The sequence below is a fragment of the Erythranthe guttata genome, chromosome 1, assembly GCF_056151865.1.
Source record: "Erythranthe guttata isolate IM_541 chromosome 1, IM_541, whole genome shotgun sequence".
NCBI classification, from domain to species: domain Eukaryota; kingdom Viridiplantae; phylum Streptophyta; class Magnoliopsida; order Lamiales; family Phrymaceae; genus Erythranthe; species Erythranthe guttata.
The window spans coordinates 12060273-12132361 of record NC_142533.1 but is presented as its reverse complement, the minus strand read 5'-3'; the positions used below and the strand labels follow the sequence as shown (position 1 = coordinate 12132361).

Here is a 72089-nt window from a genome sequence, read left to right as displayed (position 1 = left end):
AGTTTCTTCAAGCTCTTCAGCCTACATACGGAGCAACTGGAGCTTCCCTTCTTAGTCGTACTCCACTGCCTACTCTCGATCTTGCTCTCCAACAACTTAATTCTGAAGAGATCCGTTTGAGTACTATGTCCGCTATCCCTACGGTGTTTGGAACTGGCATTGCTGCAGCAGTTCAACCACCTCGTTCTCTCATCACATAGCATCAAAGTGCCCCAACCCAGTTCCAGATTCAACGTAGTATTCATCTGTCAAATGCAACTATTGTCATGCAATTGATCATACCATTGACAAATGTCGTAGGAGACAACGGGTAAACTCTCGGCAGCCTTATCAACCAAATAAGTCTTCTGTTGTTGTTGTCACTGAAGGGTCATCAAGTGTCTCTCCTATCTCAGAACCTTCCATATCACTCTCTGAATTTCAGAACATTTTATCCCAACTAAGGTCTGGTAATTACTCTAATGCTCTCTCTGCAACTACAGGTACGTGTAAATGGTTATTTGATTTTGGTTGTTGCAATCATATGACCTTTGATTCAAATTGGTTATCTTATCTTACCACTCCTACACGTGCACCTATAATCCACACTGCTGATGGTTCTTGTATGCAAGTCAATAATATTGGGCATGTATCTACACCATCTCTTACTCTACCCCATACTTATTACATTCCAAACCTTACCATTAACCTTATTTTTGTGGGTCAATTGTGTGATCTTGGATTTGACTTGCATTTTTCTTTATCTGATTGTGTTGTGCAGGTCCAAAGACGGGGAAAAGAATTGGGATAGGCCATAAGAGAGGTCGAATGTTTGAATTGGTGTCTCTGCATCTACCGTCTGGATATCTTAGTTCTCAGGTCGCCGCAACTACTTCTTTTTCTCCCTTTGAGTTGTGGCATCGTAGATTACGTCATGTTTCTTCAAGTGTTCTTACTTCATTAGTCAATAGCGGTCAATTAGGGTCCATCAAGTCATCCACTTTAAAGTGTATTTCCTGTCAACTAGCCAGACAACCACCACTATCTTTCAATAAAAGTTCTCATGTTTCTACTGCCCCTTTTAATTTAATTCACTCAGATATTTGGGGTCCATCACCAACCGCTACTATGGGTGGATCCAAATACTTTGTCATTTTTATTGACGATATTTCTCGATATACATGGATATACTTATTCCGTAATCGTTCTGAACTCACCTCTATCTATAAGACTTTTGCCAAAATGGTTCAAACTCAATTCTCAAAAGTCATTAAGGTTTTTCAAACGAATAATGCCATGGAATATCGTGATTCACATCTATATGATATTTTCCATTCTGATGGGACTCTTGTTCAAAGATCTAGCCCAGGCACTCATCAACAAAATGGAAAAGCCGAACAAAAACACCGTCATATTCTAAATTCTACTCGCTCTTTAATTCTTTCAGCCTCTTGTCCTGAATCACTCTGGGGTGAAGCTGCTCTTACAGCCGTGTACACGATAAACCGTGTCCCTTCACATGTAATTGAAAATGAGACACCTTATTCTCGTCTTCATGGGCAATCTCCTGATTATTCAACTCTGAAAGTGTTTGGGTGTGCTTGCTTTGTTCTTCTTCAACCCCATGAGCATAATAAACTTGAACCTAGGGCTCGATTATGTTGTTTTCTGGGATATGGTGTTGAACATAAAGGTTATCGTTGTTGGGATCCAATTTCCAATTGTCTTCGTATTTCTCGTCATGTTGTCTTCTGGGAAGACACAATGTTTGCCTTTGTGTCTATGTTCAGAATGTCACACTCTACTCCTTTTTTCACGATATATATATTATATCATATATATGATATCATATATATAATATCCATTATTATGGGATTTGATTAGATATGTTAATATTCTATATTCATAATTTACGGATTTGATTTGATTAGGTTTCCTTGTATAGCTTGTTATTTTGTATATATATACCCTCATCTCTATTGAGAAGAATACACATTATTTTCATCTCAATTCTTTTCGTAACATATATATTACATTCTTGCACACAAGCACTCACACATTACACACACTCTGCACTATAACAAACACACAGGCCACACATGCACATACCAAATACATCCAATTGCACACACGGCATATATCTGTATAAAATATTTGCATAACTCAATCCCGTAACACACAACATGCTAACAGTAGCATGAGTAACATACTAACACAGATTAAAGAGTAATACAACAGGAAATTAATAATTGGAAACTTTTTGCATATTTTCACCACTAACAAGGGGTCTTGGTCTCAATGCATTGAATTTTGGAAGATTTGTATTTTTATTTTCCAGTAACATGAGTAAAATGAAAAAAATAAAAGGGGGTACTATTAAATGTTTCTGCAGAATAAACATCTCTCTGCATAAAGAAAACAATGGGGTAATTTGGCCAGAAGTACCTTTCGAATCCAGTTCATATGAATATCGAAAAGGAAAAGAGAAAATCATACAACTACACATTTTGTCTATTCTTTGGATACCAAATAATATTTCACATCACTAACAGAACAAATAATACCATACATCAATTAAGCTACAAGTGCTTAAACAGTGTAAATTGAGAAAAAAAATCACCTACAATAAATCCGTTCCTAAAATAGAAAATAAAGAAGCCAATTTAACTAACCTAAACAAGTAGTAAAAATGGAGTCTCTGCACCGAAACAGTCGTCGTCCTGAAATAACATGTAGGAACAAAGTTAGACAATTGTGATATAAATCAACTGAGGCCCAAAATTTGAGAGAGGAAGAAAGGGGGAACGACGAAGAATCGGCGAAAAGACAGTGAACGGCTAAGACGACGGAGAAGAAGAATAGGGATCCTGAAATCAATTTGGGGATGAATAATCATATATATATGGGGTACATTTGTATATATGAATAAATGGGCAGGGCATTTTGATAAAATAATCAAAGACTTGGGCTAAGATATGGATTGGATTACCCAATCTCACCTCCACAGGCTGGATCTGAGATCCGGTAATTAAGGGATGGAAACCCGGGCCCAGGATCAATCCAGAATTGGGTTGAACTGAACCAAATATAAGATCCAAATGGATTGTGGGATCAATCATAGTGGATCAGCCCAACCAAAAGGGGCCTACATGGACTATGGAGTGCTTAAATGAAGATCTTTTAAAAATTTACATTTTTTAATAAAATAAAGAAAAAGATGTGCATTTAATCATTTTAGTCTCTATTTGAGTATTTTCCAACAAATAAAAAAAATAAAAAAATTATTCAGGATAATTTTTATTTAAAAAAATAAACAAATGTATTATAATTTAAGAATAAAATTTTAAAAAAGAACAACGTGCACATTCAAGTAAATGATTAACTAAAATTAAAATTAAAGGTGTATCAATAAAAAACTTTCAATTTATACAAAAAAATTTCAAGAGAAATAAATTTATCTTATATCTATAAACTAAAATTTTGTTTGAAGAGAGATACCTCAATAAAAAAGAGTGCGAAGAGAAAAATGGAAAAGAAAAAGAGACTGACCCTTGGAATGTTGGGCCTTGAGCGGCTGCCCCAGTAGCCCTGACAGGGTTGGCCCCGACGGCAAGTTATGCGAGGGGATACGTTATGGGCAAATTATGCTAGGTCAAAATATTTTGAGAATGACGTTTTGAAGAAACTTATTGTCTCCTGGAAGTATATGGAGAGCTTTTCGCCAATGTTATAAAATTGCAAAAGAAGTGTAGCGTTGGGTTATACGAAAGGGGATACATTTTTTTGTCATTAAATTGGTTTGGAGAGGTTTTACAAGGGCCGGTTCCATGTGATCAAAATTTAACTGTTCGAGAGACGTTTGAGAGTATTGAGCAGTTTCTTACTTTGATTCTGGAAAGATTTTATGATTTAATTCGCTTGGTTCGAATTGATTTGGAAACTTCAGAGTGTTCGGTTTTTGCTCTTACTCCTACGAGTGACTTCTCGACAAAAAAATACGGGAAGGACTTCCGAGTGAAATGAGCTAATTTTAGTTGAAATAAGAAAAGTGGCAACCGAAAATTCCATTCAAACTGAACGTTTTTATGTGGAAGTTTTTTCATGACGCAATACCGGTGGACCAAAGAATTATAGCAAAGAGGATTCACATTGCTTCTTGATGTGTTTGTTGTCATCATCCGATGGAAGAAGAATCAATTTGACACTTATTTCACCTATATGAATATCAATGGCGAAACCATGAATTTTTTTAAGGGTGTGCAAAATTTACGATAAAAAAAATATTATAGAAACTTAAATTGGAAAAAAAAATTATATGGGAAATTGAGAAAAAAAAATTGAAAATGGAGATAAATTATGGTGTTTGAAGAGGAAATTGAAAAAAAAAATACTAAGATAAAGAAATAACATTATACAAACTAAATTGAGAAAAAAAATATTTGGAGGGAAAATTGAGGAAAAAAAATTGGAAATAGAAGATAAATTATCGTGTTTGAAGGGAAAATTACTAAGGGGAGATAACCTCCTCTTACAAGCCATGAATTAAAGCCTTTATTCAATCTTTATGCCATAGGATTTCATAATGGTGGAATTATTATGTGTAAAGCACCCTCAATGGCAGATGCGTGCCCTACTAAACTTTCACCTAAGATGAACGAATATGTAGATAATTTTATTTTATTTCTTATTTATGCTCAATTACTTGGTGTATTTTTTTTCCTTTTCTTAGAGAATCTTTAATTATTTATAAGGTGTTTTTTTTTTTCTTTTTTTTTTTTTTTTATTAAATTCAATTCTTTTTACAAATTTGAGAAATGGTGGAAGGGTCAAAACTCGAACCCCAAGGGCCAAGACGTCTATCTAATAATACAGGCTAGGTAGAAACTCTCCTAATGAAAGTTGGTCCCTAATTATTTATAAACTAAATGGTTATTTTAGTTAATTTTGAGTTTTGTGTTTAATGATTCCTTATTAATATTTTACACTTTATTTTATGTTTGTGGCAAACATAGCCAGGTTGTTCCCAATAAAATAGTTGAAGTTATGGATATTTCAGTACTTACTAGGGAGACTGACATTTTTTTTTCACAATTTATTTCTTATGAATATACTTATAGTTTAGATTTATGTTATTTTAAAATTTGTTTCTGTATTGGATTATTCGATTGCACAATTCATGCATGTGGCTAGAGCCCCAAAGAGCAAAGAATGATATTGGTGGTGGTTCTCCTATACGTCATAATTTCCTTGAAGCAAGTGAAACTCTTTGGCTTAATTCTAATAGTATGAGGTTTGATCCATGTTTATGTCAAACATTATTTTATACTTTAGATTTGAGTTATAATCTTCCTTTTTCAACAATGACATTCTCTTTAATATACTCATTTTTCATGTCATATATTTAAATTAGTTTTATATTCATTTTTTGGAACTATCCATCGTGCAACGCACGGATGAAGATACTAGTTTTTTTTTTGTTTTTTAAATCAAGGGTGTGCAGTTGCACACCCTTGCACCTTACAGCTCCGCCGTTGAATTGATATTGCTAAAGTTGTTTGACAACATTTTTGGGGAATATATTATAGGCGAACTGTATATAAATTAAAGAAGGGGACTTAAATGTATATATGTTCAACACAAAATCAAGTTTGCAAATAAATCCATCCCCACGTATTTTTTTTAAATATCATTTATAATATAATTTAAATCACTTTCATCTGTACCTTCACCAATATTACACTTTGACCCCATATTTAACAAATATATCACATTCATCCAATTTTCACAACTTTTAAAAAAACAAATTCCTTGATTTTTTTTTTCCGGCTGGTCGCTGGAGTTGATCATCGGTGTCTGACGTTGATTTTTTTTAACAACCAACACAGTAATTTTGGTGTCTGAGACAGTAATATTACAAAGACAATAATATTATTGTCTTGAACAATAATATTACTCTCTTGGACAACAATATTGATGTCTGAGACTGTACTATTGCAGGCCATGACGATAAAATTAATTAATACATTAATATTATCATATTAACAACAATATTACTGTATTGGACGGTAATATTGTAGAGACAATAATATTAGTGTCTCATACAGTGATATTGTTGTTTGAGACAGTAAAATTGCAGGCGATAACGATAAAATTAATTAATACATTAATATTACTGTGTTAACAACAATATTATTGTATTGAACTTGCAATTTTGGAGGTTTTGGGAAGTAGGGTTTTTTTGGGTGAAGAATCTGAAGATGGAGCCAAAAATGGTTGAACCCCTATAATTCAAGACTGAATACTTTATATAGATATAGTTATTTGGTGCATAAATAGTTATAAAGTGAGTAAAATATGAAGACAGCTGGGAACAATACATGTTTTCTGGTTTAATATTTTCACTTAGCTCAGTTCTTGTTTTATTAGGTGTCTATTTATATGTAGTGATGATATATTGTATCTTAGTTTTAATTTTTATTTGGTACATGAACATCCATTAGTGTAGGAATGGAGGAAGGGGATAAATGTTTCCTCGAATCGTGTATCCAAGAAGTTGCTTTAAATGGTAGAGAAGGGGGAAGTCTTAAGGCGGAATCTTGGACCAAGGTTATGAAAGCTCTCAAGAATAATTATAATTTTGTGGTTTCTCAAAGACAAATGAAGAATATATACGATTACTTAAAACAAAAGTATCAAGTTTGGTTGCATTTAACTACGAAAAAAGGCAATGTTTACAATCATGACAAAGGATGAGTGGACCGAGTATATAAAGGTCTAATGTTAAAAAATTTATTGTGTTATCTCAATACTTTTCATTAACCATTTCACTATATTAAGAATTATTTGTTACCTAAATACAGGCGCATCCTAAAGCAAAGAGTTTAAGACTTGCACCGTTACCATATCCAAATCTTTGTAGAGCACTAGTTGATGGAACCACTGCTACAGGGGTTCATTCTTGGGGACCTAGTTCCCAAGATCCAAATTCTAGTACTATCTCATTTTCTTCAACTGTTCAAAATGCGGAACAAAATAACATAGAAGATATTTTGTTTGGTGATGAAGATCAATATTTTGTCCCTACTACAGAGACTCAGTCTAATGATTCCAACCGTCAGTCTCAAGGAGAAAAATCTAAAAAGAAAAAGAAAAAGATTCAACATTCGTCTAGTGATAATAATTTAGTAGAAAAGTTGTCGCAGCTTTGAATTTTATGATAAAAAATAATAGTGGGCCTTCAGTTACAGATTGCATTGCTAAATTGGATGAACTTGGATGGGATAAAGAAGACATCTTATATGTTTCAGCTGTTGTAATCTTTGGTAGTTGTGCAGGACATAGAGAAGCTTGGGTGGCACTCCCTAAGGATAATGTGGGAGTTCTGAAAGCATGGATTAAAAAAATTGGACAAAACATGGGATATGAATTTTAACTTACAAGGGATTATGTATCAAACTTTAAGAATTTAGTAGTATTCATTTATATATGATTATGGATTTTTTTAAATTTTCGTAAGTCATTGTGAGCTTTTTATGGTGTTTAGTTTCATTTTTAGTGACGATAGACTTGTTTAGGTGGTACGTTTTTAATAATGATACACTTGTTTTACACTTACATTCTTGAATTGATTTCACTTTATGATTCATATTTTTCTTATAAAATGTACATTCTCAAATATTGAACTATTCATTTATTTTAACAGGTCAAATATGGAAATATACGAGATTATGATATTGATGATGATTTATTGGTACACACAAATTCGACCAAGATATTTGATGCGTGTACCAAGAAATAGAGATAATAATTCAGCATTGTCGGGACACTCTTACACATTAGAGCTATTGTCTGGATCAAACACACAATGTATTGAATTAATGTGCATGTCCCGTGTTGCATATATTCGTTTGAGCATGCATTTTAGACAATGAGGGTGGCTACATGACAGTAGACATGTATCAGTAGAAGAAAAAATGGCTTATTGGGCATAATCAGCGTCTTCGCGTAGTGAAGCGTAGATTTCAACACTCTTCACAAACAATTCATGTGTATTTTCACGAAGTGTTGAGTACAATGATGAATATGGCAAGAGAGATAATAGTGCCTACAACATTTGAACCGGATCCAAATATTTCGGCAAATTTTAGGAGGTTACAACGAATTTTTAAGGTAGATATATCATATATTTCATTGTGTCAAAAAAAATTCGTCGTTATTTAATTCTCTTGTTTATGTAACTTCTTTTTAATTTAAATACAGGGAGCAGTTGGTGCATTTGATGGAATACTCGTACATACCATTATCCCAATTTCAAAACAAACTATGAACAGGGGTAGAGGAAAGGGAGATGCTATCAAAATGTTTTAGGAATATGCGACTTTAATATGATTTTTACGTTCGTTTCGACAGGCTGGGAAGGGGTAACACATGATTCAAGAGTCTTAACAGTAACAGTTGTTGATCCGAGAAACGGTTATCCATGGCCTCTTGCTGGTATTACTTTAAATTCAATCTAAATTCTAATTATTTATACTTTAAATCTGATGTTACTTTATTTATGTAATGATTACAGGTAAATACTATCTTTGTGATGCTGCATACACACATACAAGAGGATTTATGGCTCCATATCGCGGTGTACGATATTGGTTAGGAGACTATCGTCGTAGGCGTGCTTTGACCAAAGAAGAAAAATTTAACCATGCTCATGCTCAACTAAGGAACGTCATTGAACGAACTTATGGAGTTCTGAAAAATAGATTTCCAATTTTAGAAACGATGACCCCTTTTTCATTTGATGTGCATAGAAATATAGTGATTGCTTGTTTTGCGGTGCATAATATTATAAGAAAAGAGCGTATTAGTGATAGATTTTTTGAGGAGCTTGATCAACTCAATGTGCCTTTTAATGGTGCGAATGAGGATGGACAAGATCATGAGAATGATGGTACAACAACCGGACCATGGTGGGGGGAGGAAGACATGCAGTATATGGCAAATGTCCGTGATGAGATAGCAACTCGATTGATGCATTGAGCGACCAATTATAATTTTATTAAATATTTGACGTTAATTTTAGTGATTTTAATCTTTTAAGTCAATTTTAGCTACTCTAATGTATTTTTATATTTTTGCTATATTTATTTGCGAATTTTATATTTATTAGTTGTTTGAAATTAACATTTTATCTATGTTAAATATTTTAAATTTATTCTATAGCAAAATGTTTAATGTCCGACAAAATTATATATTTAAATTTAATTGACAAAGTAAAATGTCAGCATTAAATAAGGGTATAACATGACAATAATAATATTCAGACATTATTGGTATTTTGTTATCAAATGGACTTAATTGTTCAGCATTCAGCATTCAGTCACAACTTTTAGTCATTCAGAAACGGATTCATCATTCAGCACTTAATCCTATCAAACGGGCCCTAAGTATGTGTTGATGTTTGTCCAATTTGATCAAGTTTTACGGCTTGTTTGGGGTGAGAAACAGGGAGTCTGAAGCTGTCATTTTCTGGCAGTTTGCATAACCAATCTTTTGGGACTTTTTCAATAGGTTGGAGTAATAATTTGGGGACGACGTCTTCTGTGAAACTGTAGATGGAGTCGTGATATTTAATTCGATATATTAGTTGGCCCATTTGGGTAAACCGTACATATTCTTATGATTTTTCAAATAATATGTGCCAACAATCGAATTCCCCAAAAACCTCGCAGTTTTCATGGTTGTTATTGCTGTGTTAGGTCGATAAATTGGGGTTGGTTTCTACAGTGAACTTGCAGATGGATTTGTTATCTTTAATTTGTTATATAGTTTAGGCTATTCAGATGAGTACGGTGATCGTAATGGTTGTTAGAATGAGCCATGCGACAAGACATTCTTAATAAATGTTTCAAGAAATTGACTATGTAAATCTTATTAAGTGATAATTATTTGTATAGGTGTTGAGCGTAGTAAAGCTCTTACTCAAGACCACTCGATATTTAAGCGTGGCTTGAAGGTAAAGATGTATTTATAGCACTTACATTGGACTTCAGGTGAGGATCTCTATTTCTTCACTATTATTTCTTGGAAAAACAAAACGTAGACTGTGCATAAGATATCCGTTATTGCTTCTTAATCCCTTAAATGTGATATATCTTACTTGTTACCTATCGTATTATATTTTGATTCTTTAATTATTGAAAATAATGATTTATTTGGAATCCTCTTGATGGTTCGTATCTTCTTCCTCGAACTATTCAAATAAGTTCTCATCTTGATTCGAGACTTATTCCAATAACTTATCATCCAAATTCTTTGGCTACTCAATCAAGTTTCTTTATTGATCCTTGATTTATTCAACGAGTTTCAATCTGATATTCTATTAATTTTGAGTAGTTTCACATCTTGACTTGTATACTAGTTGGAACCACTTCTATTATGATTCATTAAATCATTTGATTTGTTTCTACAGTGGTTCAATGAACGTAAATCGTTATTTTCCCGACTCTTGGACCATTTAGGATTATTGTGTTTATCCATTAAATCATTCGTTTCGTACCTACTGTGAATTGATGGATCGTTCATATCTTGACTTCTCATTGATCCTTTGAAACCACCTGTCTTTCGAGCTATACAAGTACGGATTCAATTTTAACCGTAGCCTATTGTTGATTGAGATCCATCTTCATCAATTGTTATACGATCTTGAATTGTGGTCACTCTCTTATTGAAACCATTGATCGTACCTTTCTTGACTTGTGAGTTCGTGACCACAAATTACTGTCAATTGTTATTGGAATCCCATTGGGATTATCATGATCAGTCACTTATTGGAATCTCAAAACTTATTGAACTATGATATTGATTCTTTCCAAAGTGGAATTCATTATTGGGATTCAAACTGTAAATTGAGATAGTCAGAAGCATACCCAATATCTATATATGATTGATTCCTTTGGGGACGCCCTAAGGTTAATTGACCAGTTGGGCCCGGGGTTGTTCGAAAAAGACTGTTCGGCGGTATTGGGCCGACGCTGGATGGTCTTTTCGACAGTACCCATATTGGATCTAGACCATTGGAATAGTTGGAGGTTAACTGTGCTGATGGATGGATCAACATGCGCCCGGATATGCCTATTGATCGATTAGCAGCGTAGCTCCCTGATCGGTGTTATAAGGTAGTAACGGCTAAGGAAGTCACAAGGCAGGTACAGGTACATGAACAAATTGTTACCATGGAAATCTCCATGGTCTCATATTTGATATCCGAAATTGTGGCAATCTCCACGAAATTCATAATTGATATCCGGGAATTACCTATTGAATATTGTTCTCTGTACATATTGATTGTATTGTTTATTCTAATCATACTGACGTGCCTTATATTTTGGCCTCTTATTCCTTATCGAACCATCATTCTCTAGATGGTCCAATTCCAACTCCAATTCCAAGTATAACACTTATATTGTGACTATTGTTTGATTCGACTGTTTTTCCCTTGTACTCCTTACTAAGTCCATTTGGACTTGCCCCTCCTTTATTTTCCTTCTTATCCTCAGTAACAGGTGCTTTAGTGGATGATTATGTTGATGGCTCTAAGGAGTAGAAGTTATTAAGAGATTTTAGAGAGTTTAATCTAGTGTTGTGTTTAAGAATGATTGTAATTCGAGAACTATGAATACGAGATTAGTTGTGGCATTTGATTGTCACGTGTATTTGATTTTATTGTTGAGAAATTAAGTGAAAAACATTGTATTTATCGGAAGTCATTGTATTTAGTGTAAAGAAAAAAAAAATACAGTGTATTTCGGTAGTGGACGTCTCACACATGGTGTGTAAGATTAAGTTCTAATAGGATATTCTTTCTCCGAAAAGGAGAAAAGCCACCCGCTAATCTCATACATTAATTTTTTTTAGTGCAAATTTAAAAATGTCAAAATTATATCCGACCTTGAACGCGTATTTTAGTATCTCATCCATTTCAGAGTTTAGCCGTAAAGATTTTCATTTTGTAAATCAATATATGATACCATGTTGTCACGACCCAAAATTTTGAGGCATGATTAAGAACCAATAAGTTTGTAAAACGGACTTTTATTTGTGAAAAATTAGACAGCTCCGGTGTTTCAACTTCAAAAAATTATTTCGGTCAAACTACTCGTCAGAAAAATTTGAACATTTTACACAACTCTCTAAGCAGAGTTTAGAATATGCCCGAAAAACGGTTTTTGAGTATGGCAACATATTTTGAGCTGTAATGAAGAACGTACAGTGGTGTCGGCAAAACTCATATGCAGTGGAAGAACTTTTAAAAATTCATAACAAAAATTTTCCCTGTCCAAAAAATGTAAGAGTTTTGCAGAAATACAGTTTTATGAGTTCAATTTCAAATGCAATTGTAATCAATTCAACCCGACAAGTAAACTTATAATTTAAGATAGAATACAATGCTAGAGTAAAAACCGTTCAGCCAAAAGAAATATTCATAACTTAATTATTTGAAGTCCGATTCCAGCAACCTTCATATGAAACTGAAGCTAAGAAGAAAATCTAAGTGATCGGAAAAAAATCACAATTTTTTGACATATATTGCATCGCGAAACATATTCTAAAATCAAGCCACTAAAGCACACTCAACATACGCTTGCATCGCAATATTCCAAACTTTATTAATAACCATAATAACATAATCTAAAACAAAGAAAACATGTTCGGCTTCAAGCCAACATCTCAAAAATACATGTCCGATTTCAACATAAGTTGGCCAAAAATTAAAGTTTTTTTTTCCAAAAACAAAAACAAATTTAAGAGTCTTGATAATCTAAACACTCGAATAAGAAAGTCTAACATAGTAACAGAAAAATAAAAACCATGCATACATCCTCGTTTACATGAAAATTGAACGAATTTCTTGGTAACACCTTACTTTGAGTTCCATCTTCTTCAAATAAAAATCAATCTCCTCCTCGTTGAATTGTTGCAATTTGTCTTCGATTTCCTGAGCTTTTGCTCCGCCAATCAAGTGAATGTTGTTTTTGAAAAAAACGGAAAACCCCAAATCGTCATCCATAAATTTATATAATAATGGAAAAGTAGATTCAAAATCTTGTTTACCATCGACAAATGCCTCTTGTCGTGTTTCGTTTACCTTGTTATTCTTCGTGTGGTTATCAACTCTCTTTTTTTTCTTCTTACGGGTAATGATAATCTCATCATGCTCCCATAGCTTATTGGACAACTCAAAAACAGTCTCTTTGTGACTGTTTGATGCAAAATTACGGAAACTACCCTTCTCCCTAGCATTTGCGTATTTTTCCTGCAACCCACGTACCTTTTCAGATAGTTGAGTTCTCTTCAAGTGGGGAAGACGATCTTCCATGAATTTGTGAAAGTCTTTCCAACTTCTGTTTTTACCATTGGCCCAAAAGTCAGAAAGACCATTGAGAACAATGATCTCTTCTTCGTCAGAAAAAACATTTCGTTTCACCAAAGCTGACGACAACATTCCTTCTTTCCTTGAAGACGAAGACAAAGACGAAGGCGGAGACTCGATTTTTTTGTTGGAAGTCTCATTCGGTTCATCATTTGTGGATGTCATTGATTTCAACGTTCGAAGAGACTAATTAATAAATTGTGTGTGCATTCAGTATAGGCTTTTATTTTTATTATTGTGATCAATGAATTGATACATTAAATAGGAAATGAGGAGATGTGAATTCCTCCTTTTCGAATCTTTGTTTTCATTGCCGAAATTTGACGCAATACAATTGGCGATATATATTCTTTCCTAACACGCAATTGGATTGTTCACAACGTTTCTGTCAGCCAATTATTCCCGCCATATTCATTTCCCTAATTTTACTTTCACTATATCAATTATATCAGTTCAAGAAGGAATCCATAAAGAAAAATGGATTCCTTAATTTATGGAGAAAAAAATATTTTCTCCGATTTTAATTCTATTGTGATTACCGATTTTTTTTTTTTCATTCAGCCAATTCTTCCCACCTTAATTAACCCGCCAAATTTATTTAACTTTTCACGATAGCAAGTATATGAATAATCAATTCAAAAGGGAATAACATCTTAGCTATAAAAAACTACACTTTTTAATTTAAGAAAAAAAATATATGTTAAAGAATTGCTTATTATATATCATATATATCTCTTCTGCTATTGGTGAATCAATACCAAAAATTGAACAAGAGTATGGTTTTCTAATATTTTTCATATATGCCAGTTTGATATCAATTAGTAATGGGCATATTACAAATAAGCCCATCAGTGGGAACTTATTCATAAAGAGATCCAGACAATATTCTCCTTTACCAATAAGTCCACACATGGTCCAGATTTATGTAAAGGACTAAAATAACCCCTCTTACTTTTATATGCTCCAATTTCATCGTTAAATTAATTTAACTTCAATTTGACCTCAAATTTCACAAATTATTCAATTTTGACCCAAAACTTTTTTTTTTTCACAAATTTTTTTTTTCAAAAACTTTTTTTTTCCGCCGGATTCCGGCGTTGACTTTTTTTTTTTTTTTTTTTTTTTTTTTTTTTTTTTTCTTCCGGATTTTTTTTTTCCGGATTCCGGCGTTGACTTTTAAATTTTTTTTTTTTTTTTTTTTTTTTTTTTTTTTTCTTCCGGATTTTTTTTCCGGATTCCGGCGTTGACCGGCGGTAAACACCGGTCTCCGGCGTTGACTTTTTTTATTTTTTTTTTAATTTTTTTTTCTGTAACTTTTTTTTCCGTTTAAACAACAATATTGCTTTGAATGACAGTAATATTAACTATATTACTGTTAAACACAGTAAAAATAACTAAACTATAGTTTAACACAGTGATATTGCTATATTAATCTCTAGCACATTAATATTAACACAACAAAATTCATTATTATTGTATAATAAAGTAATATTACTATGTTGTCCGTTCAACAAATGTAAACAAAATAAAAAAAACCAAAAGAATTAATATTACTGTGAGTGACAGTAATATTGTTATAGCAACAGTAATATTACTATAGCAACAGTAATATTACAATAGTAGACAGTAATATTATTACGTTACTCCGTGAATAACTCAAACAAACAAAATATCCAAACAAAAGAATAATATTGATGTGGTTGACAGGAATATTACTATAACAAACAGTAATATTACCGTCAACCACAGTAATATTATTGTGTTTACAGTAATATTACAATAATAGACAGTAATATTAATACAAACACCACAAAAAAATAATAATATTGATGTTGTTGACAGTAATATTATTGTGTTTACAGTTATTTTACTGTCAACGACAGTAATATAATTACGTTGACTTGTCAACAAATCAAAAAAAAATAAAAAAAAATAATAATAAATAAAAAAATATAATATTGCATTAATTTACTGTCAACGGCAACACAATTACATAAATGTAATGTCAACGGCAGTACAATTACGTTAATTAACTATCATTGACAGTATAATTACGTTAATTTACTGTCAGTGACAGCACAATTACGTCAACGTTTAGCGGCGGACGTGGAAAAACAAAACAAACCAAACAAAACAAAACAAAAAACTTAAAAAAACACTAAAAAAAGAGACCGCCGGAAACCGGCGAAAAAATCCGGAAGAAAAGAAAAGAAAAAAAAAAGAAAAAAGCAAAAAAAAAAAAAAAAAAAAAAAGTCAACGCCGGAGACCGGCGTTGACCGCCGGTCAACGCTGGAAACCGGCGAAAAAATCCGGAAGAAAGAAAAAAAAAAAAAAAAAAATTTTAAAAAGTCAACGCCGGAGACCGGCGTTGACCGCCGGTCAACGCTGGAATCCGGCGGCAAAAAAAAAGTTTTTGAAAAAAAAAATATTTTTTGAAAAAAAAAATTTTTTGGGTCAAAATTTAATAATTTGTGAAATTTGGGGTCAAATTGAGATTAAATTAAGTTAAGGATGAAATTGGAGCATATTAAATTATACTCCAAAAAAAAGTAAAATTGAATTTTTGTGGTCAAAATTGAACTTTTATGGACAAAATTGATTAATTTGGATTACAATTAAGAATTGGGTATAAATGATTGAGGGTAATATTGGGATATACATGAATGTTTCCTTTAGTTATAATAAATATTAAAGGGATGGGCTTATTGGTAAAAGAGATATGTCCCCTAAACCTAGAATAATAAACATGCTTGGTTGGGGACTTTTGCATAAAAATCCCATTAGTAATAGTAATCTAAATGTTAAGCTCTAGTCCTAATCGGTTAGGTTAGATCTCAATTACAGCTAATAATACCCCATTTTGATTTATCCCCAAGAACCTGTGATTCAACTCTATTGGAGAATCATTCATAAAAAAAAACTTTATTCGATAATCAATTAAAAGATCTACAACACTTGTTTTTTTATGGTGAAGTTAACATTGGAAAAAAGAAAAAGGTAGGGGTATTTTATTATTCTTATTCAACTTTAATTTACAAATATAAAATCAAATTTCCTATAAAATTACATGTAATTTTATAATCACATAGATTTTATTAAATGGAGCTAATTGCACAAAACCACTTGTATAATCTCAAATGGCCAAAAAACCCTCGTATTAAAAACATTAGCAAGAAACCCTTATCTTATCTTCTATAAAGCACACTGCCCCTTATTTTTTGTTGTTAATTTAAATAAAATGACATAATTACCATTAGTAAAACTTTAAATAAAATAAAAATACCCAACCCAAAAATAAAAAATTGAAAACAAAATATCAAAAGAAAAAAAAAACAAAATATCAAATTTTTGTACAGTTGCTCTTCCCCGTCAAACCACTCCACACCAACCCCCAACCCAGACAACTACTCTCCATGAAAAATCTATAATGGTGCATCAACCATCGCACACATCCAGGAGCCATCCTCTACCTGCAACTGAAAACGTCTGCGGCGGAAGCGTGCGGTGGATTTTGAGTCTTGACGTCTTGAGGGAGGTTCAGTGGTTATGGCGGCGGCAGCGTGGTGGAGGTGGTTTTGGAGTCGACCTCACTCATGTACGAATCAATGTTCACAGAATTCGGAATCGAGTTTTGGGAGGTCAGCTGCCTGCCAACCCTGAGGTTCGCCGGAACGCCCCCGGAACGGTCGGAACGGAACGGGAACGGTGCCCTACGTTCCGGAAATCATAACCAAACCCGTTCCACAATGATAAACGTTGCCAAACGGGCAAAAAACGGTCGGAACACCGGGACATGGCAATAAATCGGATAGCCGCGGCTGTCACGCGTACCAGAACGGCCTGGGACGGGATTGGAACGTCATGAATCATCGTAATTTACTTCTTCAGGTCTCCAACGACGATTTACGAATCTCAAGCTAGAATTTTAACTTGTAATTAAAAGTTATAAAAAAATTACAATTAGCTCCAACACTTTATATGTAGTTTGATTTGGGGCTAGGGAACAACTTGTCATGATTATGAGTAGGTTTTTTAAGTTTTCAAAATTTGCAATTAAGTCTTAATTGTTTTTCTATTCTCTTAAAGTAAAGAGATAATTTCATAATTTACATTTTCACCCTTAATTCTACTTCTTAAGGTTTTAAAAATTGTTCTAAAATTATAATTGTAGTTTTAATGATAGTTTGTATATTATTCTACCGTATATTAATACTAAAAACTTATTTGATATTAGTTCTAATTTTTCACATTTTAATTATAATTTTTATGTTTCGGTCGTGACCCAGCCACGATATTGCAATGGAACTGGAATGGCGGTGCCGCGACGACCAACCACAATTTATAGAACGAATTAATTAAATAAATATGCAACCGCGACTTATATTAAAGATTTTATATAAAAAATAATAGAACGAATTATAATAAATTTTAAATGTAAAAAATAAATATGTATATAAATTTGTGTGATTAATTAAATAAATATGTAATCCACCTAGGGGTGAGTTCGGGACGGGATTTCGGTATTTCGGGATATTCGGGATCGGGATTTTGGGATTCGGGATAGGAATTTTAAATCCCAATCCCGTCCCAAACTTTCTAATCCCGAGTGTATCGGGATCCCTAAATATTTCGGGAATTCGGGATTGGGATCGGGAAATCCCAAATTTTGTCTAAAAAATAAAGTTTTTTACTTTTGCATTCTCAAAAATAAAAATGGATGGAAACCTGTAATATTGTTGAAGCAATAATAAAGTCATTCACTCATTCACAATTATCAAAAACATACAACATAAACTCCACTTTGCACAAGTCAAACATAAACTCCACAAACACCACAGTAAACTATATGGATGCAAAATGCAAATCAGTTGCAAAACTAACAAAATAACTCCAAATGGACCAAATAACTAAGCCAAAAGTTTATGAATCGAGAACGGACGAATCAGCTCCAAGTGCTACCAACTCTATAAGAATAAACAAAATCATAAGTGTAAGTACCATAATATCGTTTAAAAAGTATGAATGAAAATTAATGAGAAAAATAAGAAAAGATAATTTACCTTTATCAAGTCTATCTAGCTCGTATAAGTCCTCTTCCACAGATACTGGCTTTGAATCCGATCGGAACCAATCCTGAGTACAAAGAAGAGCTTGAGCTATTCTAGGAGATAAAGAGCTCCTAAAAGCGTCAAGAATTCGTCCTCCCGTGCTAAATGCAGACTCTGAAGCAACGGTAGAGACTGGAACTGCTAGAATGTCACGAGCCATCTTTGAAAGAATTGGAAACCTATGAGCTTCTACCTTCCACCACTTCAAGATATCAAAGTCTGGCCCACCTTGTTCACAATCCTCATTCAAGTACTTAGCTAACTCGTACCTTTCTTTTTTATCTTTTCCTTTCTTGGACTTCTCAAACTCATCATCCAGGTCACATAAACCATCCCGACTCGAGCTCTGAAGTGAAATCTCATTGATTGCTGTTTGACCAGAACTTGATCGGACCGCACCACCATGGATTCGAACATACTCGTCAAACAACTCTTTAAAATCTTGAAGAACTCCTTGCTTCATTTCTCCACGCATTGGATTTACAACCTGACCCATCGGCGTCGATAGAGAAGGGTACAACTTGTCAAACGAAAACTCCATATAAGCCCATTTAGTTGGTCGAATTGCCAATTAGAAAGAGTACCTTTTTGCCCTGGCCCAAGTGGTTGATATTGCAAACGATTTTGGTTTGTTGCAACTTCATGGGGTTTTTTTTTGCAAGATTTATAGTGTGCTACGAGACCAGTGGTACCATTAGTAGCATTGTCGGCTCTAATAATCTTACCACAATAAATACATTTAGCCTTCCGTCTTTTATCAAAGTCGTCAACAAAATCTTCAAAGTGTTGCCAATAAACTGACCTCTTTTCCATTTTCTTTCTTTTTATAGGTTTTGATGCATCCTTAATCTCATCATCAACGACGTCGTCAATAATGTCTGCATTTTCATCCATCAGCTGAGGAGTTTGAGAGTCCATTGAAAAAGATGAGACCCGAATCAAAATCTGAGATACAAATGCATTCATTTTTCAATTAGTGACAATTTTACATTTAATTCAAAATTAAAAATACCCAACAAAAAATTCAGCAACGATGGATTAGGGAATCAAAATAGATTCATTGTTCAATCAAACTTTTTGTCTTCATTTATTTATTTTATTGGGTTACTGTTTGTTTTAATTCATTGAAGAACTACTCGAAATCTGTCGAGAAATGAACCTGTTGGTGATGATGAAGAGAAGCGGCAAAGAGCGGTGAGCGGCGAAGAAAAGCGACTAAGAGCAGTAGGCGGCGAAGAGCGGCTGGGTGGTCAACTGGTGGTGGAGTAAGTGGTGATGGTAAATTGGGGCGACTTGTGAGCGGCCTGCGAAGAGAAGCGGCTGCCGGTGATGAACTGGTGAGTGGTGATGGCGAATTGGGGTCGGATTTCAGACTTGGGCTGAGGCGGGAGGCCTGTGCCGCTGTGCGTGAGTGAGAATGAGAACTGAGAAGAGAGGGTCTGCTCTGCCCTAATTTTATTTCTTATGCTTTTATATATATATATATATATATATATATATATATATATATATATATATATATATATATATATATATATATATATATATATATATATATATATATATATATACATAAAATTAGAAATTCGGGATTAAATTATACCGAACGGGATTAGACCCATTCCCGAATCCCGTCCCGTTTTTCACCCGAATTAATCTCGATCCCGAATCCCATAATCCCGAAATCCCAAATTTCTACTCCCAAATAGCCAAATCCCGATCGGTACGGGACGGGATCCCGAATCCCGATCCTGAATGCCCACCCCTAAATCCACCAATAGAAATGCACGAAGTGATAGCGACTCTTCGTTCCGAAGTGGGGCAGCTTGAGGAAGGACCTCATAGAGGAATGCCACGACACCAAGTGGGCGGGGCATCCGGGCCAAAGGCGGACAATGGCGTTGCTCGAGACGGCCTACTTTTGGCCACACATGCGGGACAGTGTCGATGTGTACGTAAAGACTTGTCTTGTGTGCCAACAAGACAAGGTGGAGAATAAGCAGCCAGCAGGGTTACTTGAACCACTCCTAATCCCCGACCGACCATGGAAGTCGATCTAGATGGACTTCATCGGTGCCTTGCAGGGGTCCGGATCTATCATGGTGGTAATAGATCGCTTTTCAAAATATAGGACGTTCATAGCTTGCCCGAGGGATTGCACCGCGGAGGAGGCAGCCCGGTTCTTTTTCAAGAACGTCGTCAAGTATTGGGGATTACCAAGGAGCATCATAAGTGATCGAGACCCACGCTTCAAGGGACGATGATGAACGGAATTTTCAAGCTTTTGGGGTCCAAGCTTTGCTTCTCAACGAGTTTTCACCCCCAAACCGACGGGCCAACGGAGAGGGTGAACGCCCTACTCGAGTGCTACTTACGGCACTTCGTGGGAGACAATCAAAAGGATTGGGCGAAGCTCCCCGATGTGGCTCAATTTTCTTACAACTTGCAGTGGAGTGAAGCCACTGGGAGGAGTCCATTCGAGCTTGCAACGGGAAAACAACCGCTTACGCCACACACTTTGGCTACGACAACCGATTTAAGGAGTCCCGGAGCATTGAAGATGGCTAAGTAGTGGGAGGAACAAGCCGACTTAGCTCGAGCGTGCCTTGAGAAGGCTAGGAGACGTATGAAGAAATGGGCGGACGACAAAAGACGACCACGAGAATTCGACGTTGGGGCTCAAGTGATGGTGAAACTATTCCCCCAGCAGTTCAAGGCGTTGCCTAGCATGCACAAGGGCCTTGTGCGGAGGTACGAAGGACCATTCCCGGTGATCGCCAAAGTCGGTAAAGTTTCGTATCGCCTAGAACTTACAAGTTCTTTGAAAATCCACCCGGTCTTCCATGTGAGTATGTTGAAGCCTTATCACAAAGGCAAGGAAGAACCGAGCCGAGGAGAGTCACACCGAGCACCACCCATCATGACTAAGTCATATGATAAGGAGATCTAGAAAGTGCTCGGTCGATAACTAAAGCGACGTAGGGGTGTTCCACCGAGTATTCAATACCTCATCAAGTGGAAGGGACTACCCGAGTCCGAGGCAACATGGGAGACTAAGGAAGACATGTGGCAATTTCAATATCGTCTCCATTATATTTGTTTTGAGGCAACGAGGACGTCGCCGGATTAGGCGGGGGAGGATGTCACGGCCCGCCAGTTTGGCCCAACCCTTTACCAGTTTCCCTTGGGTTGGGAGGTTAAGAAGCCCAAGACTTAGCCCAAATAGGATTAAGCCCAAGTTGGCCCAAATGTATAGAGATAGATAGAGATTTTTGGAGGATTCTAGAAAGCTTTCTAGAACACTCCCTTGTAGATATTTTGTAGGAAAATTTTGGAGTGTTCTAGTGAACAACTCCTAGCCGTCAGATCAAATAGATCTTCACCGTCCATTAAGGAGGTGGCTTAGTATAAACAGGGGTAGGATCCTCATTTTTAATCATCCAACAAGAATCCAACATCCAAGCACTTAAGCAATAATAGTATTTTCTTACAAACTCTGTTATCTTAAGTTCTTCCTTCGTTTTCCATCACTTAACGTTCGCAACACATTCGGGAGAGGCTGACTTAGCTATCGCGAGGGGCGAGAATGAGCTAATGCCGCACGGTTCGTTGTTAAGGGAACAACTTTGTGACAATGGGGACCTTTCAAAATTAAAATCACATGTTGTAAAACGATTCATTTTTTTTCGAGAATATGTGGGCCATTTTTTTTTAAAATTAGGACACATTTTTAAATTATTTCACGTATACAATAATGCATCATTTGTAATCACGCGTTTTAAAAAACTGCCAGTGTCAATGTGAAATGTGGGCCAGATTGTATTTTTCGTATAAAGAACACTTCGGATGGGTTGTGGGTTTATGGTGGGTGGGGTTTGTGAGAAGGGGTTGGTGGGTCCCAGCAACTTTTTTAGATTATTACATTATTTTATTATTATTATTATTATTATTATTATTATTATTATTATTATTATTATTATTATTATTATTATTATTATAAAAAAATATCTTTAAATTTTTGAAAACTTCTTGAATTTTGTTTAAAAATCGAAAATAATATATTGTTTCGGATTTTTAAAAGTATTTTGTAATTTCAAAATTTCGAATATGGGTTTAAATTTTAAAGAATATATTATTATTTTTTTTTCAAAATTGTAAAAAATTTCAAAATATTTTCGAATTTTAGGATAATGATCAAATTCTGAATTAGGACTTAAAATAAAAGAAAATTGTAATTATGTACTCAAAAATACTAAACACAAAGAATAAATATTTGTTTTACTTAATTATTTTGTTCTTAGTTATTCAAATCAAATTAAAAATGAAAAAAAGAAAGGGAAATGCAACATACGAATAAAGGAAGTAAGTACAAATTAATATAAAAAGGTGGCTGGGACCCACTAACCCGTTCCATAAAACTCTCTCACCACAAACTCACAAGGAGTTGTCTATGGTCCGAGAAGGTTTGTACTACTCGGACCTAAACGATTGAAGATCAATTAATTAAAATGTGACACGTATGATTAGTATGAACCTCATTAAGAAAAGTACGAAACATGGATTACTAATAAATTTACATAAATACCCTTAAAACTAAAATTTAATTAAATATTAAATACTAATGACTTGTCAAAAAATAAAAGTCAGTTTAAATAATTATTAAGAAAAATAAAAATTATTGAACAAAAATCATTCTTAAGGGAAAATAAAAAATAAAAATTATTAAAATAATTCTTAGAAAACTTGTTAATCACTAAGCTATTATCCTAGAAAACTAACTTCTAAATCATTCTTAATTCTTAGTTTGACCTAATTTTGCTCAATAATTTACAAAATTTAAATAATTTTAAAAATCAGAGTGTGAAAATACCCGAGAGCGGTGAGCTGAGCGAGAAAGAAGAGGGATCCCTTCACTAGAACAGGGGCAAGTTTGTAAAGCACACGATTCGCAATTGCTAGTCTACAGTAACTGCAAAACACATGACGCTGGCCAACTTTCTTATACTCGCATCGTAATTAGACGGCCCCTGCTGCTGCGACGGCAGCAGAGAAGTCTGGTCAACGGTGGCAGCGGCGGAAAAGTCTGGTTGGCGGCGAAGATTGGATGAAAACGCCGGGAGTTAAGTCTATGAAGAGTGTTGTAGTAGTAAATCTTAAAGTTTTTTGCAAAAAGTACCTCTGTAAAATCATGAACTTTAGAAAAAGTCCTGAATTGAAAAATATTACTCAAACCCCCCTACAAACTTTTTTAAATAACATACTCGACCCATTTGCAAATTAACCTTTGACCACACGTGAAAAGACAAAAATACATCGAGATGTTTTTGCCTTTAATTAAAAAATATTAAATATCAATAAATAAATAAAAAAGGACTTGCTTTTTACGGTTTGAAAATCGCTATTTACGGTTCATAACTTTTAAACCTCTATCTCTCTAGAGAAAAAACCTCTCAAAACCTTTAGAAGGGAATTTGCTTAAAAATCATTCTTATTGGTGTGATATACGAACACAAATGAGCTCATCGGATGAAGATCGGGATACCCGACATAACGAGGTAAAAAATTCCGTCTTTTCGATCGAAAAAACTGGGCAAAACGCGTAAAAGCCCAACTTAGGCGCCCATTCATGCAGTGCACGCCCAAGTTGGGCGTGCAAGCTGCATTTGGGCGCCCGAGTTGGGCGTCCAGTGCAAAAAAAACTTTTTTTTTTAATTGAACGCCCAAGATGGGCGCCCATGGCGTGTGTTGGGGGGGGGGGGGGGGGGGGGGTGGGTTGCTAATTTTTTATGACGGGGGAATCACGCAGATACGATTTAAATGCAATTCACTCCTGTAACTGTACATAAATGTAAAAAAAAAAAGTTAAAAAAGATCAAAATTACGAAATCTTATTCCTTGTTAAGATAAAATGGAAGCTGCTCTCTACAATATTAACGTTAAATTTTTTAGCCTTCAATTTCCCTCTCTCTTTCCCCGAGTCCAAAAGACCCATCGTCTTTCTCTTGTAAAAGAACTTCTCTTGTCACTCGCTAAGATAGTTGGGTTTCTTGTGACGGGATCTCAAACACGGAAGATTCCTCAGGTTCACCATTGGTGATGGAACTAGATGCATTCACCAGGTGAGCTGCTCAAGCAGCTCACCTATTCTTACTTCTCCATGCGCTCACCTCTTCTTACTTCGCCATGTGCGTCCCATCAGGTGTTCTATCAATTGCCTCAATGGTGGAAAACTTGCTTCTCAGATTCAGTTGGGTGCCAGGGTGCAGGCATGATCACTGCAGAGGGATTGTTTAGAGTACGGTTTCCGATGTCGTTTCTGGGACATAACACAATGCCCATGATCTTCACTGGCTGGATTGCATTAGGCTGGCGAAGGAGAGCGATGAAAAATGGGGAACAATTAAAGGAATTGGACTGGGAGGATAATAAGAGAATGATAAATTTGCCATTTCCTAACAAGTTGCCGGCAGATTTTTAAGCCAAAGTGATTTGGGGTGAAAAGTGCCCAAAAAAATTATGTTTCAATGATGCAATCTGTCAATTTCGCAATTTACGGGTACAAAGGGCCAAAAATGCAAAATGCCAAAAACCCGTTTTGGGAAATTAAAGGGGTTTTAAGATTAAAATTGGATATAATAAGTTGAGGGATTGGTGGCGGCAGTGGTCGAAGGTGGGTGAGCAAATCCGAAGAAATGTTGATGGCGGTGGCTGGGCATGTCGGGGAAGAAGATGGAGATGTTTTCTTGGGGGATTTAACGGGGAAGAGCTCCAATCAATGTTTTGAAACCCGGACCGGACCGGCCGGTTCGACCGGTTCAACCGCGAACCGCTGCCTTGTCCGGTCCGGTTAAGACTATAAACTCGAAAATTGCAAAAAACCGGTTCAATTGATATAAACCGGTTTTTTGACCGATCGGACCGTCAAACCGGAAACCGCCTGAAAACCGGTTTTTTTAAAAATGATTGTAGATCTGATATGCACGATAGTGGAGGAAGTAGAAAAAATCGAGAAAAAAAAAAAAAAAAAAAAAAAAACTCAGTCAAAATCGCTGCTGGACGAGGCGGAGGGCTTGGGTGGCGTTAGTCAGGCTGTGCCCTGACTCCTAGATCTTGGACTGAGATCTGCAATGGTGGCTTGTGGTGGTGATGATTGAGAGGTAGGTGGTGATGAAAAGAAGAAGAAAAAGACCAGAATAAAGAGAGAAGAAAAAAGGCTCCAGGGTTTGGGAATTAGGGTAGGTGGCGGCTGTGTGAAGTAGAGAGAAGGGGATTAATAAATAAAAAACACAAAAAAGAAAATCTAAAATTAAATATAAAGAAACAATATTGAAAAAATTAATATAAACATAAATTTAAATTATTTACTGTAAATAAATTAATTTATAACTCTTGAATATAAGTTTAGTGGTGAATAAGTTTATTAAAATACACTTTTAAAAGATGATAATATTATAATTACTTATAAATAAATAAAAATAGAAATATAAGAAAACCCGGTCGGACCCCGGTTGAACCGGTTCAACCGTGACCCAGTAAGCTAACCGGTTCTATGTCCGGTCCGGTTTTCAAAACATTGGCTCCAATTCATTTTCTTTTTATTTCTCTTTTTGATAATTGCAAAATAAGGAAATACATAATATTAAATAGGGCAAATTCCACTTTCCCCACTTCTATTCAGGAGTGAGATCATTTTACCTCATTCTACTCCCAATTAAATAAGTTTACCCTCTTGTACTTGTATTTTTTTTTCCAATGTGGCACGTTAATTTTCAAAGTTTCGACCTTCAACGTTTCCAATAAATTACAAAAGAGGAAAAGAAAAGCCCTACTAAAGCACCATATGCAGATCTTCTTTCTTTCTCACCCAAAAGCGCACACTCTTTTCATACAAACTCACATTTAGATTGTTGTATCTGCAAATGCTTTAATTACAGTTCACAATCCTTGGAAATCTTCTTTCAAACATTCAATTTACCAAAAAATGAACAATATAAAAGTAACAATTCACAGAATTACAAAACTAACAAAAAAAAGGATAAAAAAAAAAAGAATCTATTTCATATAACAACAAAAAACACAAAAAGAACAAAACACACACACACAAATAGTACTTACATACCAACAAACTAGGGTTTATAAAATTGCAAACAAGGATTTGGCTGCAAAATTCATGAAATTGTGTTGTAGTGAAAAAGTTTACTTTATTTTCTTGTTTATTTTTCTCATTTGCACATCTACAAATTCAAATCCAAGGATCAAGATTGATATCGTGAAAAAATCTGCTCTTTTTTTTGCTGCTACTGAACTATCATCATCACTTATCAAACCTCATAAAAAATTCAAGCATTTGCAGAAATAATCAAAACATTGTAAGCATGTGTGTACGAGGGAGAGTGTGTTTTTAAGTGAGAGAAAGAAGATTTGGAGCTGGTGCTTTGGGTGGTCGTTTTTTTTTTTTTTTTTTTTTTTTTTAATTTCCACCCATTTGACCACACGGTGTCAATTTCAAAAGTTTGAAAACTAACGTTAAGACCACATTTGAACAACTTTACAAGTGTAAGGGGGTAAATCGAAGCAACGAGAGAAGGGGTAAAGTGATTTCGACGCGGAGTATAAGGGGAGAAAGTGGAATTTGCCGTATGAAATACATTGTAAAAGTGGTGACTAAAGTCTCAAATCGGTTGACTACAAGAAGGGTCAAGGGTTTATAAAGGCACCTCCAGCGGGGCCCTAAATGAGGCCCCAAATGGACCAACAGCCAATTTAATGGCTGAACATAAAAAAATCGAATTCCAACGCTGCCATCAACCAAGGCCCTATTTCGGGATCTCCTTCAATTGGACCTCAAATATGGGGTCAGAAAAATGGGGAATCAAAATTTGGAGGGACAAAAAAGAAACAGAGACAAATGGCGGGAGAGTGCAGAGAAGAAGAAAAATGGGGAGGTGGGTTGTTTTGTGTGTGGCAGGTGGGTGACTGAGAGATTAGGTATTAATATCAAGGTTTAAGTAGGATTAGACATTAAAGTATTTGTTTACTTCATATTTAATTGTTTAAGAAATTAATTCTAAACATATATATATATATATATATATATATATGTATATATATATATATATATATGTATATATATATATATATATATGTATATATATATATATGTATATATATATATATATATATATATATATATATATATATATGTATATATATATATATGTGTATATATATATATATGTATATATATATATATATATATATTTATAACATAATATAGTTTTATTTAAATTTATTTTATTTAAGTAGATTAATTTAAATAGATTTTAAAAAAGAGGTCCCAATTTGATGGTTTGCATTCGAGTAAAAAACTTTTTCACGAACCCCAAAACATTGTAGCAAGTCCTAAATGAATGTTTGGGGCCTCTAATTTGGGGTCTTCGGCTGGAGTTGCCCTAGGGGTGGACGGTATCTCCATTGGTATGAGACATTTTGGGGAAAGTTAAGAGCAAGACAACATGCACTTGGCCCCAGCCCATGTGGACAATATCTTACTAATGTGGAGCACCCATCCCATTCACAACATACATAGCTCTTAAACATAATAATAGTTAAAACTATATTATTATCTAGTCCTAAAATAATTTTAATTTAATTTTAGCCCAAAAATAGTGTTTCCCGTTAGATGTGAACGGGTTGGGCTAATGACGGAAGGGACCAACTCTGTTTAAAATTGAGTTTTGAGGTGTATTTTGTTCATTTTGGAACAAGGGAGACCAAAAGTGAAATTAGGCAAAATACGATGAACGAAAGTGTTATTCTCCCATTAAACATGCATATATATTATCATAACCACCATTCATTCTTACCATCTAAGCATTAAAATCAAGAAATTAGAATATATTACATAACTTTTAATTTCTTCAAGATTTCACCATTTTAAATCTAGACCTCTACATGCATGTATCATTAGACAACATTTAAAGATGATACAATATTTTCCTAAAAATTAAGGAAGAACAGGAGAAAAACACAAGAGAGTAGTATTGGATTATCAATTTTTTTGTTATCCACATCCAAGGTTCATCTGGCAGTAGCCGCAACAACCACCGTAACAGATCCAAGCCTTCGGAAGCCCTTAACACCTAGCTCTACGAACCAGAAACCCAATCACAAAACCAAGGGGTTCGAACAAATCGAAAGCGTACAACACTCAACGAGAACTATATATTCACTCACAAAGAGCCAAAATCAGTCCCATAGAAGGATTTAGAACAGAATATAAAAAGCAGGGTTATTTTTTCTTTCTCTCTTGGTTGTACCTTTATTTCTCACATAATGGGGATTATATTCTTTCAAGGCAACGTATAAAAAGAAAATATATTGTATCGCAGTCAATCTCCGTCATTGAAGTCAGAGGATATATAGAAGCGGCACAACAAAGAGAGCGGTGCATCATGATAAAGTATAACCAGGTCGCATGAGGACTTAAGTAATGGGGCTGCTCCATGGTGGTTGGATTGCTAAGAAAATCTGTGCCAATAATTATAAAATCATTTGGGCCCTAAATTCTAACATGAAAAGTCTTAGTTATTGATAAACTTGCTTTGATGAATGCCTAAAATGGCAGAGGAGTGTGATCTTGCGCACAAAGTGTCGAACCCTTATAATTTTCCACAATAATCTCCTGCCAACCCTTATCATTTGATGTGATTAGTGCCCGAAGAATTGCATGAGCTTTATCATCTACCACCATAGGTATTCCGGTGAACTTTTGGACCTCCCAAAATATCAATCCGCTTGAAAGTTCCGGACAACAAGAGTAGTAGCATAATTTGTTCCAGCTGCTGAAAAGCCTGCATCCACATTGTAGTTACCCCATTATCAAGCGGTTTCCATTCGGTTGGTTGACGTCGACCATGGTTCAGCATTGGCAGAGTCTTATTTTGAAGGAAGTTGCCACGGAAGCTGTTGCTCCATCCCATAATCTTGTCCATAGATAAGCCTTTCTCTCATGTGTTTCTTTATTCCATTTTTTTTCAAATTTTCCACATAATAATAACTGCAAGGCTCGAGGTTTCCTTATCCAACAAATTTAAATAATAGATCGACCCATTATCAGTTAGATTGAATGGATTCAATTGGCAAATTTTCGAAAGGCGAGTTTTGTTGGAATAAATTTGCTAGTAAAGAATATTTGCCGAGGCGAGTTGACTCTGTCCTTAAGACGAAATTTCCCCGCAACGGTGCTAACGGCTTCAACAGAAATCGTCTCCCAAGATACAACGGCAAGGCTTGGAATAGGAGCACTCCAAATCCCAAGTACGACGAACTGTACTTTGTGTAGAATTTTTTGAGAGAATCTGTGAAGGGTAGGGTAAATATGCATTAGGCTGTTTTGGATTGAAGTGAGGAATTATGGGAAATACGGGGTCTATTTATAAGGTTTGAAAAGTAGTGTCCTTTGGAGCAAAAATATACATTTTGGGCCGATGGTTGCACCATTTCGAGTTGAGCCGATTGGGAATGGTTGCACCATTTCGAGTTGAGCCGATTGATTTGCATTGGTTCGGTCGCACCAATTCAAACTAGTCAGACCATTCGAGTAAGGAAAGTCCAATGGGTTGACGGCCCATGACCTAATGTTTAGGGCCCAAAAAAATAATGTAGTGATTTGGGCTCAAGGCCAAGTCAAGTCAAATCTGTACGTACGAACGAACGAGCCGAGTTGAGCCGACCGGCCTGTCACGGACTTGTTCCCTTAACAAAGAACCGTGCGGCCTTAGCTCCTTCTCGCCCCTCGCGATAGCTAAGTCAGGCTCTCCCGAATGTGTTGCGAATACTTAAGTGATGGAAACGAAGAAGGAAATTAAGAAGATAAGAGAGTTGGTAGGAAAAGTACTTTATTACTTGAGTACTTGTTGGATTTATTGTTGGATTTGTTGGATGATTACAAATGAGGACCCTACCTCTATTTATACAAGATCACCTCCTCAATGGACGGTGGAGATCGATATGATCTAACGGTTGGGAGTGGAACACTCCAAAGAATCCCTTAAATGTCTCTACCTACCACCACCTACCTCTACCTACCGAAGAATCCCTACTTACCACTATACAATTGGGTCAACTTGGGCCTAACCCTATTTGGGCTACATCTTGGACTCTTTCTAACCTCCCCAACCCAAGGGAAATCGGTAAGGGGTTGGGTCAAAACTAGCGGGCCGTGACATCCTCCCCCGCCTAATCCGGCGACGTCCTCGTTGCCTCGAACAAGTGGAGACGATCTTGAAATTGCCACAAGTCTTCCTTCGTCTCCCATGTTGCCTCGGACTCGGGTAATCCCTTCCATTTGTTGAGGTATTGAATACTCGGTGGAACTCCCCTACGTCACTTCAATTGTCGGCCGAGCACTTCCTCGATCTCCTTATCGTATGACTTAGTCATGATGGGTGGTGCTCGGTGCGACTCTCCTCGCCTCGGGTCTTCCTTGTCTTCGTGATAAGGCTTCAACATACTCACATGGAAGACCGGGTGGATTTTCAAAGAACTTGGAAGTTCTAGGCGATACGAAACTTTACCGACCTTGGCGATCACCGGGAATGGTCCTTCGTATCTTCGCACAAGTCCCTTGTGCATGCTCCGCAATGCCTTGAATTGTTGTGGTAAAAGTTTCACCATCACTTGGGCCCCAACGTCGAACTCCCGTGGTCGTCGTTTGTCGTCCGCCCATTTCTTCATTCGTCGCCTAGCCTTCTCAAGGCACGCTCGGGCTAAATCGGCTTGTTCCTCCCATGACTTAGCCATTTTCAATGCTCCGGGACTCCGTTCGTCGGTTGCCGTAGCCAAAGTGTGTGGCGCAAGTGGCTGTTGTCCCGTTGCAAGCTCAAATGGACTCCTCCCCGTGGCTTCACTCTGCTGCAAATTGTAAGAGAATTGAGCCACGTCGAGGAGCTTCGCTCGCCTTGGGTCTCGGTTGTCTCGATGGTCCCGACCATGATTGTCCCATCTCTCTCCTCCGCCTTTAGTCGGGTTCCACTTCTCTTTTCGCAACGGCTCTCTCGATTGATACTCTGTTAAAGACTCGGCGGCGGCAATCGCTTCATCGACGGATTTGATGTCTCGTCGGTGGAGTTCTTGCTTGGCCCAGCCTTGTAACCCATCGGTGAAGTGGAAAAGGAGATCCTCCTCGGAAAGGTTGGGAATTTGAAGGGTGAGGGTGGTGAACTCCTTCACGTACTCGCGGATTGAACCTCGTTGCTTGAGTTCCCTCAACTTCCTTCGAGCCTCATAGACGACGTTCTCCGGGTAGAAGTGTCGCTTGAGTTCCCTCTTGAACTCTTCCCAAGTATCGATTCGGCAAATGCCTTTCTCGATATCGGCGTGCTTTCTACGCCACCACAACATAGCCGTATCGGAAAGATAAAGGGAAGAAGTTCTTACCTTAGTCGTCTCGTCGACTAGACCGATACCCTCGAAGTATTGCTCCATCCTCCATAGGAAGTTCTCAACTTCCTTGGCGTCCCTTACGCCGTTGAATCCCGTTGGCTTCGGGCAGTCCACCCTTGGACTCGAAGTAGCGCCAACGCTACCGTTAGCGGCGTCCTTTTTGCACAAGGCCAAGTCGTCGCGCATCCCCTCGATGCTCTCTTGGAGGGATTGGATGATGGCCTCCAATCGATCCAACCGTTCCTCCCGCAACGCTTCATTGTCTCTAGACAAATCGAGTTGCTCGGCGACGTGATTCTCCAACACTCCCGTATCGTGCTCGAGCTTCTCGAATCGTTCGCTAAGCTCTGCTATGGCGATGTTATTCTCGAGCCTCTCGAGTCTTTCGCCATGATCCGTTAGCACGGCCTCATTAACGGTACTCTCCCCACGAGCCTTGTTGTGGTCCCTCTTCTTCTTGTTGTTTACGTGGGCCTCCCTGCCACGTCCCTCGGTTACGTACGAAATATCTTTAACGTTCGCCATCGTCGAGAATTCGATCAACACAAAGCCCTTAGCCGGGCTCTGATACCACTTGTCACGGACTTGTTCCCTTAACAAAGAACCGTGCGGCCTTAGCTCCTTCTCGCCCCTCGCGATAGCTAAGTCAGCCTCTCCCGAATGTGTTGCGAATACTTAAGTGATGGAAACGAAGAAGGAAATTAAGAAGATACGAGAGTTGGTAGGAAAGGTACTTTATTACTTGAGTACTTGTTGGATTTATTGTTGGATTTGTTGGATGATTACAAATGAGGACCCTACCTCTATTTATACAAGACCACCTCCTCAATGGAGGGTGGAGATCGATATGATCTAACGGTTGGGAGTGGAACACTCCAAAGAATCCCTTAAATGTCTCTACCTACCACCACACCTCTACCTACCAAAGAATCCCTACTTACCACTATACAATTGGGCCAAAACTAGCGGGCCGTGACAGGCCGGTCAAATAGACGGCGGCGCGCGTGTGGGCACGATTCGAAACACATAACATATAGGTCTTTCTCCCAAACAAAGTTGAATGCCCAAAGGGCATGGCCCTTTGTCCTAACATTTAGATAGATATACAGCTCAGTACTTCTCTACTTTTCCAATATGGGATAGCTCAAAATCCAACTTTCCTTATATTTTGGACTAGTAATTTTTCATTCACCACAAAATTGGTTTTATATTATTCTAATCCAAAATTGATTTATATAATCAATTAGACTATACAATAACATTGATAAAAAATTGTTAATGACTCAATTTTTAACCAATTTTCCCAACAAATTTTGCCACATTACTTTCATGCCGCCACAAACCAATAACACATGTAACACCAATTCTACATCATATGCACATCGTAGAATTATCAATTTTGCTTCGGAATAGTACAACATTAGTCAGTTAAATGTTGGAGCAAAATCGCCATAGAAATATTTTGACCTTTGGAGGAATGGTGAGTTTCCCAATTATTTGCGAGTCCACCTTAGTTTCGCCACTACGTGTCTACGTCCATCCACATTGGTCGACGGATTCCTTGGATTTATTGAGGACATATAGGGTGCATTTGTTGGGATATGAGTCCCAAGAGCCATTGAAAACTCAATTAAGATTTGATTTAAGCCGATTGTAATTTTATTAGCATGTATAGATAAGACTGGTTTAAAGTGGAATTAAATCTAATCTATTTATTAACGTTTTAGTATTAAAAACTATCCAAGACTCTAGTCTTGATAAAATCTTGAGCTTGAGTCTTTTGATTACTAACAGAGCAATCATCTTCCACCGTTATATAACAAGAACTCGAGCACCACACATTTTGCTCACAAAATCTCTAATCTTCCACCATGTAATTTATAATTTTTGCAATAGAAGCTTGAAGAAAACGACGAGGGCTATGTGAAACCTGGGGCGGCCAAAAGATATTTTAATGGATTTTGTTTTATGATAACATGGTTTTGTGTTTCGTGGTGTTTGCTTGAATTTTTTGTTGGCGGCCGTTATATGCAAGCTCATTTTTTTATTAGTTCAAAACCACATAAAGGAGTTTATTAGTTCAAGCCCGCAAATTAATCTAATTTTATTACATCAAGACCAAAGATGACAAATATACCCTTATCCACAAATAATACTCAAATACAAATAAATCTTATTTTTAATTTGTTCAAGACCAAAAATCAAAAAAAAAAAAAAAAAACAAAAAAAAGAAATATCACGACTGCCAACCAGACTTTCACCGCACCGGCGATGACCAGCGACCCACCCACTACACCATTACCACCACCAACAAGTAAGTCCATTTTACTAAACTTTTGTTTGTAAATTCGAAAACATTAATCGAGCATCAATGTCCTTTTTACTAAATTTTTATTTGTAAATTCGAAAATATTAATCGAACATCGATTCTTGATAAATATGTATAAATGAACATTAATTTATGCTTATTTATTGTTGGGTTGCAATGATTTGGCCGATTTTGGAAAAAAAATTGAGATTGAAATTGGTTTTTTTATTTTTTTCGTTGGTTTCCGAAATCGGTTTATCCAGACCGATTTTGTACACGAAAATCGGCGTCATAATACCGATTTTTGTTAACCAAATCGGCGACACAACGTCGACTTTACAAGTCAAAATCGGCGTTCTAATGTCGATTATTGAGTACAAAATCGGTTTTCGAATACCGATATTTTTTGATTTTTTTTAAATAATACATTATATATTTGGTTATTTGATATTTTTTAAATATTTGGAACGAAAATATTTATCACCATTCGGTGGCGTCTACCACGTCTTTAACCCAATCGAGTAGAGCTTTCCGTATCTCAAATATTTATTCGTTAGATAATTCATTTGAATAATCCTCCATCAATCCCCTAGGTTGATGCACGAAAGTATGAGAAAACGGTCTTAAAAAAACACAGATAATAAAATCGGTATTTAAAAACCGATTTTTGTAGTACAAGTCGGCATGACAATACCGATAATACAAAAACAAATCGGTGTTGTCATGCCGATTTTTATTACAAAAATCGGTGTATAAGTACCGATTTTTATTAAAATAATCGGAATGTGGTTACCGACTTTAGTAACAAAAATCGGTATTTGCAGACCAATTTTTGCTATCGTCGAATTTTTTTCCCAACAAAAAAAAACGACCCAAAAGAAAAAATAAAGGGTTAAAACATACTTCATTGTGTTCTCCACCCTCGTAAACCACCATATCATTATTTTCTGGTTCCATCGTGAATATTTGGTATGTATTTGATAATTTTGGTGTGTAGGATTTCTTTGTGGGTTTGTGAAGAAGAAGGAGAAGAAGAAGGTGAGTTTAAGTCGTGAAATAAGGAAGAGGAGTTTCTAAATTTATGTATTTTATTTGGTCTTGCACAAAGGAAATGATTTCTTTTTATTTTTTAATATTTTGTGTTTTTTATTTGATTTTAAATTTCATTAAGGGTAAATTAGTATTTTTATGTTGAAGGTCTTGAATTAATAAAAAAATGGGCTTGTATATAACCGCCGTTTTTTTTTGTTATAGTATATCAATTGAATGTGTACGACAACTTTTTTTGATTGTGCACAATTTTTATTACATTGTAATTTTATATTTTTTGGACAAAATTGTAGGCATAGAATGAAATAAGGATTAAATAAAAAAAATAGCGATTATAAGGGGGTCTAATCTAACTTCTAAGGGGTTATTTTAGCATCCCCACGTGCAAAACAAAACAGGTGACTTTTGTCCATCCGAAGTAAGAGCAACTCCAATGGGAGATATCAAAATGGAGCATTAAATATTCATTTGATACTTGATATAATACTTTGATACTTCTTGAAAAAAAATTCACTCCAACCACAAATATCAAATAGACTATCAAATTTTAAGTATATGAATAATTATATTTTTAAATGCCACGTGTCAAATAGTGATAGGTTAATTGGGTGGTTATATTTTGTATACCTCATTTTCGAGGGAGTATTTTTGCACCTTGGGGTAGTTGAGGATCAAAATAATTCTCCCTTTAATGCCTCCATTGGAGAAGGATTTTTTATGTTTAAAGCATCAAAGTGGTAGTTTTTTAGTTTGATACTTCATTTAGTGCCTCCACTAGAGTTGCTCTAAGAGCAACTCCAATGGAGGAATTAAATGGGGAATTAAATGGAATAACTTCTATTTTGATGCTCCAAAACATAAATTTTCATCTCCAATGGGGGAATTAAATTGGTAGTTATTTTGATATTCAACTTCCCGAGATGCAAAAATGCCTCTGGAAAAAGAGGTATCAAAACATTAACTACCCAACAAACCAATTAAAAATTGACACGTGTCAATATTAAATATATTTATTCTTATATTTAAAATTAGATGATTCATCTAATGCTTGCGGTTGGAGTAAATGAGTATCAAAATAATAAAACGAGTATCAAATTAATATTTGATGATCGATTTTGATACTTTACCATTGGAGTTGCTCTAACACCAAAATTAAACGGTGAACCAAAAATGATTTTATTGCAAAAAAAGTATAAGTTCTAAAATTGATTTTTTTTCTAAAACATAGGGGCCAAAAATATAATTATCACATAATATTTACCAATTATCTTTTATATAACAAAATGCACATCTCCTTACTTCCAAACATACCCTTAAAACAGCTGGGACATATACACCGATGGTTTGTACCACCTCCACCCGCCGCTTGCTCTTAATAATAACCAACAACAACTTTACGTCATCTGAAATGACTTTATTGCCCTTAAAATTAGAGGCCCATTTTCGCAACTTTCCTCCAAATTTTATTTTTACATATTTCTCACAGATTGTATTTCTCACTACTCTTCTTCAATTGCATTTTGCATTTTGTATTTTGTTCTTGAGAGAGAAATAGAGAAACAAACGCCTTTCTCTCTCTAAAAAACACAACAATCAACGTATACAGAATTACACACACATCGCACCGGAAGAAATACAGAACCATGACTTCCGACAACCACACCGAAAGAAACGCCATTTTCCGCAAGCTCAAACAAAAGCCGGAGAATAAGGTCATTTTCGTTTTTTTTATTTTTTTCTGAAAAAGGGGTCTTTTTTGTGGGGGTAAAATTTTGGATTTTGATGAGCAATGCTGAGATCTGATTCAGATCTGAACAATTATTCTTTCTGTTTTTGTAATTTTTTGTTTGGGCGAACCCTGAATTTGTAATTGATGTTTGGGATTTCAGATGTGTTTCGATTGCAATGCTAAGAATCCAAATTGGGCATCGATTACCTATGGGATCTTCCTTTGTATTGATTGTTCGGGGGTTCATCGAAGCCTCGGCGTCCATGTCAGCTTCGTCAGGTATTTCCCTTTCTCCGATTTAGTATTTATTGGTTTTGGTTTTCCGGTTAGAGCATCCTGAGGATTTGCTGATTGGTTGTGGTTTTCTTATTCTTTCGGTGTGGTTTGCTGATTAGGTAATGTATTGTGAAATTTTGCGTCTGGCTTCTATATCTAGAAAAAAAAACTTGTTTGTCCAGTTTGATTTGGTTTATGTGGAGATATGAAATGTTGTATTGATAGTATAGTGCAGACTGGAGTATATGTCAATATTGTCAATATGGGCAGTTCTTTGTATTTCTGATTGCAGTGAGTTGACGTTTTACCTCAATATTTTATCCTACTTGTGTGTATGAAAATTGCTCTGCGTGTTAGTTAGTAATGCCTTCCTGTCCGAGTATTTGTGAAAACATTCACCTATAAATTTGAGGATTATTCTTTATACACCAAATTTCCTTTGTATTTCTGTAGGTTCTGCTCTTTTCTTGTTTGAAAACTTTGGTAGTTGCAATGTGAACTTCAATTTAATATGCTCGAATGATATCTAGATCTATTACGTTGATGAACTTTGTGAATACCATTTAGAAAGATGTACCAGTGACCAAAAACTTTTGATCATGAATTTGTACGCCATGTCTGGGATGTGATTTTTCTAAGCAAAGCCCTACCCCGATCAATGAACATTTTTTATGTTCATTGTATTTTATTATTAAATTATTTTTTGATATTCTTTGAGATGGGGTATGATGCAAGAATGTTATGCATTCATCGTCCTGCTGATCTTTGAAAACTTTGTAAATCAACTTATCAAGAGCTCTCCTTTTTAGAGCATTCTTTGGTATACCCTATCGAAACGACAATGTACTGCTTCGACAGTGCATTACGATAATAATTGCATATACGTGTCGGGTGTAGAAAAATTTCCTCCTTCATTTGCCACTTTTATGCACATCTCTTTACTTTTTATTTACTGCAACATCACAAGAAAATGAGAATTTCACTCCTCTTAATGTAACAAACGGATGGTATATTTGAGAGTTTTTATATTCATCAATTTAGAAATTAACTCTGTAGAACTAAATCTTTGTTTATCAGGGCTAGTGGTTAATAGGCGTCAATCACTTGTAAATTCTCTCTCTTTTTTTTACTGTTCTTTTACTCATTCTTTCAGTCACTTATAAATTCTCTTCTTTTTTTTACTGTTCTTTTACTCATTCTTTCAAAACTAGAAAATGTTGGAATATGGATAATCTAAAAAATAAGCCTAACTGACATTAAGTAATTAACATTTTGGCTAGAAGCTAGTCACATTTGAAAGAGAAGTTGTACTTCTGTTTGAGGTTAGACTGGCTAAAAATCTGTTACATTTGGATCTCGGAGTTAACATTCTTGAAGATTTATTTGGTTGAGTTAACTCCAGAAAGGTTTTTGCCTCTGCTTGCAGATTTTAGATGGCACGTATGTGCAGTCTGAAATGACCGACATATACCGATATATTTGCTACCAATATAGCATAGGATAAGTATAAATCAGATTTACATAACAATAAGGGGGCAGTATAAGACACTAAAACTTTTGTTAAGCAAAAAGCAATACAAGAACACTGATGCCCTATTAAAAGAAAAAAGGCAATACCTGCAATCCGGGTGTAGGTTCATATATGGCTAGTGAATAATGAAGACTATCTCAAGCTTGTGTGGATTGTCAATTATCTTCAGACTAGCTTTCTTTATTTGAAAGGCATTGACAATTTCCTTATGGCCTTAATAATGTATGCATCATAGTAGGAATGAACAAATAAATCATGCATATAATGAAATCAAAGACTCAAAAACATGAACACAAGACACATAGTCGGTGGTTATAATGTATAGCTATAAATATGTGTAGATAAAGAAATAGAGAAGTGCTGAAACAATGGATAATATGGCAAAGAAGTAAGAAACATTATGTGATCTCAGCAGTATGGGATTGTGTGCTGTGAATTACAGTATACCCTGTACCTGAGCAGGACACATTGGGTTGGAGAAAATGAGGGAAAAACCATTTACTGATTTTGGTCCATGACTTGACTATATGGTCAAGGCACCTGATCACGTTCTTTTATCGACTAAGAGTATTCATAACTTGTAGGTCTACGAATATGGATTCATGGACTCCTGATCAATTGAAAATGATGACCTTTGGTGGAAATAACCGTGCTCAAGTTTTCTTTAAACAACATGGATGGACTGATGGAGGCAAGATTGAGGCCAAATACACCTCAAGAGCTGCTGAGTTATACAGGCAATTACTCTCCAAAGAAGTTGCTAAAAGCAATCCAGAAGACGTAGGCCTGCCTTCATCACCTGTTGCTGCCCTGTCATCAAAACCTTGTAATGAATTTTCTGATTTTAACATCATTGAAGAACCAAAAGTAGCTTCCTCGAATGATGCTCCAAATGGAAGTTTTGTGAAAACTGTAACCCCTGAGGTTTCTGCTTCACCAAGAGCCTCTCACACAACTGCGACGATGACTATGAAGAAGTCTCTAGGTGCCAAAAAAACTGGCAAGACAGGTGGGCTAGGTGCTAGAAAGCTTACTACCAAGGTAATTCTCATCTTCCTTACAGTGAATATCTTATGTAGTATATCTGGAACTAATATTATGTGTTCATACTTATCCGTTATTGACGTGAATTTTTCAATCTAATGAATATTGAAATGTTTTCTGTGTTGTAGCCAAGTGAAAGCCTTTATGACCAGAAGCCTGAAGAACCACCTGTACAGGTTTCTTCTGCTAACTCTTCAAGCAGTAGCACCCCAGTAGTGAGTTCATCATATAAATCCCGATTTGAGTATACAGACAATGGACAACCTACTGAGATGAGTGCTGAAGGTGCTCGTCTTAGCCATGTTTCACCTCCTAAGTCTTCCAACTTTTTTGCTGAATATGGCATGGAAAGTGGCTTCCCAAAGAAAAGCAGCTCCAACTCATCAAAAGTGCAAGTAAGAGAAATTGCTTGTTTACAAACTTACCGTTGTAGGTAGAAAACTTATTAATGTTCTCTGTGTGCTGGAGAAAAGTTTTTTAATGTCTGTTATATTCACTTTGGGCAAATTCTCAATCTAGTTCTTGGGACGATAACATGGTAATTTTGATTGAAATACTTCATTGTCCAATCTACTTTCTTTCCTCATGATAGCTTAAGCAATCATTGACTCTGGTTGTTAACTGGAAATGATTTCCCTTTTCATTTTAATTTTCATATTTTGTTCTTCTGTTCGTTTTTTCTTTACTTCTTTTCTTGCTGTGATCTTTTACTGATGATTCGAGGTTGTTTATACCTGAAGTTATCAAGTATAATTCATTTTGTATGTATTACTATCATCATCAGGTTGAAGAAAACGATGAAGCGAGAAAGAAGTTTTCTAATGCAAAATCTATATCATCAGCTCAGTTTTTTGGTGTTCAGAACAAATCTAGTGACTTGGAGGCATCAGTTTCATTGCAGAAGTTCTCGGTATGTCATATATGCCTTGGTTTCTTTTGTGGAGGAGGCATTTCATTGTATATATATATTGATACACACCTCAAAGTCGTAAACTCGTGCGTTAATTTGTGCTTATGTGTCCCTTCCTTTTCTTTTTTCTGTTTTGTTTGTGTTGTAGGGGTCATCGTCAATTTCGAGTGCCGATTTCTTTGGTAACGATTCGAGTTCTGCTATTGACCTTTCAGCAAGTGAACTCATTAATAAGCTGTCTTTCCAGGTAACACTGAGCAACATCGTTCTCTTAGTTTTCCAAGATATTAATTTAAAATTATTTAGGAAATATAAAAATATGTTTTATTTGGTTATTATTATCAGGCACAGCAAGATATCTCCTCTCTGAAGAGCATGGCAGGAGAAACTGGGAAGAAGTTAAGCTCCATGGCATCCTCTTTATTAACAGATCTTCAGGACAGAATTCTCTGATGATATATGATAGAGACAATATAATTGTATTTTTTTTTCTTACATTAAAACAAAGGTTTGTTGCAAATTATTACCTGCCCATATATTTTATGTAGTGTATTATGTAGAGAAGAGCCTTCTTTCTTAAACTGAGTTATAATATTTGGAACTCCAGAGTTTTAAGATATTTTTGTCCCTTGTTTTATTTCCTAGTTGGTTTTGATGATGCTAATGGTTATGTTTATAGTAAGAAACAAGCTTTTGGCTTCTAAAACTTCTAATCAGCTTACTGCGTTTACTCGAGGAAAAACAATAGTCGATAGCCATAATCTTTTAAATTTGGTTTTGTTTGTTGGTACATTTACCTTGTTCGATCAAAGTACACGGTTCATGGTGACTATGGCTCTGATTGGTTCAAGGAAAATAATGAGTAAAAAGGTGAAATTATTAGATAAATTGATTTTCATGTTTGGTTGCAAGATAAAGTATTAGGTAATGTAATTAAGAGGAAAAGTGGGAAAAAAATTACACTAAAACTAGGAAAATGCATTTTCCTAAAAAAATAAAGTGAGAAAAATACCATGTAATTCTCTTCTTTCTCTCCCCCTTTTTTCTTCTTCTTTCTCTCTCTCTCTCTCTCTCTCAGTCCACTCTCTCCTCTCTATCCTCTTCTCTCTCGTCTCTCCCTCTTTTTTTCCTCTCTCCTCTTCCTCTTCTCTCTCACACACATCATAACTATAAATTATTAAATTAGATTCATATTCACATGTTTTTTTTTTCTTTTTTTCTGACAGAACAGTTTTTTTTTTATTTTGATAGAAAATAAAATTACTCCATTTAATATTTCATTCTTATTTTCACCTTTTTTTTTCTAGAAACCAAATAAAAGTAAGAAAAATAATTTTCCACAAAGCCATTTTAATCACCATTTTACTTATGAACCAAAAACAAGTAGATTTCAAAAGTCCTTGATTTCCTTTTCCTTTACATTTTCATTTTCCTTGTTTTGAAATTCATGAACCAATCAGAACCTATATTTCATCTAACTGGAAAAATTAAAATTCATCAATCAAGAAAAATATATTCTTAACAACTTTTTTGTTTGGAAAGACATTCAAAACCAGTTTCATTTTTCCAAAGGTGCTTTTTTTTAGGAGTTTAAATGATTTAAAAAATAAGTAATGTTTAACATTTGTTTGTATTTTGAGTTGTAAAATTTAGCAGAATCATTCATCCGTTAGAAAATTTACACATTTACTAGAAGGAGCATAATCTGATCGCAGATGCAGTAGCAAAAGAAGCCTTCAATCGCAGCGTTTGAAAGGAATATCTTTTGCTTACTGAGGTTCCTCGTCATGTTCAAAAGCAGCTATTTCTTGGTCGGATTGGTATACCACAATTCCAAACAAGTTTGGAAGTTCGCTAATATTTTGTATAGCTTGTTAGCTGCTAGATATCGATTTTTATTAATTAGAAGATGGTTGGAAATCGAAATTGCTTTCTTTTGGAGGGAAAATTACTTTGACTAAATCGGTTTTGGCAAGTGTTCCAATATACATGCTCTCATGTTCGTATGTTCCAAAATCGGTTTTACATCGGATTGAACAAATCATGGCCCTTTTCGTATGGAATTCTCGTGGAGCTACACAGTTTCATCGGGCCAAGTGGGGCAACAATGTACATATTCGGTGGAAGAAGACGAATTGGGCATTGAGAGTTTGGCCCAACGCCAAAGTTGCATATACGGGAACTTATGTGGTTAGTTCATAAGGGTGGAACTCTTTGGGTGAAATTTGCGAAGCATAAATATTTTAGAGATGACGAGATGATTCATAGACACTTCACGTCGGCTATATGGAAGTCTATTAGTTTTCATGGGGCTTTGATTGGGAATATCTCTCGATTGATTATCGGGAATGGGAAGATTAAATTTTGGAATGATAACTGGCTTGGGGAGCATCTCGCTTGTCATCTTTAAATCATGATCGCGCAGTTCGAGAAGGATTTGATCAATTTGATGTATACATGCAATCTATCGTCCAACGACTGCACTATTCATCAGGACAAAGAGGATGAGGTTGTTTGCACCCTCTCAAACTCTGAAGAGTTCTTTGCTATGGTTTATTGGGACCTTCTCAATGTTAAAGGAAGGCATCGTTGGTGGACTCTTCGATGATTATTCAGCGGATAATGCATCAGCTGGGGCTTGGAGGTTCTCATGTTGAAACCGAAGAAGAAAAACAAGCCTATAATTCAATATAATATCTTGCAAAGGTTGAGCCTTCAATTGCTCAAATTAATATGCCGACTCGTAGGTGGTTCAGGTGGATATCCCTCCTACAGGCTGGTACAAACTTAACGTCGATGGGTCCGCTAAGGATGTGTTGTGCGCGGGAGGAGGTATTATTCTAGATAGTTAGGGGAAGCTCACGGCACCGTTCTCCTAGTATGGCTGGGGTTCGAAAAACAAAGATGAACTACTTGCGCTTTCTGACGGACTGCATGTATGTCATGCCTTACAAATGATCACGATATGCTTGTGTTTAACGACATGCAAGGGATATCATCGTTGAATGGGGACGTCACATATCCGTTTCGGCAATGTTTAGATCTTTTTAAGCCGGGGTATAAAATTGATCATATTTTTTGGCAAAAGAATGTAGTGGCAGATCACCTCGCGGATTGGGCTTATTAGTCACAAATGTTATCAAGAATTTTTCCATTCTCAGGCGCTTTCGAGATCAGTTTCAGTAATGCTTCATTGCAACCAGTTGAGGTTATGGGAGCTTCGATAAGAATTTGGGTAAAATTTGCTGTCGGATTTGGGTTATCAATATCTTTCAGCGCAACGGTCTCCTTATAGGAAGCGTTTTTATTTTGCTTTCGCTATTTTCATAGTTTTCCAACATAGTAGGGGGTACTCTTCCGGCCCATAAGGGGTTCAATGAGGCATAGGTGTACTTTCAACGAAGTAATGGGATAAAAATCTTTTCTATGGCAAAAATAAAAAATAAAAATAAAAAAAAAAAAGACGATATCGATTTTTATTCCTATCGATTTTTATTCACACTTCTTAGGGATGGTGAAAAAGTGTAATACCAGAACCATTACTATTTAATATATTTCAAACTATAACCATACCAAATTCATTTAAAAAGCTACTCGAATTACCAGAATTATTACCACCAATATCCGAATACTTGTGTGCATCCATTTGTTATTCTAATTGTATATCCATCCTTTCGCCGTCGGTGTTCTACATAGGTGCCAAGATTTCACGCTGATATGCCTAATTGGGCCAACCCAATGGGCTTACAATTTATTTATCTACGGGGCCACGAGCCCAATATTGAAGACCACTATCCCGAGGCCCAATCACCTTCAAATAAGGCTTGGGCCCAACAATCTCATCTAATTGAACTCATTCCTCAAGGTACGTCCTATTATCTGAGCAATACTATCAACTATATTATTTGGACCATTTATACTATCCGCACGTCTGACTTGAGCGTCGGAGGGGTTTTCGCCGGATCAACCCCTGGCCTAGTTCACGTGTTCTATGATCGCAGGTATCTCAAGGTCATCAAGTTCGTGAGTCAGTGATCCATTCTGCTCTTCCAGCTCATCCTACTTCAACTATCTAAGGTGATCTAACTTTAGCATCATCACACGCTTTTACATTTTCGGCATTGTCTATTTTTAGACAAGGATGGAGTGGTCATAGTTTGTTTGTATCTATTTGGAGTTGTCTGTTTGTCGCATGGTGCCACATTTTTTCTGCCCATTTTTGGTGGAATTGTAACTGACCTAGACTGTTGTGGTGAGGAGGTGGTGAGGAAGTGAATGGACTCTCTCGATTTTCCCATACTTTTTGCGATCACTCACATTCCTCTTGTCTTATCATTAATTTGGGTTGTCCATTATTTCCATGTTATTCTAATTTTGATAAGCTTATATTTTTTGGCATATTGTCTGAATCTTCTTATGTACTCATTGCCTAATTTTTGATCTATAAACAGAGAAGGGGTCCATTCCAAATACCCTTATGTGTCTTTCTTCTCAAAACCAAAAAAAATTAATAAAAAAATGTGGGACCTTCTAACTTTTAAATACTTTAAAGAAACTTAAAAATAATTATACAAAAAGAAGTAAAGCTTCACAAAAACTAATGTTCGGATGAAACAAAAAGGATGATTAAAATAACAGTAGCCAGTATAAGATTTTGAAAAAATATTATGAAGTATGAAAATGACACATAATTAATTGGAATACTACAAAATCATATGTACTTGAACATTTCATTAAATATAAAATTATATTCTTCCTAGTCATTTAGTATTTCGTTTAAAATTTTACAAAATTATTTTTTTATTCATATTATGTTAAATTATATATATATATATATATATATATATATATATATATATATATATATATATATATATATATATTACAAACATATAAAGATGTAGGCCTCTAATGAATAGTGCAGAGTAATAAATTTCTCTATTTTTTGGGACCAAAAGTAGCACAATACGACGCCGTTTACGCCTTAAATTTCGAAAAATGAACGTGAAGGACTTTAAATTCTGAATTTCTTTTATGCTTATAATTTTTGGTCCGACCAAAGAGGTGGGCCCTTTTATCTTTATTTCTCACCATTGCGTGAATAGCACTCGCTGTTTTTCACGCGCTTGGTTTTCTGCTTCCATCTATCACGCCAATGTCAAATCTATCAAACATCCGTTCAATCTTCCGAAACCCTATCTCTCAATAAAGTTGCTTCAGTTCTAATAGTCATGAAAACTGCGATTGAGATGTTCGGAGTTTTCTTTCATTAACAAATATATTTTTCTCGATCGCAGGTACGATTGTATACTGTTTGCACGACAGTGGATCTTCTAAAATAAACCCTAAAAATTGCACGGTGAAGAAGTCCCTGTTTGCTTCAACCTAAAATCAGAGTATTACAACTTAAATAGAAAACAACTAAACAAACTTATCTTAATTTAGGGGAACACTAACCCACTACTAACAACTAACTAAGTATCCTATAATCACGGGATACTATTTTACTAATTATTTTACTAAACTAATATTAATCATTTAATTAACTAAACAATAAATCTAATATTTTAACATTTCTGAGTTATTTCCATGTACTTGTGTATTAGTTTTGTGATTTGCTTTCATTTTTGTATCTATGTTCTCTCTCTTTTTCTCTGTTTGTAATTTCTTTCTTAGTTATGAGAAATATTCAAAAACAAAATATAATTCTATTTGCAGGTATGGGAAATTGGCTTGCTTCATTTAAAAAATGTCCTCTAGCTTCTGATCCTAATTTGTTGTTGTGTTGTTTTTAGAACAAATTCATTGTCATCTTCAAATTATTGAAGAATTTAGGCTACAAAATATTTACATTACTTTATTATTGAAGAATAACAAACAAAACTTGGTGTAGTTCGTCTGCCTGATTCTGGGTCTTGCATCAGAATGAAAAACTTGACAACATTGAAGATTTAAACAGGTATTTAAGATCATATTTAAAATCGGTGGAATAATAAATTAAATTTAAACTTTTTATGTGCATGTATTTGCTTTATTAACCACTCCCTAATTGAGGAAAAAAATTCCACAAATTTTACTTTGGCTTGCTTGCTTGTCAAACTAAAGTAAACATTATGCTGTAATACTATCATAGACATTATCGTTGTTTTTTGGTTGTTTAGGACATTATGCTGCATATTTTTTATCTTTTTTTTTTCCTTCTTTGATATATTCACATATTAATGATGGAATTAAGCGTGTCTTAGAATTCATCAGCTTACGTGGGGACAAAGTATTTGGCTCTTTTGATCTAAATTTATACACGGTATTCAGTTTATCTCTTTTCAGTGGAAAATCTGAATGTTTTCAACATTGTTGGCATCGATGAGAGTATGGTGATATGTTTGTGTTTAATACTTTAATTGGCATTAACTAGCATAAAACTTGTGTTTGAGTGACAACAAGTTTCGTGTTTCTCCAGCAAGTTTAAGATTGATTAAACATAATAAAATTGTAATTTTTAGAATCTTTTTTCTAAAGGAAATTGAAACAATATTCTCTTGTGGTGGTGTTAATTCGAAGCACTTTGAGGCCACCTTTACAGTTTTCAACATGAATCTCCATTAATGGATGCTCTACAATCAGGATGAGGAAATGCTAGAGAGGTTTCTTGAGATTTTGTTGATTGATCGGGGTAACTGACAGATGTGGTTCTAGATATTCCAGTGCTACGTAAAACTAATGTAACTCCCACAAATGGAACCCAAATTAAGTGTTTTTGCTTTTGTGATAGGTTGAGGAGTCCTTGTAATTACATCAAATTATGCAGAAAATCCTTATTCTAGGAAATGCATTAAATCAAGTCAGGTTAAGTATATAGTGAACTTATTCTAGGAAATGCATTCAGATTTTGTACTTGATATTTTTTATTTGAAGTTGCACTTTGGTTATTCTTACTGTTTCATAGTTTTGTATCCTTGTTCTATAGTATTGTAGTCTTGTAGACAACAAGATTGATGTGTTTTTTGTGTTGAATAAACTGTTGGGAGCTTCTTGGAGAGTTGTTGATGATCAAAAACAGAAAAAGAAACAGGTCCACAGTTAGTATTACAATGTTTAATTTCTTATATCTTGTGAGCTAAAAGTCGAAAACCATCTTGTATTTTACTTGTATTGGGCATTATGTACCACGCGTGGCGTGGTGCCTCCCCCTAGTATATATATATATATATATATATATATATTAATATTAAATGGTCGGTATCCATAACCTAAAAGGTAAACTATAACAATACTAAAATCGTGACGGTTTGTATATCTTTTATTAAAATTATTACCAAACCCTAATGGTTTCGATAACAAATTTTAAATGAGGCTGATACTTATGAGTAATTAGTGGTTCTATATTTTTTGCCATATTCTTAGGGAGAATGACTATAACAAATCCCAAAATTTTCTCACTTCAATACAAAAAAAATAAAAAATTGAATAATAAATAATTAATGACATAAATACCCTTAATGAAAATAAATACTATACAAATATTAAAAATCTCATTTTTCTTTCTTCAATACAAACACACAAAATCCCTCAAACTCATCTTCTTCTTCACAAATCCCTCAACCTCTTCCTTCTTCTTTCTCACAACAAACTCTTCTAAAACATCTCAAAACTAAAGAAATTAAAAGCTCACAAAACTTATAAAATGGAGTTATAAGACAATAATATGGTAGTATATATGGAAGGAGAACACATTAAGGTAAGTATCGATGTCTTTTTTGAGCTTCGAAGTCGATTTTGAAGTTTTTTTTTTTGAAACCCGCCGGCAATTTTCGACACATACATGTCGATTTTTTGGTCAATTTTCGACACCAACGTGTCGAAAAATATATTTAAAAAAAAAAAAAAAATCGACACATACCTGTCGAAATTTCTCCCAATTTCGAAAGGTATATGTCGAAAAAAAAATTCTTTTTTTTTACCAACAATGGATACATACCTTAATGGGTTCTCTTTCCATAAATACTACCATATTATTGTCTTATAACTCCATTTTATAAGCTTTGTGAGGTTTTGATTTTTTGAATTTGGAGATGTTTTGGAGGATTTAAGAAGATGAAGAAGATAGGGTTTAAGGGATTTGAGCTTGGGGAGAAGAAGAGAGGATTTGTTTTTCTTTTTTTCCTTGGTATTGAAGTGAGGATCAATAAAAAAATTGTTTGTATAAATTGTATTTTGGTTGATGAAGGGCGTTTTTGTACTTTGCTAACAATTTTTTTTTATTTATGGTTTTAAACTAAGAAAAAGTTGTAAAAACTTCTATAAAAAATGGTTTTAAACTTGGAGGTATTGAAGTGAGAAAAATTTGGGATTTGTTTTAGTGGCCCCATTCTTAGGGCATCTACTATGGAATGAGGGGGGAGGGGGGGGGGGGGGGGTGTGGGGTGGGGTAGGGCTGGGGTGTTTTCGGAATTCAAGAATTGATTCCGATTCCGATTTTTTCGGAATTTTCGGAAAATCTGAATTTTCGGAAATCTTCATTTTCTGAATTTTCGGAATTTCTCGGAATGTTTTCGGAATTTTTTGGATATTTTTCGGAATTGTTTCTGAATTTCCCCTCAAAAAATAATAGTAATAAACTAATATATATATATATATATATATATATATATATATATATATATATATATATATATATATATATATATATATATATATATATATATATATATATATATATATATATATATATATATATATATATACTAGTGATGGAGCACCGCGCAAGGCACGGTGCCCGGTTGATTCATACGAATAAAAAATAGAAGAGAACATAATGCAGACAACGGTCAAGGAGAAGGAAATTTCTTTAATTTCAGAATTAGTATTCTTTCTCAGATTCTTCCAAATTAAAACGAAAATACAATGCAAAACAGGTTACATAAAGCAAAAAATAAGCATATTAATGATGGAAAGAAATTAAATTAATTTTTCATAAATCTCGAAGAACTAACCAAGCGGGTTATGCCGAATCGTAGAAGAAACAGCAGCTCCAGCAGCTGAAGCCTCTGAAACTTCTGCCTTGTTGCTATTGTTATTACCTACTTCAAAGAGGAAACACAATAATGAGAAGCTAATCTTGATTTCTTGATAGTTTGTCGATATGTATATATTTAGGTGGATACAACTTGCTGGAACTTTGTTCAATAATCATTAACAGATGCAAAATCATTAAATCAAACTAATAGGTAAAAAAGAAGGAGAATAAATTAAATGCAAGAACTCCCCACAGCTGATGCCGTCTAGCTAAGAATTAAGCCTTTTCTTCAACATTCGTAGAAACATATTTAGTTCACAGGCTTTCAGTTTTTAGCAGTCTCTTCTCATCTTTAAAGCCCATGAATTGCACAGGATATACGTTCTTTAGTCCTGAGAAATGAACTAATATAATAATAGAACAGTAGAACATACACAACTTGTTGTGACCATATAATTGAAACAGAAAACTTAAAATGCAAATGGGATAATCATACAATAAGATTCAATTACAAGGGAAGCAAGAAGAGGTTGTAGCTACAAAATTATTGAATAAATTTTGCTGTACATTGAATTTAAATGGTTTATCGGAATAGCCAAGCAAAAAATTCACATTAAAGAGAGGAGAGAAAGTTATCGGAATATTATAAGGTTATAAGCAAACATTAAGATGTAATAGAAAACTTAAGAATATTTTACTAATTTAGATACATAATTTGTAAGTTAGACAAAAGAACTCAACTATTCCAATACCGAAATATAGTGAGATATACAGTGTTAAAATATTTAATAATCAACTACACTATAATACCCTATATTAATTTTTATTTTCATATGACTTAAAATTTTAATTTTAAAAATTAGTCAGAATATTTGTAGCTGAACATAAGTTTTTTCCATGATAGGTTGTCTATACATTTCCCCACAGTATAATGGATTGTAGTAAATCACATATAAATTTAGATAAATATCAAAATAAAATATTAAATATCACATAAATAATTGCAAACTCATTTTGATACTTTTGGGTTGGAGTTGCTCTAGATATGTACTTAATTATATTTATCAGAGTTATAGTGAGTACTTATTAGTGAAATACAATATATAGTATATACGATCATTCTACATTTTAAACAAACCAATTGATATTCTTAATCCTTGGTATTAAATAAGGTAAATAAACGAATTTAATATCAAATATATAGAACAACATTTGTATATTTTGAAATATATAAAATCAATTCATTTATTTATTATTAGTTGATTAAATTAAACTTATGTTATTCATTTTATTAGTATAATCATGAGAAAGTTTTTATTTTAATTAGTATATAATTTAAAACGTTAAATCAATCATAAAATTTATTGTCAATGTATTCAGTAAATAAAAAATAAAAGTTAAAACAATAACATGAAATTCATGTACTATAATTTTCAATATTATAAATAATTGGGAGTATATTACTATGCATATGGCAGAAAATAAACCAATGTCAATTTTCGCAATATAGTAAATTCGAACATGTATCTTTCTTTTATACATATAATATTAAATTAGTAAAAAAGAAAACATATTCTCTATTCACGTTCATGTAAAATGTATAATATCAAATAATTTATTATGTAATATTTTTTAACATAAATTCAAGTTTATGAATTAAAATACAAAATTTTCGTAACACCACCAATCATGAAATTATAATAACGGATGATTTAAATTGAATATAACTAAATTCAAATTAAATTAATTACCATTACCCCTAAATTAAAAAATAATATATTTAGAGTTTCCAAATTGGTATATTTAGAGCATTTTATAAATGGTAGGATATAAATATATAAATAAAATAATTAAATATATTTAATTACCTTTAATTTTGGAAAATAGTGACATATTTTTTGATAATTTATTTCCACCAATCAATTTGCCACATGTGATAAAATTAAGGACATGTCACCAATTAAAATTGCCAAATGTCAAGCAATTAGGTGTGGAATTCAACTTTTATATATTATATAGATAATAGTGAACATGAGAATTAATAATTAAACATTAATTATAAAATTATTTAAATCATTACAGTGTTATTTATAGTTATATATTTATAACTAGGAATATTATAATAATAAATTACTTTACCTGAGTGGTTAATACTATATTAAACCACTTATGACACTTGGGCTCGAACCCCTAATTTAGTGTTTTTTCTTTAAATTGTTTAGCGTATAAATTCAATTTTTTTTTGGTTATTTTTTTTTTTTGTTATTTTGAATTTAAAGTTAATTTCAACTTTTTTTAAGTTTCAATTTAAGTTTTCTTTCTTTCCTTTTTGTAATCATTTGGAAAAATAAAAAATAAAAATTGGAAAATCGGTTTGGACCTGACCCTGACCTGGACCCGGACCCGCCTCCCAACGGGTCGGTTTCGGGTCCCCTCAAACTCGGACGGACCCGGACCCGCGCTGCCCCGTGGCCGTGTCTATGGGCCGCCATATCGATGGCGATCGTAAGCCTTTACGATATTGATGAGGCGGTTTGAAAAATCGGTTTTTGGACGGTGAGGCGGTTTACGACGGTTTGTGGCGTTTTGAGGCGGGTCAAGCCGATACATCGGGTCGGGTCAAAAATCGGAAAAAATATCTATTTTTTTTTCAATTAAGAGGAAAATAAGGTAGGGGTAAAACATGTTTAAATATTTTTTTAATATATATTTTGAGTATTTACAAATAATATTTAGAAATATATTATATTAAAATTTAAAAAACGATTATTTCGATTCATCTCCGATTAATCACTGCCGCGCTGATTTATGGTGTGGCGGTCCCTAACTGCCCCAGACTCGATAACCACTTTTTAAAACCTTGTATAGAGTATATATAACTTTTTCTTGTAATGATGAAATCATAATTGTAGAAATTACAAATTTTAATTTTACAAATAAATTGTAAAACTTAATAATAGAATATATATATTTTTTTATGGTAATAATAGAATATTTTAGAAAAGTGTGAAAATGATTTGAATGTCAACTCAATCAAAATTCAAAGATAACTAGTGAATCGTTTGTTTCCATGTGCACGTTTCAAATTCTAATTATATTATAATTCTATTTTATGTATATATATGGCCCGCCAACACCAAATATCTAGTTCTGTTTCCCGCCTCTTCTTTAAAATCCCTCCAATTTTTCCACTAATTGTTTTCCCTCCACTCCCAAAAATTTCCCCCAAAAAATTCCCCCCAAAACCCTAAATTGAACAGATATCGAATCACAGGAAGCACTCCGATTCCTCCTCCAAAATCCTTGAGCATCAAACAAATGGGGTCCCCCGAAATTAGCGACGAAGCAGCTCTGTCAATGGAAGTTGAGAATGAGAATAAAACCGAAGAGGATAATCATTCTGCAGCAAATGCTTTCTGTTCGGGTGTAAAATCTCAGCCTGAATTTTATGATTTGGATAACTTTCTCTCTGATGAAATTGTAGAAGAAGACCTGGTCTCCCAAGATAACATGCCTGCTGCTATTACAGTAATTCTCTGTTCTATTCTATTCATTTTCCTTTTAATCGAACAACTGTATCAATTGGTGCTGGAATTGTCTTTTTAATGATTTGTGTAAACTGTAACCCTATGGGCTCTTTTAGTTGTTTAATTGAGTAGATCTAGTAACTTCAAAAATATATATGTTTATTTTTAATAATTATTATTGATGATATGATATGTGAATATTGGCAGGGAGCAGGGCTGGACAATTTAGGCAATACTTGCTTTCTAAATTCAGTGTTGCAGTGCTTTATGCATACGGTTCCGCTTCTTCGTAGCATTCTATTGGAACCGCATTCGCTGAACTCTTATTGTAAGTCATCATGCCAAATTTTATTTTGGTACAATACCCTCAATACTTTTAGCGCAATGTGTGCATGATTATTTCGTAGCTACTATTAAATATTAGGATGCATTATTCTTCTTTTTACTTGTTTGGTACCTTAGTATAGTAGGTTATTAGAACTCTAAGTGTTGGGATATTTATAGGAATCATTGTTTAGGGTTTGAGGGCTATTGAATAACTTATATATTGAATTATATTTCGTTGGTAAGAAAACGCTGAATTTACTGTGCGATTATATCATATATATCTGAACTGTTGGTGCACCTGTGTGAACATTATTTTGAAGGCAATTTGTTATTGTCTTGCCATTGTAGTTATTTTGTAACAATTAATTACTTACAGGCGATGAAGAAGGGTTTTGTACATTATGTGCTCTGCGGGAGCTTGTCAAGTCTTCACTGGCAAACAGGATCGTCTCACCATCGTATTTCACCAACAACTTGAGCTGTATCCTTTCTTGCATCTCTGTCATATATGCCAATATTTTCATCACTGGCAACACTTGCTTAATAATATTTATGCTACAACAGATACTCGTTACTGTCTTTTGGCTCAAATGATTTCTGTGCCTTAATTTTCTTTTCAGATCAACTGGACACAGTAATGTGGTCCGACATTATCATTTTGACTGATGAGCTGTTATTTTATTGTGTTACACATGTTATTATGCCTGGTAGTTTTGTTTGTTGTGTTTCAATAACCTTTATGTTGCTTTGGGTTCCCTTAACTTGCAAAACTATTAGACTTTTCTTCAAGTTTCAAGAAGTTCCAACAGGAAGATGCTCATGAATTTCTTCAGTGCTTCTTGGATAAGCTTGAAGGCTGTCACGATTCACAGCGTAAAGAATACACTTCTTCACCAAGTGGTAACCTAGTCCAACAAGTATTTGGGGGTCGTCTTGTTAGCAAAGTATGAGCTCACTTCTGAGATCTTTATATATTTCTACGTATCTTGTTTGTTTCATGCCCGATATATTCATCATGTCTAGTTATATTTTTATGATCAATGAAAAATGTACGATATGTAATTACATGTTTCTTTTGATTGCAGCTCAAGTGTTGTAACTGTGACCACTGTTCCGACACTTATGAGCCTTTGATTGACACGAGTTTGGGGATTGAGAATGCAGACGACCTCATAACAGCTCTTCAGTCATTTACAAAAGTTGAAAAAATTGACGATCCAGAGGACAAGGTTACATGTGAAAATTGTAAGGAGCTGGTATCTGTTGAGAAGCAGCTTTCATTTGATAAGGCCCCTTCAGTGGCTGTATTTCATTTGAAGAGATTCGAGAATGATGGCTGTTGGGTACAGAAAATTGATAAACATGTGGCATTTCCATTAGAATTGGACTTGCTTTCTTTCATTGACAGTGGCAAATCTAATGATGTAAGTTCGCCTTTACTGCTTATTCTGTCCGAACATCTGAATTTTTGTACACAGATTTTTGAAGTTTCTTGACTCTGCTTATGGGTGTTGTGTTTTAGCAGGCGGATCTCAAGTACGTATTGTATGCCGTTATAGTGCATATTGGATCGACACCTACATCTGGGCACTACTACTGCTTCATTCGCTTGTCCCCCAATGTGTGGTGCAAGTTTGATGATTCTAGGGTAATAATGTGTTCAACATTTTTTATGTGTATGCATGCATGCATCGACCCCTTTTTTTTCACTTGGCTGTTGTTCAGTACTGAGTGTCGAATGAATTTGATTTTGTAGGTTGTGCTGGTCCATGAAGATTATGTGCTGTCACAAGAGGCATACATTCTATTTTATGCAAAAGAGGGCACACCTTGGTTTTCAAGTTTCATGGAAACTCAATTATCTTGTGTCCATTCAACTATATCGAAAACTTCTCCAAGATCAGTGTTGGATAACGTTGAAACCCCAACGGTGTCGCCTCTTTTGCCAAACAACAAATTTAGTTGTGATTCCAATGAAGTGAGTCACGAGATTATTGGATCGGAACGTAAGAGCATACGCACAAGTGCGGTAAAAGATTTAGGACGAATACAGAATAAATCTGAGAGCATTGCAACTGCAGAAAATTTGCATAGAAAATCTGCAACACCAGTACCTACTCCTACTCCTACTACTACTTCAGATGTTTCTTTTGGCCAAGCCCAGAAAAAGATTTCTCCAATCGTACTTAAAAATGTTAAGAAGATTCAGAATGTTGATGTGGTTGCTAAATATCAAAAAGATATTCAGAGATCTCCAAGTCCAGAGATATACAGAGAAGATCCACCTTGTAAATTCACTAACCTTATTTGTTTTTAAGGTTAACAAGTGTGTATATTTTATTTATGCTATGCTGACACCGAATAATTTTTTTTTCGTTATAGATAAAGGATACAACATTCCACGGTTGGCGGAGCGCATGGGTTGCAAAAGGAGATTGGAGAAAGATATTATGGTGGATGATTTGGAAACAAAGCAGGCTTTTACTTTCATCAAGAAAAACATGCATAGTTCTCGAGCTCAGCAAATGATGGCTGCATTGAGGGTTTCCAAAACTGAAGAAGCTTCCGTGAATAGAAAGAAGAGTAGAACATCTTTAAATAAAGATGACGTTGTTGAACCTACTCACCGTCATTCAACCAATAGACTACGACAACGCCGCCCTTTGGTTACAGGGAATTACAGGTAAAGTTGAAAATATTCAAACACATGAATATTTCCATATCATCTGCTTTTCGTATTTAATTTCAATAGGTGATCTTCATTTGAATAAGGTTATTCGTTAGTGTCTAAAATATCTACTATCATAGATTCTTAGTGCAATTTTGGATTGCTAATTCAATTCCTCTTATAGGCAAAATTAATGTTAGGCCACCCTTGTAAGTATTGAAGGATTTCCGGTGTTACTTGCAGTATACAAATTCCTCTGTTTTTTTCTTCTAGCTATTTATGTTCTTTGTTGAAGACAAGTAGAAAGAAGATTTATTTTTAATTTCTAATTTTTTAAATATGACTTGTTGTTTTGACTTTTGACAATAAGAAAAGCTTTTTCTTGTTCTATAAATAATTCTATTCCCCGAGATATCAATTCTTAATTGAATGAATATTTATACCCAATGTTTCAATGAATCAAGTAAACACTTATTAATCTCGCTTTATAGATTCAATTTTGCATAACTAGTTTCGTACCTGGAATTCATGCTCGCTTAATTATTTTATGTGTTTCTATTTGCAAATTGAAAACCTCGTATTTCTACCGAGTGAATTGCATTTCCACCCTAGAATTAACACAAATCTGGTGCTTTTATAATTTAAAAGTTGGCTAAGTACACTCGAAAAGGATGTATCTCATGTCAAAATGCAGCCTATATTAATTTCATGAAAGATATTAATAAAACAAACTCAACATATCATGATATTTTAGATTTTGATTTTTCTTTCTTGCTGTCTTTTAATTTTCCTTAACTTATATTTTGAAATATTTTATTATAAATAAAAATAAAATGTAAGATTTTTTTTTTTAGTTTCTTTCTTTAGCAGTCAAAATTATTTTTAAAATTCTCAAAATTGTTATTTCATCCAATTTTAATTTTATAAAATATGTTAAAAACTTCTCAAATTTTCAATACTTTACATATTTATTTCAAAACAAAAAAAAACTATAGTTGACTTTGTTTGATTTGATTTTTTTATAAGGAAATGATTAATTGATAGAAATTAGATCGATTGAATAATATAGGGCTAAATTCAGTTACCATCCCAGAGGTATGGGCCTTGTAACAATTATCCCCTAATGTATTGAATGTACCAGTTACCCCCTTAGAGTTTAGTTAAATGTTAAAATTAACATCGTTACATTAATAAGTGAAATGACTAAATAGCCTTGCAATGAAGCATACAATGTTAAAACAAACATTTACGATTTTGGAACAATTTTTTTCATTTCGACTTCCAAAATTTCAATACTTAATTTTTACGATAATTTTGGATTGAAATTGAAATGATGTAAAAGAAATTGGAATTTCCGATTTCCGATTTGATTTAATTTCCAAAATTAACTCCAAAAAATTCCGATTTTCTTCCAAAAAATACACCTATAAATAATATATATTATATAATAGTTATTTTAAGTTTTTTTTTAATTTATTTTCTGAAACAGTAATTTGATTTATGTTTTGTGTTAGGATTTTGACATATTTATTGTTGTTAGAAGTTTTATTAGATATTATGATTTGGTTTATTTTTATTATTTTTTGAACTGGAATTTAGTAGTTATTAGTTTTACTTTTATCGACTTTGATGTTCTTATTTTTGAAAAATTATGAAATTTTCAGAAAATTTCCTCTAAGTTTTGAAATTTTAAAACATACTAGTATCTCACCCGTGCGATGCACGGGATCAAATTTTAGATCAAAAGAAATTATTCTAAAAAATCACCGAACTAAAAAAAGGTCGAGGATTTAAGTCGAATACTACCGAACAAAAAATAACAATTTCGTATTTTATATCATCACCAAAAAGTCTACATAAATATTGTAGCAACAAAATTCTTATCTGCGATTTAGACAAATAAGAAAAACTTGCACAAAGATAATTTTATTGAATTAAAAATAAATATTGCTGGTTACAAACTCTAATTTAATCCTCTGATTCTTCTCTCAAGAACAATATGCGTTTGGCTTTGAATTTCAGAGACGAGTCGTTGACTTGATCTTCTTCGAATTTGATTTGGATTTGAATAACGTCTTCCGAGGGTCCTGCGACTTGAATCTCGGATCGAACGCTGAACTTTGACGGATTTTGACTTGAAGATCTTGGAGTTCTTGATGGATTTGGCCCTTCAATCTTCCTTCGATCTTGATTTGATGTTAATAACGTTAATTCGAGGGTTTAGCACCGTAATCTCGAATTAAACGCTTTAACGCCTTGATTTGATAAAGAACACCTTCGATTTGATGAACTCCTTCGATTTGATGAAGAACGCCTTGAATTTGATGAAGAACGACTTGAATATTGTAGAGAGAATTTTCTCCTACGATTTTTCTTCTTCTTGAGTTGTGTTTTCAATTGTGAAGGGAGGGTCCCTATTTATAGTGGTAGAATAAGAGTCCTACTTAAAGTCTGCTTGATGACGTGGCGCGATTTGATTGGCTCTCTTTAAATTGATATTTATCTCTTATAACTTGGAAGAGAAGAAATAATCCTATTGGCCAATAATTAATTGATAATTATCCCCATGACTTGTCTTGCAAGACAAGGTATAATTTAATTTAGACACAATTTAATTGGCTAATTTAATTAACCAATTAATTAATTTTATGCGTCTACAAATGCCCCCTCGAGACTTGTTCACGGACAATGCATCTTGGAGTGGACGAGTCTCGATAATTGCTCAACTTCAATTGCAGCTTGATCTAGCAAAGCACATATAACTTTTGAAATCATGACTGGACTTAGAGAGATTCTAAGTTGCCTACGTACCCTATAAAGGGATCAAGTCATAACGTAGTTCAAAATATATCCTTTTGAGGGATGTCATGCACAGTTTACACTCATGTGGACAAGGAGAAACATTTGCAGTTTAAGCTCGTGCTGAAGGAGCAGTTGACTTGAATTTGTAGATAGTTTGTGCTCGTATCAAGGAGTCTTTAATTGATTTCGATATATAGATAGTTTATGCTCGTATCGAGGAGCCTTGACTTGATTTGGATATATAGATAGTTTATGCTCGTATCGAGGAGCCTTGACTTGATTTGGATATGTAGATAGTTTATGCTCGTATCAAGGAGCCTTGACTTGATTTGGATATGTAGATAGTTTATGCTCGTATCAAGGAGCCTTGACTTGATTTGGATATATGCATAGTTTATGCTCGTATCGAGGAGCCTTGACTTGATTTGGATATATAGATAGTTTATGCTCGTATCAAGGAGCCTTGACTTGATTTGATTATGTAGATAGTTTATGCTCGTATCATGGAGCCTTGACTTTGATTTGGATATATATAGATAGTTTATGCTCGTATCAAGGAGCCTTGGTTTGATTTGGATATGTTGACCTTTTAAACTCGTGTCAATGAGTATTTGATTTGGACATGTAGACCTTTTAAACTCGTGTCAAGGAGTGATTGATTTGGAGATGTAGACCTTTTAAACTCGTGTCAAGGAGTATTTCACTTGATTTTGACTTGTAGACCTTTTAAACTCGTGTCAAGGAGTATTTCATTTAATTTGGACATGTAGACCTTTTAAACTCGTGTCAATGAGTGCTTCATTTGATTTGAACATGTAGACCTTTTAAACTCGTGTCATGGAGTGTCTGATTTGGACATGTAGACCTTTTAAACTCGTGTCAAAGAGTGCTTGATTTGGACATGTAGACCTTTTAAACTCGTGTCAAGGAGTGCTTCACTTGATTTGAACTTGTAGACCTTTTAAACTCGTGTCAAGGAGTGTTTCATTTGATTTGGACTTGTAGACCTTTTAAACTCGTGTCAATGAGTGCTTCATTTGATTTGACTTGTCATATTGCATAGGGTGTTGCTTCTTCAAAAGACTTGCCCCCATCCTCATGATTTTCTTGTTCTTCTTCAAGATGCACTTCTTTGAGCTGGTACGGCTTTTGGAATGGTGATTCTTCAATTTGATTTGCAAGTATGCTCAACTCCATATCATGTGCTCGAGTGGCCAACTCTTCAAAACTTTTAGGTTGAATTACTTGAAGGATATATCGGAGTCCCCATTGCATTCCTTGGATGCACAGTTCAATAGCTGATGTCTCAGACAGTCGATCCTTGCAATTGAGACTCAAATTTCTCCAACGTTTGATGTAGTCGATGACAGGTTCCTTCTTCCATTGGCGGGAATTGGTGAGCTCAATCATGCTGACTGTTCTTCGAGTGGTGTAAAAGCGGTTGAGAAATTCTTTCTCTAAGTGCTTCCAACTATCGATGGAGTTTGCCCCCAAATCAATGTACCAATCAAACGCGTTGTCTTTGAGCGATCGGACGAATTGCTTGACGAGATGATCTCCATACGTGCCGGCATCATTGCAAGTCTCCACGAAGTGTGCCACATGTTGCTTGGGGTTGCCTTTGCCATCAAATTGTTGAAACTTTGGAGGTATATAGCCCATTGGCATCTTTAGATCATCGATCCTTTGCGTATATGGCTTGACATAGGTTGATGGCGACTTCGAGCTTCCTTCCAACTTGTCTTTGATTGTTCTACTGATCAGCGTCATCACTTGATCTACATGAATCAGCCCTTCGGGAGAAACTTGAAGTTCTTGAGCTGGAGCCTTCTCTTTTTCAACTTGTTGTTGCTTTGTGAATGTCTCGACTTCGTCTTGAGCCTCTATCTGATTCTCCACAGCTTGACTAGCATCGGCTTTGTCCATCTTGTTGATCAACTTGGCAATTTGAGAATCTCGTTGTTGAACATGCTTTGCGAGTCCCTCAATGGCCTTTGTTAAACTTGCAATTTGCTCTTCCATGGTTGTAGCATTTGTTGTCATGACGGATGCCACCTCTGAGTAGTTTGATGTTGAACGAGGCGTGGGCTGTGAAATCTCTCGTTTTGAACCATCCACATCTGCGCTTGTATTGACAAGAGGTGGTAAGCCTTTCTGAATGGTTTGGGGCGTCGAGCTAGTCTCGGAGCATGCTTGCAGCTTCTTAGCCATACTCCTTGTAACTAAGCCCACACTTGATGAATCCGAAGTAGCAGACTTCATTGCGAACGTAGAGCAATCACTACAACACTTCGAGGATCTTCGAGAGAGAGAAGAGATGAGAGGTAGAGATGTCCCACCGGGCGTGCCAAAATTTGTAGCAACAAAATTCTTATCTGCGATTTAGACAAACAAGAAAAACTTGCACAAAGATAATTTTATTGAATTAAAAATAAATATTGCTGGTTACAAACTCTAATTTAATCCTCTGATTCTTCTCTCAAGAACAATATGCGTTTGGCTTTGAATTTCAGAGACGAGTCGTTGACTTGATCTTCTTCGAATTTGATTTGGATTTGAATAACGTCTTCCGAGGGTCCTGCGACTTGAATCTCGGATCGAACGCTGAACTTTGACGGATTTTGACTTGAAGATCTTGGAGTTCTTGATGGATTTGGCCCTTCAATCTTCCTTCGATCTTGATTTGATGTTAATAACGTTAATTCGAGGGTTTAGCACCGTAATCTCGAATTAAACGCTTTAACGCCTTGATTTGATAAAGAACACCTTCGATTTGATGAACTCCTTCGATTTGATGAAGAACGCCTTGAATTTGATGAAGAACGACTTGAATATTGTAGAGAGAATTTTCTCCTACGATTTTTCTTCTTCTTGAGTTGTGTTTTCAATTGTGAAGGGAGGGTCCCTATTTATAGTGGTAGAATAAGAGTCCTACTTAAAGTCTGCTTGATGACGTGGCGCGATTTGATTGGCTCTCTTTAAATTGATATTTATCTCTTATAACTTGGAAGAGAAGAAATAATCCTATTGGCCAATAATTAATTGATAATTATCCCCATGACTTGTCTTGCAAGACAAGGTATAATTTAATTTAGACACAATTTAATTGGCTAATTTAATTAACCAATTAATTAATTTTATGCGTCTACAAATATAAAATGGCAATCTTGTACAAACCATCCACGCCGAACTGCCACAACCAACTCCAAGTGAGGAATCAAATGAATGGACCACTCTTGTATATTAATCTAAATGTTGGTACAATATAACATGAAGCTACGGTCACGAACAATGAAAATACATTTAAATAAAATAATATAGTAAAAACTTTAATAAATTGATATATAATATGATATAATCCAAAACAAAAAAAATATCCATTCCATCTGATTTAAATACAAAACTTAAACAAAAATAATAATAAAATAAAATATAAAATAAATACTTGTGATATAAAATATACAATACCTCATCTGACCCAAATCGTAAAACTATCTCGCCCAATGCACTCGAATCTTTAACATGAAATTTAGTTATCAAAGTGATATTTTATACATGCATTGAAATCGTTTACAACTCATCTAATACCTTGTGAGTAACCTACACATTTTGCATTGTTCATATTCTCTCAGTCGTACACATTACTGAATAATAAATCACCTAAAAATGTAAAATAAATACAATTTATATAAAATTACCTAGATTAAAAAAAATTCATTGGAGCGGCACTAATGTACATTAGAGATGAAATTTTTTGTTATAAAATCACAAAATTGTGTGCTATACCTTCATAATCACTTATAAACCCTCCTTGTAGACAAAATTGTTAATAACATTATTCGCCTGATTCCAACTTGATAAATTTCTTTATGCTACCCATACTCTATTATCTGCATTACGATATATAATTGTCCATGCAACTTGTAATACTAATGTTGATACTAATACTAATACTAATACTAATATTATTACTAATACTAATCCTAATACTAATACTAATACTAATACTAATTATACTAATATTAATACTAATACCAATACTAATACCAATACTAATACTAATACTAATACTAATACTAATACTAATACTAATACTAATACTAATACTAATACTAATACTAATACTAATACTAATACTAATACTAATACTAATACTAATACTAATACTAATACTAATACTAATACTAATACTAATACTAATACTAATACTAATACTAATACTAATACTAATACTAATACTAATACTAATACTAATACTAATACTAATACTAATACTAATACAAATGCTAATGCTAATATTAATGCTAATACTAATACTAATACTAATACTAATAGTATATTAATAATGATAATAGTGATACTGATATTGATACATATTATATTCACTAATATTAATACTAATACTAATACTAATACTAATACTAATGTGAATACTGATACTAACATTAATCGTAATACTAATACTAATACTAATATTCATACTAATGTTAATGCTAATGCTAATGCTAATGATAATGATAAAAATAATGCTAATGCTGATACCGATACCGTTACCGATACCGATACCGATACCGATACAAGTACCGATACTAATACTGATACTGATACTAATCCTTATATTCGTACTCAAAATAATACTTATAATCATACTCATACTTTATTATTAAACAAAACCAAATTACTTACGGACTACCATAAAGTGTGCATGTAGTACATGTAAATGGTAGAAATTAAAATATAAGATTTCAAAATTCAAAAATTTCAATTGGGCGGCAATAGCAAATCGATTTTCCTAAAAGCATTAACTCTGAATGGAAGGAGTATAAATTTTACCTAAAAAATATATATTGTTATATAATTGGACATAAATGATTCAAATGTATGTCTCAATTAAAATTTTATTAACGTAAATATTTAAATTAAAAAATAATATAAAAAAAAAGACATTAAAAATTACGTTTCTCGGAACATTAAATTAAATAAGATAATATTTTTTGAATTTATAAAATATAAAATTCATAAAAGAATATGTATATACAAAAGTTAAGTAGGAAACAATTTAATTATACAATAATAAAAGCTGACAAATAATCAATTGACTAAAATGCATAAGCAATTTAGTTCAACTAAGCGATTTCAAAGTTTGACATAAGCATCTTGACACATGTCATTCATTAAGGCAATAATTTTTTTAAAATATTTTATATAGATTAGTATAATATAAATCATGCCTATTGTCCTTTTTGGTTATATGCAAATTAAATTTCTCGAACGTAGCATTGTATTGCAATTCATTATTTACCATGCCTACAATAATTTTATAATAAAAGATCATTTATCAAAAAAGTTATAATATTTAAAATCTCAATTAATCTAATTTCCTTTCTTATAATATGAATCTAACACGCTATTTTATATTTAGCATTTCTTTCACTTTTATGAGGAGAGTAATACAAAAGGTATTGATTGTTGTTTGATGATGTCACATGCTTATTTGAAAAATTAGCTTATTAAATAAACTCATGCGGTTTTTATTTATACCAAAATACATTATGCTATTCGGATCATGAAGGCAAGATTAAAACACTTCTAGTTATAATCAATGATTTTTTTTTTTTTTTTTGCGCATTTATATAATTTATCAAGTCAACTAATTAAAACTTGATATTCATAAGTTCAAATAAATATATAAGATTGGGAGGACATATTAAAATAATCTATCCATTTAAGGTAATTAAAGAATATAATTTGAGGAAATAAAAAAATTAAAAACTCGTATAGTTTTGAAAATAAGATTTGAATATATCAAATCATATCAATATTTTTGACAAAGTTAAAATAAATTAATATGTAAGTTGATTGGAATATATTGATAACAAACATGACAAAAATAAAGGAAACAGAAAGTAGATAATGACGAGTGAATGTCAAACGAATGTAAGGAAATAGTAATTCTCATCGAAACATTAATAAAGATACTAACAAATTTTATAATATAATATAGCATTTAATGTGATAGATTCTTTAAAATTGAATCATGTAGACAAAAAAATCGTATATACGAAAGATTTGTCTTAATCGATTGGAATAATATATAATCTTAAAACTATTTACCATGAATAATCAAAGTGCGGCAAACACGTATATAAAATTTTGTAACCTACTAAAAAAAATGGGAAGATAAGACTAATAGTAGCTTTGCCAAATTAAAGAATGGGCCAATGGCGTTCATACTTCATACAACTATAATGTTGCAGTCAAACTTCCTTGAATCCCATTTTGCATTTCTAATTTCTTTATAGTCTCATTTATTCCGTGAATTTGTATATGTACCTGTATGCTTTGTATTTTCCACTCAAACAACGTAACTGGGTAATTCCACTATATATTTTTGCCTATTTTTCAATAGTTGCACAAGTGCACATGATTTGGCCTCAACTAAGTGGCTAAATTTTGTCACTTCTGTATAACAAAAAAAAAAATCATATATCAAATTGTGTTAATGATACAAATAAATAAATAGAAAATTAAAAAAAAATTTATAGAAAACTATATAATAAAATATTCGTATTATAAAAATTATTGAAAAATAAAATAAATAATTGTAAATAAAAAATGTAAGCAAACCCGTTTCGATGAATTATGTATGATCGAAGTTGGATTCGTGAAAATACTCTGCAAGAAAAACATAAAACATATAACATGTTATTATTTAACTAAATAGAAATATCAAATGGAGTTAAAAAACATATATAAAAAATTACGAAAACATAAACATATAAATACTTACAAAAAATAAGAGAAGAAAAATGCACAAAAAATATAAACAAAAAAAAAATCAAATTCAATGTAATGTACATTATACTATGTGTAGAAAAGGGTTGGGGTAGTGTGAATAAAATGAATGGGGGATTATATAGTTTTGATTATGATATATCGTTTAGGAAATTTTATGAATTCAAATTTCAAATTAATTGGTCATGGGCGGCAATAAAAGTGAAACGAAAAAATAATAAAAAAATATGATCAAAAGTCCTCACATTTCGGATTTTAGTAATGGAATATTAACGAAATCATTAAATACAATACATAACTGAATATACATATACCATATTGGTTCCAAAACTCAACTCAAATCAAAATCGAATACCATAACTGAATATACACATGCCTTATATGCCATTGATTGAAAAAAAAAAGTTACCAAAATTGGATAACTAAAAGAAATCATCATAAATAAGTACTCATTCAAAGTCTAAATTAATTGGTAGAGTATTTTGTCAACATATTAAAAGGAAAACTTAAATATTCAAATTTTATAAAATTTGAAATCCGGATAATTGATTAATTTGTTACATTAAAATGTAAAAATGCATAAGATAGTAGTAGAACTAATTTTATCAGAAATTAAATAAAAGAAAATTAATAGTATGTATATTTAAATAATTATTGCATTACAATAATTATTAGATGATATTAATTTTAATATGCAATTTCAAATTTCTAATTTACTTTCGGATTTTGAATTTTTACGTGATTTTAATTTATTACACGAATTATTTTCATTCTAAAATATTGGAAGACTTGAAAACATATTAATAGAACTAATTAGATCAGAAATTAAAAAACAAATTAGAATAAAAGAAATTAGTTTTATTAATTAAATAATTCATGAAACATTAAATGAAAGAAACGTGTACAATATATATATTATAAAATATGGAAATGACTCAGACATACTAATAGCTATGATGCAAAATATGAAAACCATGCATAGTTTATATTATGCAATTCGTATATATTATCAAAAAAATCTCGCAATAAACTCAACTTGTTATGATATTATCATATATTGAAATGATAAAAACTTATGATATTATGGTATATAATATACATATTATAGAGAAATGATTTATATAATAAATGCATATCCAAATTTTAGAAAAAATTCAAAATATATGAAATATACATACATACATTTGTTTTTGTATTTTAATAATAAAAATATAAATTTCGTAATATATAAAAATTAAATTTTTCAATTCGGTTTAAACATTTAAATCTATAAATATACTATATTTGCAAGAATTAAAATAAATGAAAATTAATATGATATCAAAATACATGGAATGATGTTAATGTAAATTTTTAATTATAAAAATACTATATTTTCAAGGAACATACAATGCAAGATCCAGAGCGTGAAACGACTTTGATTGATTCCCTACATGAGACGCACATACATGGATCGAAATTAGGATTAAAATACGCGTTGCAAAGAACACATTGTTTGAAATGAGCGCAAACAATTTTTTTGATCTTCATAAAGTACGAACGACTTTATTTAATAAACTGCATGAAAACAATTAAAAAAGTATATTAAAATTAAAACCCAAAAGAAAGAAATACAAATAGTACTAATATGTATATATAAAAAAAATGTAATATGAAACTGTATAATACGAACATTGTGCACTTTGTAATCGAATGGTGGTAGGTAAAAATGAACATTGTGCACTTTTTAATACGAACATTGTGCACTTTTTAATTTGAAATATGGTATAATAAAAATTATATATAAAAAATATTGTATATTTATTAAATAGTTCAATTAAAAAATAAAACATTTTTTATTATTATTTTTAATGGAATGGATATTCGAATATTCTAAAATATTAAAAATTTAAAAAAAAACAAAAAAAAAACAACAACAACATATTCCTTTATTTTAATATTTTAGTATTTAAAAAAAATATTTTTTTTATGAAAATTATTTGAATATTCGTAAAAAAATTGAGTTTCATGAATTTTTTTCAATAAATATATTTTGAAATACTGAAAATATAAATAAGATTTTTTTATTTCGAATTTATAAAATATTAACTTTGGAAATAATATATATACATGTGGTAATTATTTAATGATTGTGTAAATGTAAAATAGGAAAAAACTTAAAAACATCCATAAATAAAAATGCCACCTAATCAATTGAAGAATCCACCTCATCAATTGAACTCCAACTAAGCAATTTTGACAAATGACATCATCATTTGGCACATGTCAATCATTGAGGGCATAGATCATCTTTTTATATTATATATAGATATTAAAAATTAAAAAAAAAACGTATTCCTTTATTTTAACATTTTAATATTAAAAAAATGTTTTTTCTGAAAATTATTTGAATATTCGTAAAAAATTGAGTATCATGAAGTTTTTCAATAAATATATTTTGAAATACTGGAAATGTAAATAAGATTTTTTTATTTTGAATTTAAAAAATATTAATTTTGGAAATAATATATATACACGTGGTAATTGTTTAAATGAGTGTATAAATGCTTAATAGAAAATAACTTAAATACATATCAAAATAAAATTGACAACTCACCGATTCGAGAATCCACCTCATCAATTGAACTCCAACTAAGCAATTTTGATAAATGACACCATCATTTGCCACATGTCAATCATTGAGGGCATAGATCCTCTTTTTTATATTATATATAGATAGAAATAAAAATTCTTTATTGAAGTGTTTCGAAATATTTATTTAATATAATTAAATAGTAAGTTTGATTTTTCAACAATTTTTATTCATTTTTCCAGTCAATAAGAAAGAGAATATCATCCTTACGGGATGAAAGAATTAATATAATTCTCATAATCAATTTAATGCTAATCATTAATTAATACTAATGCTAATTCTAACTAACTATAATAATAATAATAATAATAATAATAATAATAATAATAATAATAATAATAATAATAATAATAATAATAATAATAATAATAATAATAATAATAATAATAATAATAATAATAATAATAATAATAATAATAATAATAATAATAATAATAATAATAATAATAATAATAATAATAATAATAATAATAATAATAATAATAATAATAATAATAATAATAAATAATACTAATAATAATAATAATAATAATAATAATAATAATAATAATAATAATAATAATAATAATAATAATAATAATAATAATAATATTAATAATAATAATAATAATAATAATATTAATAATAATAATATTAATAATAATAATAATAATAATAATAATAATAATAATAATAATAATAATAATAATAATAATAATAATAATAATAATAATAATAATAATAATAATAATAATAATAATAATAATAATAATAATAATAATAATAATAATAATAATAATAATCATCATCATCCTATTCTTAATTTTATTCATAATCCTAATCCAATTCTTATACTGATACTATATTGATATACATATATTGATACTGATTTTAATTCTAATACTAATACTCATACTCATATTGATATTTAGTAATACTAATACTAATGCTAATGCTAATGCTAACGGTAATCTTTAATTAATAGTAATACTAATTCTAACTAATTATAATCCTAATCCTAATACAAACCTTAAACTAATACTAATTATAATAATACTAATAATAATAATTATTATAATCCTATTCTTAATTTTAATCATAATCATAATCCAAATCCTAGTACTGATATTGATACTGATTCTAATTCTAATACTAATGTTAATACTAATGCTAATGCTAATGCTAATGCTAATGCTAATGTCAATATCAATACAAATACAAATACAAATACTAATATTAATACTAATACTAATACTAATACTAATACTAATACCAATACTAATACTAATACTAATCTTATATATAAAAGAAAGAAACGCTGGGCAACCCTAAAAAAACTCTAATGGTGTTTCTGTAATTATTTATTTTTAATATATTTTTCCTACTTATTTTTGTACTATAACTTTCAAAATTATCAATTTCCTATTTTTCATCAATATATCTCAAATCTTAAGAGACAAAGATAGAAATTCAATTTGTTAAATCTTAATCTATATATTTGGATTATAAATCTTAATATGAAATATTTAAAAAAACTAATGTTATATATAATCTTATATATAAAAGAAAGAAACGCTGGGCAACCCTAAAAAAACTCTAATTGTGTTTCTGTAATTGTTTATTTTTAATATCTTTTTCCTACTTATTTTTGTACTATAACTTTCAAAATTATCAATTTCCTATTTTTCATCAATATATCTCAAATCTTAAGAGACAAAGATAGAAATTCAATTTGTTAAATCTTAATCTATATATTTGGATTATAAATCTTAATATGCAATATTTAAAAAAACTAATGTTATATATAATATGAATAATACTACATTATTAAATTTTACTATGTCCTATAATTTCTTATTATCTAATGAATTGATTATTTTTTCGCTTTTTAAATAATATCATTGCATCGCACGGAAAAAAATGCTTGTTAATACTAATACTAATACTAATAATGATACCGATAGTAATACTAATACTAATATTAATACTAATAATAATGCTAATTTTAATCTTATTATTAATATTATTCTTAATACTAATACTAATACTAATACTAATACCAATCCTAATCTTATTATGTGATAAAGTTTTATGAGAATTCGTTTTTTTTTATGAGAAAATATAGTATTCAAGTAATTTAAGGAGACATTTTTTTCTTCTTGCATTTTTTTCGCTCGAAATTAGGTTGAGTGATAGAATAAAATAATATTTTACTTTAATTGCACTTCAAAAGAACATTCAATAAAATGATAAAAATACCCTAATAAACTTTTAAAAGATTAATAATTTCAGGTGCATTATGAATAATTAATTAATTATGTTTAATTTTTTCGGGGGTGTAAAGTGCCAAAATTTTACATTTCAAGGGTGCAGAGTGGAATTAAGCCATATCAATACTGAAGGAACGTACAACTGAGCAAACTTGGGCCTTGAATCTTGTTCTAGCAATAAACTTCTCATAAATGATAGTTTTGCCCATGAAAGAAGAAACATGTACGGACCAGACCCATTGTTTATTGTCGTATGTATCCTTCCACCGAGAGAGGTAAATGAAAGATTATGTTGTATTACCGAATATTTTCTTGGAAATACTTGCTTCTTCTATATCCGTTCCAAACACAAACTCAATAGTTCAGGTGGAACACATGTCAAGTTAGGTAATTGCACTTTACCTTTTCCACAATAGAGTAAAAAATTAGGATTGATGAACTCTTGTGCTTATTAATCCTTTCGGCAATACATATGTTTGGCATCCAGAATCATCGTAATCTGAACATAATTAATTTAATCGTAATCACGTGAGACTGCACTATATGATTTAATAAATGACAAATATCATAAAATAATGTATTAGTATTAATATTATTTCCATATTGTCTTTGTAAATGAACTCTTATTTTGCATAATATCATATTAAACCTTGTAGAATTACTGAATTAGTTGCCTTTACTTGATATATTAGATATACTCGTACGTTGTTTAACCATTGATGATGACTTCTTAGTCCACATACATATTTTTTGATTGCGTCTATCTAATTTTGAATCGTAAGAACTACATCCATAGGTTGTAATATAAACATTAATTCACAATAAAAATGATATTCGTTCATAATTATTTTAACTTGCAAAAAATATGGCATTTCATTTCATTTGAAATAAGACCGAAATATTACATAATAATCAATACAGTATAGACTGAAACAAAAGCTTGTTTTACAAACACTTAAAAATAAATTATGTGCATGAAAAAACTTCATAATCTATTTCTAACAGATTTTGCAAACATCACCTAACATTAATTAGAGTACATACCGGATCCTAAGAAATGGATAAACTAAAAATTACCAATTGGTAATCTATAAATATAAGTAACAATCTATACAATAAATACAATAATTTTTTTTTGCAATGAGCAATTAATGTCAATGAGTCTCCAACACTTATTCTTGTTACTCATAAATTACCACATTTATTAATATTGATTCACACATAATTTAGTAGAATTTGGTTATTAAACAATTCAAATGTTG

At 33.0% G+C, this 72089-nt stretch overlaps 5 protein-coding genes and 1 long non-coding RNA gene across 7 annotated transcripts; 4 read left to right on the top strand and 2 right to left on the bottom strand.

Annotated features, from left to right (window-relative positions):
• Positions 1 to 8061: 8061 nt before the first annotated feature.
• LOC148772842 (uncharacterized) lies at positions 8062 to 9015 on the top strand. Its single transcript, XM_088820629.1, has 4 exons — positions 8062 to 8148; positions 8239 to 8311; positions 8389 to 8472; positions 8552 to 9015. Exons 1-4 carry the CDS (start codon positions 8062 to 8064, stop codon positions 9013 to 9015), a joined length of 708 nt encoding a protein of 235 aa, XP_088676755.1.
• A 3847-nt stretch (positions 9016 to 12862) lies between these two features.
• LOC148772841 (uncharacterized) lies at positions 12863 to 13573 on the bottom strand. The gene has a single exon (XM_088820583.1). The coding sequence runs from the start codon at positions 13571 to 13573 to the stop codon at positions 12863 to 12865; it is 711 nt and encodes a 236-aa protein (XP_088676709.1).
• A 23057-nt stretch (positions 13574 to 36630) lies between these two features.
• Positions 36631 to 41428, top strand: LOC105961622 (putative ADP-ribosylation factor GTPase-activating protein AGD8). The gene is made up of 7 exons (XM_012985857.2): positions 36631 to 37033; positions 37211 to 37329; positions 39442 to 39898; positions 40030 to 40296; positions 40686 to 40811; positions 40960 to 41058; positions 41157 to 41428. The coding sequence occupies exons 1-7, from the start codon at positions 36965 to 36967 to the stop codon at positions 41262 to 41264; spliced, it is 1245 nt and encodes a 414-aa protein (XP_012841311.1). The 5' UTR covers positions 36631 to 36964; the 3' UTR covers positions 41265 to 41428.
• Positions 41429 to 46701: 5273 nt separating this feature from the next.
• Positions 46702 to 47740, top strand: LOC148772840 (uncharacterized). Its single transcript, XR_016032956.1, has 2 exons — positions 46702 to 46770; positions 47331 to 47740. It is a non-coding gene; the product is annotated as an uncharacterized LOC148772840 (long non-coding RNA).
• A 5298-nt stretch (positions 47741 to 53038) lies between these two features.
• LOC105972091 (ubiquitin carboxyl-terminal hydrolase 20) lies at positions 53039 to 56615 on the top strand. 2 transcript variants are annotated; one of them, XM_012997027.2, is made up of 8 exons: positions 53039 to 53355; positions 53562 to 53682; positions 54058 to 54162; positions 54459 to 54625; positions 54767 to 55105; positions 55207 to 55329; positions 55438 to 55969; positions 56064 to 56615. In XM_012997027.2, the coding sequence occupies exons 1-8, from the start codon at positions 53146 to 53148 to the stop codon at positions 56366 to 56368; spliced, it is 1902 nt and encodes a 633-aa protein (XP_012852481.2). In that variant the 5' UTR covers positions 53039 to 53145; the 3' UTR covers positions 56369 to 56615. The 2 variants fall into 2 exon arrangements, with proteins under 2 accessions (XP_012852481.2, XP_012852480.2); XM_012997026.2 differs by having other exon boundaries at positions 53075 to 53355; positions 55204 to 55329.
• Positions 56616 to 60150: 3535 nt separating this feature from the next.
• LOC148772839 (uncharacterized) lies at positions 60151 to 61413 on the bottom strand. Its single transcript, XM_088820483.1, has one exon. It carries the CDS (start codon positions 61411 to 61413, stop codon positions 60202 to 60204), a length of 1212 nt encoding a protein of 403 aa, XP_088676609.1. The 3' UTR covers positions 60151 to 60201.
• Between the last annotated feature and the right edge of the window lie 10676 nt (positions 61414 to 72089).

What these genes read in the sequence shown, in the direction of transcription:
- LOC148772842 (XM_088820629.1), top strand. Translation starts at nt 8,062, where the DNA reads ATGGCAAGAGAGATAATAGTGCCTACAACATTTGAACCGGATCCAAAT. An exon ending in AAAACAAACTATGAACAGGG is followed by an intron (nt 8,312 to 8,388) that starts GTAGAGGAAAGG and finishes TCGTTTCGACAG; the next exon opens with GCTGGGAAGGGGTAACACAT. An exon ending in TTATCCATGGCCTCTTGCTG is followed by an intron (nt 8,473 to 8,551) that starts GTATTACTTTAA and finishes TAATGATTACAG; the next exon opens with GTAAATACTATCTTTGTGAT.
- LOC148772841 (XM_088820583.1), bottom strand. Translation starts at nt 13,573, where the DNA reads ATGACATCCACAAATGATGAACCGAATGAGACTTCCAACAAAAAAATC.
- LOC105961622 (XM_012985857.2), top strand. Translation starts at nt 36,965, where the DNA reads ATGACTTCCGACAACCACACCGAAAGAAACGCCATTTTCCGCAAGCTC. An exon ending in GTCCATGTCAGCTTCGTCAG is followed by an intron (nt 37,330 to 39,441) that starts GTATTTCCCTTT and finishes CATAACTTGTAG; the next exon opens with GTCTACGAATATGGATTCAT. An exon ending in CCAACTCATCAAAAGTGCAA is followed by an intron (nt 40,297 to 40,685) that starts GTAAGAGAAATT and finishes TATCATCATCAG; the next exon opens with GTTGAAGAAAACGATGAAGC.
- LOC105972091 (XM_012997026.2), top strand. Translation starts at nt 53,146, where the DNA reads ATGGGGTCCCCCGAAATTAGCGACGAAGCAGCTCTGTCAATGGAAGTT. An exon ending in ACATGCCTGCTGCTATTACA is followed by an intron (nt 53,356 to 53,561) that starts GTAATTCTCTGT and finishes GAATATTGGCAG; the next exon opens with GGAGCAGGGCTGGACAATTT. An exon ending in TTTCACCAACAACTTGAGCT is followed by an intron (nt 54,163 to 54,458) that starts GTATCCTTTCTT and finishes CAAAACTATTAG; the next exon opens with ACTTTTCTTCAAGTTTCAAG.
- LOC148772839 (XM_088820483.1), bottom strand. Translation starts at nt 61,413, where the DNA reads ATGAAGTCTGCTACTTCGGATTCATCAAGTGTGGGCTTAGTTACAAGG.